General features: G+C 40.9%; 1 protein-coding gene across 3 annotated transcripts; it reads left to right on the forward strand.

Annotated features, from left to right (window-relative positions):
- The first annotated feature begins 6,413 nt into the window (after positions 1-6,413).
- FXYD6 (FXYD domain containing ion transport regulator 6) lies at positions 6,414-44,796 on the forward strand. 3 transcript variants are annotated; one of them, XM_072613109.1, is made up of 9 exons: positions 6,429-6,739; positions 21,814-21,850; positions 35,866-35,931; positions 36,836-36,874; positions 37,037-37,111; positions 39,920-39,956; positions 41,627-41,676; positions 42,136-42,188; positions 42,734-44,796. In XM_072613109.1, exons 3-8 carry the CDS (start codon positions 35,874-35,876, stop codon positions 42,162-42,164), a joined length of 288 nt encoding a protein of 95 aa, XP_072469210.1. In that variant the 5' UTR covers positions 6,429-6,739; positions 21,814-21,850; positions 35,866-35,873; the 3' UTR covers positions 42,165-42,188; positions 42,734-44,796. The 3 variants fall into 3 exon arrangements, with proteins under 3 accessions (XP_072469209.1, XP_072469210.1, XP_072469211.1); XM_072613108.1 differs by lacking the exon at positions 21,814-21,850 and having other exon boundaries at positions 6,414-6,739; XM_072613110.1 differs by lacking the exons at positions 6,429-6,739; positions 21,814-21,850 and adding an exon at positions 27,544-27,640.
- The last annotated feature ends 27,293 nt before the right edge of the window (positions 44,797-72,089 follow it).

Below are 72,089 nucleotides of genomic sequence, written 5' to 3' on the forward strand. Positions count from 1 at the left end.
CCTAATCACACAAATACCCTTCCAATGATTTGAGCCCCAAAGTAGAACCTCAGAGTACATATACATTTTTTAGAGCTGGAGGTCAGGACTGTGGTGACCCAGTGCCTCATTAGCAACAAAAGATATGGGCCTTCATACAAAACAAGCCTCCTCTAATGAAGCTTCTCTTAATAGCCCTACCTGAGGCTTATTAATGGAGAGGTAAGATTTTTAACTCCCGTTACATACTCCCATATCAGAGCCAAGGAAAGGATATAACCCAACAGGGTGTCCAATGACAATTAAGGGCTGTGGATTTATAGGGAAGGAGCAGGGGGTCTCACTTCAAAGCTTCTGATTGGGTACCTAACCTTAGGGTAGCCAGGACTAGCCAGTGGAAGTTATCTGGTATACCTAGCGCATGTTAAGGGGGAAGTGGGGTGAAAGGATGGATCCAGCATAGAAATTCCCAGCACAGGGCAGAAGAGGAGAGGTTCTCTCAGAAGAAGAGATAGCCTGCTGCAAAAGAGGTTAAGCCCTGAAAATTAGAGAGATAATTTGGACAACCACACAAATTTAAGTTTTATCATAAGGGAAAACTTCCTAGCAATTAAAGCTCTTCACAAGTGAAATGGACCAACTCAGGTGGCAGCCTGTTCTTCCTTATGAGGATTTTAAGGGATGGAGGATTGACTATATTGGAGAGGAGGCTTTGGTATCTGCAGGGGATGAACTCCAAGGCTCCTTCCAAATCTGAAGTTCTGTGATTTTTATGACATTTTGTTTTACAAAGCATTTTTCTTACAACTGGGTAAAATTGAGAGTAAGAGTATTATTGTTTCCCTAAGACAAATGAGGAAATTGAGTCTTAGAAAGGTTCAGAGACTTGTCTGTGGTTGCAAATCTAGTGTTCTTTCCACTGTGACATACTGTCTCCTTCAATCAATCAATCAATCAATCCTCAGTAAACATTTCTTAAGTGCATTTTATAATGCAGGCACTGTGCTAAATTCCTTGAGAGACAATGAAATGGGATGAATGAGGCTTCTTAAGGAGACACCCACATTCCACAGAAAGTTCATCCTTAGAATGCTTAGAGCTGGAAGGGACATTTTAGGTCATATACTATGATATTAGGACAGGAACTGGGAAGCAGAAATGTTAAGTAAAGTGCCTGAGGTCACACAGATAGTAAAGCAGGTCTCAGATTCGAGGCTTTTGTCATTGTTCAGTCATTTAGGAGTCTTCATGATCCCATTTGGGGTTTTCTTGACAAAGATACTGGGATGGCTTGCCATTTCTTTGTCCAGCTCATTTTACAGATGAGGAAACTGAGGCAAACAGAATTAAGTGACTTGCCCAGGGTCACACAGCTCGTAAGTGTCTGAGGCTGGGTTTGAATCCATGAAGATGAATTTCCTGATTCAAACTCAGTTCTCTAGTCATTGTGCAACCTAGGTGCTCAAATTTGAGCCTTGGTCCTTTGATTCTAAATCTAGTGCATTTTTTTTCAGTGCCAACCCTGCAGGTCTTAACAACTCTGCCCCAGTCTCACCAGCCCATGTGCTTGGCACTGAGCTCATGTCTGCCAGAGACAGTACATCAAAAGACCTGGAGTTTTCTAGTCTTCTCTCCACAGTCACACAGCAGATCCTTTTTATAACTATACACTGTCTTCACAAGTTTCTGTGACCAAAAACCAAATAAGAATCATGACTCAGTGGCTAGCCCAGATGCCTACCCAATCTCTCCACGTCCAGCGTAGGCAGTCCTTGAGCAACAGCCACAAACTGTATCTTGAAGCCTAGATTATAAAATTTTCCAGTTTGGCGGGGCCTGCATTTGTGGATGTGCTCTGATAGTCTACCTTTTCAGAAACTAGGCTCTCATCTATACTGGGAGCAGACCTCAAAGTAGGGTTCAGGTATCAAACCATCCTGGCCTGTACGAAACATCTGCTTGCATATATCTCAGGTTCTTGCAATTCCCAAGATTTCTAGCCACCAGAAAAAAGGTCAGGAACTACAGAGTTGGAATTGAGTTGAAAGCTGGAAGTGGGTACTAATCTTGACTGAATGGAACTTTTAAAACATTGTCAAGTTTTATGGCACCATGCTATGAGAGGCACATCTGAGAGACCATAGGTACAATGGACTTGCAGTCTTTAGGGCTAGGATTACCCTGCCTTTGGATAGGTCTGTCTATGTCTCTCTGTGTCTTTGTCTCTCTTATCTTTGTCCTGTCTCTCTGTCTCTGTCATCCTGAAGTTGGAGGCTGTGGGGTGAATGTGCCTGTAGAATTCCAGCCAGAGAGGAGAATGGAGATGGACAAGGCAGAGGGGGATTGAGAAGAAGCCCATAGTTTCTGTTATAGGTCTGCTCCACTCTCTATCCCTCTTCCCTACCCTATCTATACTCTCAAGTCCACGTGAGTTATGTAAGTTAATTGAGAAATAATAGAAAGGGTACAAAGAATCTTAGTGTGATCAGGGAAGGATTCCTGGAGAAAGGAGTATTTGAGTTAGGCTTTAAAGAATGGTACAGATTCAACAGATGTGGAAGGAGAACATTCCAGTGATAGTGAACAGTGGTTTGTCCTTCATTTTTGAAGCAGACCAGTGACGTCACAAGGGTGATGTCTTGATTTGTGTGTGAACTGGATTTAAGTGAGGCAGAGCTACACCAAGTCATCAGCCTTACTCTCTCTTCCAGAGTCATTGAAGCCCAGCAGCAGGACAAGAGTCAGGATGACCGCCAATGTCCTAGAATGCTGTGGATGATCATGTCTTCGATGCCTGACCAAACCCTAAGTGCTCCACAGCACCTGCTTAGATAGAGGACTATCCCATACCTTGGCCTTGGGATCTGAGCTCTTGTACTCACACTCATTTTTATCCTCTCTTCCAATTTGGCATTGACTTTGACCTTTATTCTAATCTCTCTGTGATAAGATTGCACACAGACAACTGATTCTGAAGTGGAAGCTGTGCCCATCATCACTTTCCTGTCTGTAAAGACATTTGTGTTAGGATATCTCATCTTTTTGGTGTGAGCCCTATCCCAGAGTCCATTGGTACGGGACTCTCTCCTTATTGATGGCGATGGGGGGCAGGGTGGACTTAAGATCAGTGACAGAACTGGAGTTCCTATCCAGCTTTTTTTAAGTTTCTTCAAGCTTAAAGTTGTTTCTGGTACTTCTGGCTTCCAGCTTCAAGAAAGATGATGGAAGAGGCCAACTCCACTTCAGAGCACTGGAGGAAAAGACTTCAGGAAGATAGAAGAGGAACTGACAGTCTCTATTATATCCCTATCCCCAGCTGGTGACAGTAGAGACTTTGGGAAATATCCTCTTGAGTAAAATCTAGAACTCTCTCTCTCTCTCTCTCTCTCTCTCTCTCTCTCTCTCTCTCTCTCTCTCTCACTCCCTCCCCCGTCTCTCTGTCTCTTTCTCTGTCTCTCTCTGTATCTCTCTCTGTCTCTGTCTCTCTCTGTATCTCTCTCTGTCTCTGTCTCTCTCTGTATCTCTCTCTGTCTCTGTCTCTCTTGCCGTCTCTCTCTGTCTCTGTCTTTCTCTTGGTTGAGCTGAGTTACTTCATTCCTATTATATTCTCCTACGTATACTTTCTCTGATAAATGGGTTTCTTTGCTATTTGCTATATGTGTTCATTGAAGAACTGGTACTTGGTGGGAAAGGCATCAAGCCTTGGATTTAGAGCTTGAGGTCCTTTCCTCTTCTCCCCTAATTCCCACAAGAATTAGAAGTTAGATTGAACTTGATTCCCCAGAAGTGCAATATCTAATGGAGCAGATGGATATAATTCTAGCCTGGTACTCCCTCTTTCTGAAGAGAGCAGAGTAGCTTCCTGTCTCAACTTCTTACTTTCCCTTGTGGTAGGAATTAAAGTTTCCCTTGGAGAAGGGCAGGGGGAGAAAAGACTAGAGATGTCTCTTCTACCTTCTTTGAGCCACACAAGGAGACCCCTTGCAATACCTGGGGTTTCTCTACATTTGTAAGAAGTTTGCAGGATTCAGCACCTTCCCACTCCCTTCTTAAATGAGGTAAACATTGGTGATATACAGGCTTGGGGCTTGTGAGTTGGTTCCTTTTGTTTCTTTAATCGTATTTTCCAACAAATTTTCCGTATCTTCTCCTATGCCCACTTTCAAATGAAAATCACTGAAATCATATTTTGATTTAATTTGGAGGATCTAATCCAATCTACACCAGGTAATCACTAATAACTAACCCCAAAGTTCTCCTAAAACACCCAGTGTTGGAACAGGGTGGGGCTCAGTTTAGGAATTTAGATAATCTCTAAAGTCCTTAAAAATCTCAGGTTAATTTCAACCCTGTCTATCATCTGTTCTCACAACATTTTGTAGGGGAGAGGGAGGAATTTCTTAGCCAGGTTGTGTTTTATCAAACCCAGGCGGGGCCTGCAGTTCTGGTCAAAGTGACCCTGAGAAGTGATTTGTCAAAGGACTTCGGAATTCTCATCATGAAAGGAGTTAGGACCAACAGGTAGTATTACTTCTAGCTTCTGATCCACTGGCAAATTCTCTCATACTCAGGTACTTGTATAGCCCAGATTTGATGAATCTTCCTTGACAGAAGGTGTTCTGGAAAATGGCGTTAGGAGGTGCATGATTTGGGATATGCCCAGAATGGAAAATGAAGAAAAAGGTAATAGCCCAGAATGTATAGGTAGAAAGAGTTCAGCACAGAATTGAACAATCTGTTCAAACGTGGCATAGGCGATGGTCAGGTTTTGGACCTTGATTGGTTTGCCAAGACTTTGTTTCTGTAAGAACATATGAATCTCTACACTGACTCAGACCAAGAATTCAGACAATTCTACCTACTGTAGCCAAAAGAAATACCAAAACATGTGCAATTCAAATGAGCATTTAAATACACATATGGTACGGGACCCTTTGCTAAGAGCTAGGGATACAAACACAAAGGAAACAATTCTTGCACTTAAGGAGCTTATATTCTAGTGGGCATGCAAGGAAAAAAATGAAACAATTCTTTCCTCCAAGAAGCCTACATTGTACTGGGGAAAATGATTGCCTGTTGACAAAAGTGCAGGACTGTTTTCCCTGAACACATCTTAAAGATTAGGCAGAGTTCTACTATGTCTTGGGAACTGAGCACGACTTTATAATTCATTAGTTGACCCCAATCCATTTTCAATCCATTTCTGTCTGTCGATATTAGTACCTACTGGGGGCGGTGAGCTCCCTAAGTATATTATTACCTGCCAAGCGTATTGGTGGCTTCCTTATCTATGACCTAAGCTTAACTCTCTAGTGTTTCAAAGCAATTTGGTGAATGATGTTCCTTCTTGGCACAATTATATTTGGAATTTCATTGTCTGTGATTTTTATGAAATTCAATCCCATCTCCTCTCAGTTTTTGCCTTTCCATAAAGTACATTGTGTATGATTGGGCAATGAGATCCCACAGGAAACTCAGGGTATTGTTATCATGCCTTCCCAGAACACCTCCCCCACCCCCAGCCCCAAGTCACAGAAGGTAAAATTTCTCCCTGAATGATCAAATGCACTCTCCAAAACCATGGTCCACTTGGCTGACTCCTGGTAAAAGAGTCCAGGCAAGGGAAGGCCTGTACTTTCAGCTCAATCCCAAATTCATTCATCTGAGAGGTTTTCCTCTCTAATGGGTCCAAGAGTCCGGAGATTGTGGTGGTAGTAGCAGTCACACTAATAACGCCTATTTAGAAAGTACTTTACGGTTTCCAAGAGAGAGGTCCCCACCTAGTCCCTGTTTTTTTCCACTTAGACAGCTATTGTTTTGTTGCTGCTTCCGGCAGTGCTGGGGCTACATCTCTTGAGATGGAGTGCCTTGAATTTTGACCTCCTGGGATGAGGGGTGTGCTTGAAATCCCACAGGTGTGCTGAATAGCAAACCTCTGGAACCATCTGGCCATCCTGGCAAGGACCACCATGACCCTTGGTCAATTATAGCTAAAAAGATTTCTCCCAAGCAAAGCCTGGGCTCTCTGTAACTACAGTGCAGTCATTCACAATTTTAATTCATTTTTTCTCTTAATTACTGAGGCTCCTAATTAACGTGGGCTGTCTGAGTCTGGTACTGGGCTTTTAAATATTTCCATCCTTCCCTTCCCCTCCGTTTACTATTTCTGAGAGACAGAGTAGGAGGGGGAAAACACTAGGTCTTTCATTGTGTGTGCATGCCTCTTTCTCATCCACTCCTACCCACAGAAAAACCAAAAAGCAACAGCTGATTGCAAATTCTTCCTTCTACCTCCGCACCCACTCTAAGGCAGGGCTCCTGTTGCTTCCTCCATGCTTGACTGGCTTTTTTATCTTTCCCCCTCCACCAGTCAGAGAGGAGAGGACTGTACACAGGACCACGGGGGGAGGGGAGAGGAAGGGGAGGGGGCATCTGTGTCTGAAGCTACCCAGAAGCCATTAGACAGCTGAGACGGATGCATCTGGGTCTCCAGACTTAACAAGAGCAGCCCAGCCCTGCCACGCACACAAACACACACATACACACACACACACACATACACACACACACACAGACACATCACACAGAGAACACTTTATTCCTGACTGCCTGGACTCCCACACAGGAGAAGAGAGGCTTGGGGGAAAAAAGCAAACGCTTACTTGCAAACCTTCATTTCACCCCACCCCCATCACTCCTAGTAATCTGAGAGACTTCTTAGGCCCCCTTGGATTTTCTTGGAGACTGGGGTCCTATAAAGGTAAGGAGGAGAAAGGGTGGGTAGGGGGAAGACAGAGAAAGTTTTGTACTTGTTGTGGGGGAGGGGAAAGTGGCTTGGAGGGAAGCCCCCTGGAGCCCAGGGATAGTTTGGAAATTGATTGACTTACTGATGGCATAATTTGGATGGTTAGGTGAGATTCTCTCAGAGGCTAGGGGTATGCTTTCAGTTTGGAAAATGACCTTAGGAAATATAAACCAGGGTGTTTTTTTTTAGGGGGTGAGTTAAGTGGAGATCAGAAAAAGAGGGAAAGAAGCTCATAGGGGAGACAAATTATTGGAGGTATGATGGGGCAAGGGACAGGAGAGTTTAAGACTGGAAAAGGTTTCCATGGCTGTCTTGAACTTGGCATGGGAGGGGTGGAAGAATATGTTTCACTCCCCCTCACTCTTTTGTCTTTTAGAGAGATTTTTTTTTTTCCTTTGTTAAGTGGGGGCTGTGCCAGTGGCTCAAGGGTAAAAGTATGTCGGTGTATAGCTTGTGTGGATCTGGGAATGTGCCCTCAGATGTCTGTTTACACATGAGTATCTAAGTAATAAAGACATGGGTGTAGTTGGTTGTAGGGCGATGAGTAGAGGTGGATTGAAAAGAATACTGGGTGTCTAGTGTGTGAAAGAAATGTGAAGCATCTCTTCTCTTTAATCTGTTTGGACCCTCATCTCCTTCCCAGGAGTGAGTGCCTCCTCTTTCCCTTCCTCCTAATCCTCTTCCTCCTTCCCCTGACTCCCATTTCCTTTCTCCAATACAATTGGAGCAGGCAGAGCTGGGGGTATTGGCCACTCCAATCATCATGAATACCTCTCTTCCCTCTCCCCACATGGACAATTGGAGGAGCAAATAGGGACTTGTACAAGGTGGGAGGACAAAGTTTAGACACTGACTTGAGCTGTCTGGTGGGGCATAGATACACCTGGGGAATGGGTATGTTTCAAAACATTCCCCCTTCTCCCCATCAATATACGCTTTCCAGCTCTCAGGCATTAGGGTAATGACTATTGTACAATTGTCTGTCAAGAGCTTTCGGCTGGTTTTCCCCTCCTTTGTCTTCCTGGGGTGGCAAGGCTGGACTGGGATGAGCTTCGAAGGGCACTGGGATGGATCTCATGAGCTAGCTGGGTGTCTAGGCTGTTCCTTTCCTGAATGGACCCCACCCTGGCTGGCGCTAGCCTCGCCTTCCTCAAATTGTGTATGTATTTCTGCAACTTAGCTCTTTCTCACGTGACCTGCCTGGTAGTTGCCATGGAAACTCCTCTCCAGTACTCAGCTTCTTTTACCCACTCCCCACCTCTATTCCATCCCTGCCTCCAGCCCCCTCCTCTAAACATGGTTGCCTAGACACTGGTTATCCCTGGCTTTTTTGGAAACTATATTCTGGACACCCAATCCCCATGTCCAATTTGATGTCCCCCAAGCTCCCCCTTCCCCAGCATAGACCCAGTTCTATCTGGGCTGAGGCTCTCTCCCTTTTCTGACCTCATCACTGCCTCTTCCAGCCTTCATACCAACTCCCTCCCTCTCCCTTAACAAACCTAGTAAATCTGGTAACCACAGCACTTGAATCTGTATTCAGCTGGAAATCAGAAGGGGATTATCCTGTCTCTTGAAAAACTGGGAGAAAAGAGAAGGCAGCAGGGAATGGATGATTATCTAGGCTTTGGAAATGGGGATAAGGGAGAATGGCAGAGCTGAGATAGATCTCAAGAGGCAAGAGGGCTAATATGGTCGTATTGGGTGATCTCTAAGTTTATTTCCAGGTCTAATGAGTATGATTCTAGAGGATGAGGTAAAGGCAGAGGTGTGGGTTTTGCTCACAATAGCACCATATAGGGACTTGGAATGGGGGAGGCACACAGCTGGGCTTGGGTTCAGAAAGACTTGGATTCAAATCCTATTTTCATCAGGAGGATTAGACATGATAGTGGCCTCAGGCAAGTCATTTAGCCTCTGAACCTCAGTTTCCTTCTTTGTAAAATGAGGACCATAATACCAGTACCTCAAAGGATATCTTAAGCTCAAATGAGATCATGTAAATGAGCTGCTAGGTGGTACAGTGGATAGAATGAGGTCATCTTCTGGCATCAGACTCATTTTTCTGAGATCAAATCTGGCCTCTGATACTAGTTGTGTGACCCTGGGGCAAGTTACTTAATCTCTGTTTGCCTCAGTTTCCTCATCTGTAAAATAAACTAGAGAAGGAAATGACAGACCAGCATCTTTGCCAAGAAAACTCCAAATGGGATCATGAAGAGTCTGAAACAACAGAATAACAACATGTGCCAAGGCACTTTACAAATATTATTTTATTTGATTCCATTTTCTGCTATCTCTTTCTCAGCCCTAGAGAAAGCCATGTGCCCAATATCATCCCCCTCTGCTACTACCTTTGCTCCCTTTGACTCTCAATAAATAGAGAAGAAAAGACTTCACGGATGAACCCCATCTCTCAACAACAGTGAGAGTTGGTTTCTGCTAAGGGAAGGGAAATGGAAAGGAAAGGAAATAGTCATTGCCCAGGTTCTTGGGGGATAGGCAGAATAGGCTTTTCTCTCTCTTTCCCTACCTCTGTTTTCCTCCCTCCCTCTCCTCTGCCCCCACTTCTCCACTCCTCCACTTCTCCCCCCCTTTCCTCCCCCTTTTCTTCTTTTCCTCCTCCACTTTTTTACTCTTTTCTTCCTCCCTTTCCTCCCTATCTCTCCTCCCTTCTCCACTTGTCTCCCCCTCTCCTCTCTCCTCCCTCTCTCCTTCTTTTTCTTCCTCCCCCTCCTCACCTCTTTCTCTCTCTCTCCTTCCCTACTCTCTCTTTCCTCTTTTATAGCCTGCTTAGGACCCCAAAATCTCCAAAATTGAGCCGAATCAAGCCTAGGGGAGGAAGTTTCTCGGGTACAATGGGAAAAGCATTGACTCTAGGATAGGGGACCTGGGTTCAGGTCCTGTCTCTGCCACTTATCATCCTGGGCAAGTCACTTCACTTCTCTGGGTCTCAGTTTCTCATTTGTAATATGAGAGAGTTGAGCTACACGACTTCTGAGTTTTCCATGATCCTGAGGAATGATTGCCTTTCTCTTGCTGTGGATTATGCCTTATGGCTAGGTGGCCTTGGTGTGATTCCTTCCAGGGAACTGGGGAAATTAATATCATGATGATGATGATGCTTTATTTTTGCATTCATAGACAGTGAAAGGTTTCCTTTGCCTACTACCTTCCTCCCACCACTAGAGAACAGGCGATTTTGGCCTAGTCATGGCTCCTCTAAAGAGTAGATGATATTTTTTCCAGGGACCTGTGGGGGAACCTTATTTTCTAAACTTCAGCATGTTGTAACAAATAGAATACTGGACTTGTAGTAAGGGAGTCAAGTCTGACTTGACTCATCTAATTTCTCTGGCTTTCAATTTCCTCATGGGTAAAATGAGGCAGTTGGACTTGGTGACCTTCACAATCCTTCTCAGCTTTAGATCTCTGATCCTGTGACAAAGGCATAGATTGCTCCTGAATCCTTGCCTATTTTTCTAGCCATCCAGGACCATGAAAATTTGGCCCTTTCAGGTGAGAGAGAGGCTGCCCCACCCTGTTCTCACTCCCAAATCAGACGCCCATCAAAGTCTCTGATGATGAGGGCTGGTTGAGGTCAAGAGGGTAAGACCCCACAGGAACCAGTTGGTGAAGAGTCTGTGCCAGGCACCCCTCGAAGACTTTCTTTCTGTCTAACAAATCGTCTATGAGACTGCCACAACTCCCTTGTGGAAACCATCCAGATCACTGAATCTGGTGCCCAGGAAGCAAAAATGTGGCCCAGAAGGGCTGGCATAGTCTGTGTAATAGAAAGAATCAAGAGATCTTGGGTTCTCCCCACTCTTCTGCCATCTGTGAGCTGTGTGACCTGAGGCCAGTTACTCAGCCTCTCTGGGTCTCAGTTGCCTCCTCTGAAAAATGAGGGGGCTGGATTAGATGACATTTGAGATCCCTGTGCTAATAAACTATTAACCAAGTCAGTTTGTGTGCTTCTAAGTACTTACCTACTCTTGCTTTTTTGCCAGATCCTAGATTATACATTTAAAGCTGAAAGGGATTTTAGAGGCCATCTAGTCCAACCCAGCCTCCCCATTTCACAGATTTGAAAATTGAGGCTAAGAAATATCCATGTCCAAGGTGACAATGCTAGTGATTGTCAGAAGTAGAATTTAGATCCAGATATTCTGATTCCAGAATCAATGTAGGAAAGAAAGTCTTAATTTTAGAGATTCCCAAGTATCAGGCAAGAATTTCTTTCTGCAAATCTCCTCAAACCAACATGCCTCTTCTGAGACATCACACATAAATTTTTTTTTTCCAGGGAGTGGAGTAGAAGGGGGTATTTCTGAGGAGCTTAGCTTAGATATTAAATATCATTTTCCCTAGCCTGTCTTTCTGGCCTCATTCTGCATTCCCTCCCTTTCTGCCCTTTAGAATTTAACCAAGTTGGCCTTCTTTCTGTTCCTCCCACATTGTACTCCATTTCCCATCTCCAGGCCTTGTCTTTGCTGTCTCCCATGCCTGGAATGTATTCTCTCCTCACCTCTGCCTCATGGAATTCCTTGCTTCCTTTTAGACCCAATCATCCCCATTTTCCAGTCTTTTCTGATCTCTTTCAATTGCTAGGCCCCTCTCTCCATGACTACCTTGTATTGAACTAAATTGTATTTGTTTTTATTGATTTTTATATATTTATTTTGGATATACTCTATCTACCTATCTATCATCTATCATCTATCTGTTCATATTGATTCCCTAATAAAATTGTAAGCTTGATGAGAGTAGGGACTGTTTCATTTGTCTTTGTAACCCTAGAGCTTGGCACATAGTAAGTGCTTAATAAATGCTTATCAAATCGTTGATTGATTAGAAGTCATCTAGTTCTCTATTTTATAGATGATGAAACTGAAGCCAAGAGAAGTGAGGTGACATCCCAAATCACACTGGTAGTAAGTGGCAGTCAGGGTTAGAAGCCAGGGACTTTGGACTCCCAACTTGATGGTCTTTCCACTTCATAACACTGTCCCTTCATGTGTATGTTATAGCCATTCCCCAATGGCCCCACCACCCAGCAGAATCTAAGTTTTTTGAGGTCAGAGAATGTTCTATCTTTGCCTTTTTAGCCCTAATGTCTAAGAGGCCATATGTGGCCTCTAGGCCAAAAGTTCCCCACCTTTGGTAGCACATCCCTGGCACACTTAAAAGCTTTTTAGGTTGGATTGGACTGGAAGTGCTTAGGATCTTGCTTACTAAATTGGACTGCTAAGAATCGTTGAGGAGAAGAAACTGAGTGAGGTGACTTTCGAGATTCTTAAAAAGACTACTGGAAATCTTTAAGATGAGGGCTGAGCCAGGTCGAAGAAGGCTGTGATATCAGATTGCTATTCAGGAGAAAGAAGGTAGAACACATGCACCTCTTCATGATGGCAGTGTCACTGTCAATGACAAGATATCTCCTGTCAAGACATACATTGGCAGCATCCCTTTACTAGGATGGAAAAATAGGAGTCTGGCTTAGAGATGTGAGGTCAGCAGGACCCCAGAATTCCATCCTCTGGGGTAATCCTGGATCTTGGGTCTGCAAGGATAGGGCTCCTCTCTCACTACTGCTGCCACCAGCACGAGCCTAGCTGCCAGGGGATCTGGATTCCCTTTGTTTTCCTGTCTTGGCCACAAAAGTTTGTCCTCCTAATTTTGCTTGAGACAAAGGTTGAAGTTTTCCAGAATGGAATTTTATTAGCAAGGGAGAAATGTAAAACAAAGCAAGACATACAGTATAGATCTCATGAACTTCAGAGCATGAAAATTTTATCCTAAGATTTCCCTAATGCTGGTCAAAGAGGCCCACACAGGTGATAAAGGGGAGTTTCCAAATTCAGTCTATCCTGGGCTTAATAGCTTGATGTTCTGGCTGCCATTAACTTTAAGTGGGTCTCTTGCCTTAACTGTTCTCTGTGCCTGGCTGAGCTTCAACAAATGGCTGACCTCAACCAATAATACTTCCAACTAAGTCTTTTTTGGCTTTGAAATTTTATTTTACCAGTTTCCACTCTCCAGCCTGAGGGTGAATTCAGGAGCATGCCTCAAATAGATTTGGCAATTTCTGGGTCAATTAGTACTTCACACAGATAATTTGCTGGGTGGGCAGGGCATTGGGCTTTGCCCCAGTGTCAAGGATTTTGAGGGCTCCACAGGCATGGTTCTGGGAGTACTTCCTCTCCTACCTGGTTTTAGCCCATGTGGTAATAGCTACTGATGCTGTGGGCTCACCTGGAGGCATTTCTTCCCTGTTCAGCAACACCCCAGGTGGATCTTTCCCCCTCTCTCTTCCGTGATCTTCCCCAGGGGCAAACATAGTTAGTTGGGACTCAACCTCCAGGGGTGGGGAACCTGAAGCTTTGAGGCCGCATGTGGCCCTCTATGTCCTCAAGTGCAACCCTTTGACTGAATGCAAACTTCACAGAACAAACTGAACACCTGTGTTCTTAAAGTGTTGATCATTTATCCTCAAGAACTATCCGCCCACAACTCTTTACTGGGCCACACAAATGTTAGCACATGTAGTTACAAAAACATGTGATCTCCACTAGTAAGAAAGGGTGGCCCTCTCACACACATCTACACACATTCACATCTGCACAAGTATACTCCTAAATACACATACTTTTACATATACACGTTCTTATGTACTGGGAATCCCACAGAAAATAGCTTTTTTAAAAATTATGAGAGTATTCCATGGTAGTAAGAAACCTGGGGTCTTAGTTGGTGGAAGTATTCTGGTTGTGATCTATGAGCATCCATAGTTGTGATCTCCCCCAAGGTGTTGGTTACTTAACTGGATGCTAGGGATGTCCCTAAAGAGGAAAAGTGAGAGGACAGCCATTGGCCCTTCAGTCACTTAGGAGAAGGAATAGTGAGAGACCGGAAGCTCAGGTCTCAGGTCTGTTGCTTCATAAAAGCAGGGATAATGGTACTTTACAGAGGTTTGACTATCAGCAGAGACATGGAATGTCCCTTCATTCTTCCTCCTGATCTGTAGCGGGCTTCTGGGGACTTCTCTTGAATTCAGAAAATCTGTCATCGGGCTTTCTGATCTCTGTTTACTTACCCACCTTCTTTTGCCTGAGGACTAGGCCTGGGAAGCCTGAAGGGATGACCTAAAGGGGGTTTCTCTTTTGACTAGAGAAAGTAACGGAAACCTAGGAATCCACACAATAGAACTGAAGAGGGAGAGGAGGGTAAAGAGTGTAAGAGTTACATACACACCTAGACTGACTCAAATATAAACACATCCTCAGTGGTATACCTATATTGTCATATCTACATTTTGCTATGGACTCTTCTGTAAAAACACACAAACATAGACCTCAAACAACAGATGAATATATACCTGCTATGTGACCTTAGACCACTTACAATATCTATGGCCCTCAATTTTCTCATCTGTAAAATAGGACTAATTATTCTTCTGCTACTACCTCCCCTAGAAGATTATAAGGAAAGTACTTGGTAAATTTTAAAATGCTCTATAAATGTGGATTATTACCAGTACTCCCTGGTAGCTATGTATCCTCTGTGCTCTGTTAACACATAGTTCACACAGTTGTACGAACTCACTTTTTTCTCAAACCTACATACCCTTTTCTTTTTTTTTTACCTTTTACTTTCACTACTTTTCTGCCTCCTCTTCTGAGCTCTACTCTCAAAGCCCCTGAGGCTTAGTTTGAAGAGGTTAAAATTTAAATCCTAAGTGAGCTGACTTTTGGGAACTGCCCTAAGGGCTGGAGGCAAAGAAAGGGAGCTGGGAACTGTCTTCTGTGGGTTTTGATGACTGGAACCTTACTGAGGCCAATGAATGAAGGACAGAAGATGTGAGGGGGTGGGGAGAGAAGTTTGCAATTCCTTCTCAGCAGTTCAAGGATCCCCAGGCAGATGCTGGGTTGCATTTTCAGTATGACTAAGAGAGCTGGTAGGGATGGACTCATTCATTAAACCAAAATAAGAATGAGCTAGATTTACCAATAAGATTATGGGCAGGGTATGTTAGAAAGCAGGGTACTAGGACCCTTAGAGGCCCTTAAAGGGTAGACTGATGCATAAAAATAGAAAAAAGCTGCCCTCGCAGAGGAGGCAGACTGGGCCAGGCTCTAGGTTACTAGCCTTGCTTTGGCTCAGGTTTCATTCAGGTCCTTGTTTTCTCCCCCTCCTACTTAGAAAATTCAATCTCGACAGTGTTTTACCTCTTCCGCACTTTCTACTGTTGTTTTCCCTCTCTTCTTCCTAAGTACCTGTCCTCATTATTCTCAGGAAGGGTGGGAAAACCCCAGCCACTTTGCTTTCATCTTAATTGACTAGCTAGTCTTCAATCCAACAAGGGAAGAGGTCACAGGTCAGTTGTGAGACAGGCAGATGGACCACTGAAGGAAGCTTGCTCTTTGGCCTGGCCCTGGGTGACCTGGGACATAGGACTGTTGTTTCTGTCCTCCGGGTAGGTGGTTAAGGTGAGCCTGAATAGTTCTTTGTTAAGAAGAAATGGGAGGAGGCAGAAATTCAGCCACTGGACTGACTCTTGGCGCCCAATCCATCTGCTTCTTGGATCTGTGACTTCTCAGGTTAAGTATTGGGCTAAATAGTGGCTGTCTAGACTCCCAGGAACCACAAATGACATTTTTGCTGTGATGTAGGTCTTTGTCTTTCTGTGGAAGGCTGTCATGGAAAAGATCTAGTATCAGGAGTCACAGTCTAATTCGGCCTGTTTCTGCTGATAGGCCTCTGGAGGGCAGGGTCCTCTTCTTCCTTGTCTGCCTTCCCTGGAGTACAGTAGTTGGTGCTTAATCAGTGTTTACTGAATGAACAAGTGGGGCTGAGATTCTAGTCCCAACTCCTGTCACCAACCCATCTTGATTTTAAACTACTCACTTTACTTGCTCTGCCTCAGTTTTTGTCTTTATTAAAAACGCAGCTGTTGTTTTTCCATTTGTATTCTATGATGCTTTTTAAGGGTCAAGCGAGATAAAGAATGTTAAAGTGTTTTAAAAAAACACTTGACAAATATGAAATATGGGATTAAGCGATTGATTCTAGCATTGGGGTATGTTAAAGGGACATTTAGCCATAGAAAGAGGGAAAAGAAAGGGGGCAAGCATTAATTAAGCACACGCTATGTGTCCAGTGCTGTGCTAACCACTTTTCAAATGTTATCTTTCATTTGATCCTCATAGCAAGCTTGGGAGGTGGGTGCTATTATTATGTCCTTTTTACAGTTAAGGAAACTGAGGCAGACAGAGTCTAAGTGACTTGCCCATGATCTCATGATCTCAGGTTAATGAACCTGGGGAAGTGCAGAACAAGACAAGAGTCAAACAAGCTACTTTTGAATCCTCATCTCTGTTAAGAGACCTTGGGCAGTAGCTTCATCTCATTACACATGAGGTGAATGTCCTCATGTCTAAAATGGAAAGAGGGAATTATATCACCTTTGTTCCCTTTCCACTCCAGAACCATGATCCTTTGACCTCTTTACACTCCAGTTTCCTCCTTTGCAAAATGAGGGAATTGGACTCCATGGTTCCCAAGGTAACTTCCATCTTTAGATCTGTGATTCCAAAGAGCTGCTAGATCACAAAATCTATTGATAATTCCTATATTGCAAATTTCCATGCCTAGGCCAAGGGCTTCCTTTGTTCATCACCCCTTTCTCCCTCATATTTGGCCCTGTTCTAGTTGTCTGTGGTCCTTTATCCTAGACATAAATACCTATCAAGGATGACCACCTCCTTTCCTCTAAGGAGGATGGGGGAGAAGAGCTTTTGTCTACAGCTGTTCTGCTGTCATGTTCTAGGTTTCAGACAGCACCTTGAACTCATCTAAGAATTCTGTCTGAATCAGTTAGATAAATTTCAATGCCATACAGAATCATCTATGCATTGGCTGGTCTCTGGGTGACTGATGGTGGCACAGAAAAATGTTGCATTTGTCAGCTGCATCAGCTGCCAATTCCAAGATGGCAAGGCTTCTCAGGAGCTGAGTTTTGGTGCCCAGGGAGAGTGTGGGAGTGAAGTGTCTCTTTCCTCCATGCTCCATTTCAGTCTCACACATTCCTTGGAGCTCAAGGAGACAGGAAAATAATCATATCTTTAGCTCTACCTGATAGTCCCTTCAGTACTGGAAGAGATCTGATGGTAGAGTCAGGATTGGGAAATTACAGGAAAAATAGGGCTTCTGTCTTACTTAGAGGGTTGGTCAGTGGGATAGTGAAATGGGAGTTACCAAGGGCTTATTAATGGATCCATGGATACTCTATTGGGCCTGGAGTTAGGAAGACTCATCTTCCTGAGTTCAAATCGGGCCTCAGACACTTACTAGCTGTGTGACCCTGGGCAAGTCACTTAACCCTATTTGCCTCAGTTTCCTCATCTGTAAAATGAGCTGGAGAAGGAAATGGCTAAATCACTTCAGTATATTTACCAAGAAAACCCCAAATGGGGTCACAAAGAGTTGGACCCAACTAAATAACAACAACAGGGAGGGCTTCTTTAGACTGTCAGCATACAGATGCTATATACACACTGTCTTAAAGACTGATGCTCACCATATTTGGCGGAACTAAAAGTCAGAACTTCTAGACAGAGACTTTAAAGTTGGAGGGGACTTTAGAGGTTATAGAATCTGACCCCTTCGTCTTATAAAAAAGGAAACTAAGACCTAGAAAAGTAAATTAATTTGCCTAAGGTCACATGAGTAGCAAGCAGCACAGTCAGAGTTTGAGCTTTCTGATTCTAAACTCAGTGCTGTCTCGACTTGGGGGAAAAACAACCTGTTAAAAGTACATTTTCTCTTCTTGAAACTGAGTCTCTTAAAGGATAGGATTATAACCCTTTCAGACAGTTCTTTTTCCTTCTGGTCTTCAGGCCTAGGTCTCTCTCTGAAACAACTTGGTACAGTTGCATAGGGAGAACACAAGTTCTGAAGTCAGATGACCTGGGTGCAATCCCTCATCTTCATTTAGTACCTGTGCTACCTTGGGCAAGACCCTTGACCTTTTTGTGCCTCAGTTTTACCATGGCTCTGATATCCTTTCCAACTCTGCTATCTTATGATGCTATGACTTAGTCCCCATCAATTTTCCTGTATTTTCAAGGGAATCACTAGAATTTCAAGACTCCACCCAACAAAACTGAAAAATAAGTATTTAGTGGCATATTGAGGCTCTTAAAAGGGAAATGGGGAGATTGGTCACATTTTTTTCTGAGGTCAGCATGGTCCTGGGGAAAGAGCCATGGAATTAGAGGACCTGAGTTAAAATCCTGTCTCAGACACTTCTTACCGTGTGATCTTGAGTCAAATCATTTAACCTTCCTGGACCTCAGTCTTTGCATCTGTGGTTTAGATTAAATGGTGTCTAAGGTCTCTTCTAGTACAATATTACAGTAGTTCAAGCAAGAGATGATGAGGCATGAACTAGGAAGGTGGTTGGGTGAATGAATAGGAAGGAATCCTCATTTGATATGATCATTCCTTTTTTCCTGGTAACCAAAATAAAAAATTAAAATATCTCCAGTCATGGATTTTCCCATCAACCTCCTGAAATGACTGGTAGGATACATGTTGACAAGCTACCTGTTGCTTATTGACTCCTAAGTGTCAACAGAGCAGCCACCTTCCTCTTTCTTGGTCCTGGTCTTTTCCCCAACCTTATTGAGTAGTGGGATCCTGAGCAGTAGCTGATCCCACAGTGAGCTCATGAACCTCGTCATAAGTGTCTCTTCTAAGGGTCTGTGCCAGGCATTGGCAACTTGAGCCATAAAACAACAAGGAAGATAGCTTTCCGTGGTCAGAGAGGTTCACTGCCACAGCCCTTGGCAAAGTTATGAAGAATCATATTTCCTTTATAGAACACTTCGTATTGGACAAAATACTTTCACAAGCAATATTTTAAGTAACTTTTGTACTACCTGCCTTGCAGGGTTGTTGGAAATATTATTTTCATTTTACCTGAGGCTCCCTCATCTTTAAAAACATCTTTATTTGACCCTGCCATATCCTCAAGCTATCACTCTATATGCCTTCTCCTTTTCATAGTTAAACTCTCAGAAAACATGTCATATACCTGTTTGTTTTTTAAAATTTAAATATTTCCCTTATATTCTGTATTCCCTCTAGTATTTCCACTGGTATTTCCTGGTATTATGTATTTTCACTGGTATTTCCTCTCTTCCCACTTCTCAATCCTTTGCAAACTGCCTTCCAATCTCCCTGCTCTATTGAAAGTGCTTTCTCCAGGATAGCGAATGAATTCTCAGTCACTAAATCTGTTAGCCTCTGCTTAGTCCTCATCCTCCCTGATTTCTCTGATAACCACTGATAGATAACCACACCCTTGTCCTGAACCTCCTTTCTTTCCTGAGTTTTCATGACACTGCTCTCTCAGGATCCCCTCTCACTTTATCTGTACACCCACCTTGGGCTCCTTTGCCCCATCATTGTCTATATCCTGTCCCCTGACCTAGGGTGTCTTCAAAGGTTTTGTCTTGGGATCAGTTTTTTCTCTCTACCTTCTCTCCATAATTTCATCATAATTTCATGGGCTCAATTATTACCTTCTTGCAGATGACTTTTAGATCTATATAACTATCCCTAGTCTCTCTCCTGAGTCCCAGTTCTGTGTCACCGACAACCTAATGGACATCTCATAGGCACCTTGAATTCAACATATCTAAAACAGAATTGATTATCTTCCTCCCCTTGGCCAAACCTACCCATTTTTATTCCAAAGTCCCCTTTTTCTGTTGAGGCTACCACCATCCTTCCCATCACCCAAGATGACAATCTTAGAGTCATCCTCAGGTCTGCCCTCCCCTGTATATTTGATCAATTGCTGTGTTTCGTTTATCGTACCTCTGTGGCATCTCTTCTTTCTACTCATACAGTGGCCACACCAATTTAGGCATCACCTCCTCAATGGACTTTTGCATCAGTTTCTTAATTGTACTTTTGATTTTCAGTCTTTCCCTTCTCTAATCTATCATTCACCCAGCTGCCAAAATAATCTTACTAAAGTCCAAACATCTGCCTTGCAGGCTTCTTGTGAGGATAATCAATCAAATGAGAAAATATTTGTTTTAAAAAAATAAAGCATGTAGCACGGTACCTGGCATGTAGATGGTGCTACATAAATGCTTATTCCCTTCCCCACCTTCCTTGCTCAAGAACTTTAGTGGCTCCTTGCTGCCTCTAGGATAAAGTACCAATTCCTTAGCTTGGCATTTAAAGCCCTCCACATTCTGCCACCAGCCTGTTTTTTCACATTTATTGCACATTATTCTCCTTGACATCAAGCGATCAATAAATATTAAATTAGTACCTGCTATTGCCAGACACTGTGCCAAACCATGTAGTTTGGTCAAACAAGCCTATTTTCTGTTTTCTGAACTTGGAATTCTTAGAATTTTCTTTCTTGCCTCTATGCCTTTACACAGACTGTCCCCCCCATGTCCACAGTGCACTATATCCTTACTTCTGCCTCTTCAAATCTCTAATTTCCTCTAAATCTCAGTTATGCACCATGTCCAATGGAAAGCTTTTCATGATCCCCTTAGTTCTTAGCACTATCATATTTTTCATCAAGTTGGCATGTTCATACTTCTCTGCACATACGTTGTGTCGTGTAGTAGAAGACTGAGACTCTTGAGGTGAATGACTATCTCATCTTTATCCCCAGCACATAGTCCCTTGCACATAGTAGGTTTTTTGTAAATGTTTGTTGGATTAGGTTGAACTTCCTTGGTAGAACTTGTTGGAAGAAAGAAAAGAATACAGTGGAAACCAAGTAAGATACTAGAAAGAGTCAATACTAGATTAGGAGTCAAAAGACCTGGCGACGTGACCTTGGGAAAGTAGCTAAAATGGTGATGCTAACTCCTTCCCTAACTCTCTTAGGGTTGTGAGGATTCTCTGAGATCATTACATGAGATCATCTCCTATTTTAATCACCCTAAGCAGAGCTTGATTAGGAATAGAAATACCATAAAAGGACAGAAATCATTAACATTCAAGAGCATTAGAGAATCACAAAATTTCAGAATTAAAAGAGAATTCAGAGGACATCAAGTCTCATTCATACATGAACAGTTATTCTTCGTACTATATCCTTAACAATTACTCGTACATCATTTTCTTGAGGGCCTCTAGTGATGGAGAACTGTCTCTTGCTTTTGAAAAACTTTAATTTCTAGGATGTTTTTCTTTTTATTAAACAAATATCTGCCCTTGTGTTCTGAGTTCTGCACATCAGAGCCAAGCAGAATAACTCTAATCTTTCTTCCATATAACAACCTTTCAAATACTATCAGTTTGGTTCTCCAGGCTAAATGTCCCCAAATCTATCAACCAGTCTGCTTACTCTCCTTGTTGACCTCCTCTGCGCATGTTCCAGTTTTTCAAAGTCCTTCCTAAATTCTGATGTCCACAGATGAACAGATCTGATCTTACTGGGTTAGAGTACAGAGGAACCTACCTCATTCTGGGGATTATATTTCTCTTGTTGTCTTATGCCTGGTCCCTTTGGATCAGTAGTAATGGCCTTCCCTCTCAGGCTGTGTTTGGCATTTGCTATTTTACTTTGATGTAATTATTATGTAATATTGTATATGTTAGCTCTCTTTGTTGATCTCTTATCCCCTACTCTGCCTTCCTGGAGACCTAGGCTTATCGAAATTTCATCTCCTTCCTGACACTTCACCAAGTTAAGGACAACATTTGTCACATAATAGACACTTAATAAATGCCAGTGGGTCTTATGAATGCAAACTGCTCATTCCATTGTTAGCTCTTATTAACACTGAAGCCCACTAAGGCTCCGAGATCTTATACACATGAATTTATTTTTAGCTATACTTCTCTCTATTGTGCTTATGCATTTGAGTTTTGAACCCAAGTATAAAACGTTTATACCTATTGAATCTGATATTACTAGAATCAGCCTATCACTCTATCCTGCTGATCTTTGTTGATACTGATTTTGTCATTTAATATGTTGGCAGATCCTTCTTGATTTCTTCTCATTTGCAAATTTTGTAGGTAAGTCATCTTTTATATCTTCATCTAAGTTATGGGATCATAGGTAATAGGATTTAAAGCTCTTCATTAAGGGATCCTAGAAATAATCTAGTCCAATATGGAAATGTTTTACATGATTGCACATATGTAACCTATATCAAATTGCTTACCATTTTTGGAAGAAGGGAGGAGAGGGAGAAAAATGTGGAACTCCAAATCTCGTAAAAATGAATGCTAAAAATTTTCTTTATTTATAATTGGAAAAAATAAAATTCTACCAAAAATAATCTAGTCCAATCAACCCAGTGTACAGATGGAAACGAGAGAGGATAAGTGACTGCCTAATGTTACGTAGCTTGTAAGCAACAGAACCAAGATTTAAACCACCATCCTCTGACTACACATCCAGTACTCTCACAACTATTACATGCAGCCTCTTTTCAATGATAATAATATTTATAAAACAGAGCTATCAGTGGAGCCCTGGAACACTACACTAGAGATTTCCTTCCAGAAGACCATCGATAACTAATGTTTGGGACCATAGCTCTGACTCTGCCTAATAAAACCATTATCTAGCCCATGTATCTCCATCTTAAACATAAGGATATCATTCCTGACCATTAGGGGAGAGATTGTTCTATTTGTGATTCTGTAACTCAGTGCCTAGCACTGGATCTGGCACATAATAGGTACTTAATAAATGCTTGTTGATTGAGTTTGTCAATTACTTTGCTGAAATCCCTTGCACTTTATGTCTAAGGGATTCCTCTGATCTACCATCCTCATATGCCAGGCCAAAAAAGAAAATGAGTTTAGTCTGGTATAACTAGAATCCAGGCTGTTTTTTAGTGCTCACTACTTCCCTTTCCAAACGTTCACAAACCATCCCTTCAATATGTTCTAGAATGTTGACAGGACTCATCAAGCTCACTGGCTCATTTGAAGCCTCTGTGTAGCCTTTTCCTTTTTTGAAAAGTGGAACAACATTTGGCAGTCTTCCATCCTGGGCCCCTCTCCCATTTTTTCAAGGATCACAGATAGCAACTCAGCAAATACATCTGCTAATTGATTCAGTCATTTGGTATGCAATTTGTCTGCTCTTAACTTTGGAATTAGGTACTCTCTTCCCATTTCCTGACTAATTTGATGTTCCAACCTCCTGTTTACCATATTTTTAGACGATAGGATCAGAATATAAAAAAACACAAAAAATCTCAAAAAGTTGGAGTGATGGGCCAAATCTAAAAAAAAGTTAATAAAAATAAATATAAATCCCCACACTTGACTTAAAAAAATAAATGCCATTAAAATAAGAGAGGGGTAGGCATGGCTAAGCAACAGCTCATGTGTAAACAATCTAGGAGTTTTAATGAATTGTAAACTCTATGTGAGTCAACTGAGGACTGCTGTATTCATCTGAACAAACATTTATTAAGCATCTTCTAGGAGTAAAGGCATTATGCTGGATAACGGTGATACAAAGAAAAAGAAAGAGCGTGGCTGCTCTCAGCAAACTTACATTGTACCAGCGGGATGTAGTATGTATGAAAGTAAGTAAATACAAAGTGAACAAAACGTGCTCTCATCTGACATCTGGAATACTGTGCTCAGTTTTAGTCTTTGCATTCTAGAAAGAATAAGCTGGCAGTGGTTCAGAGAAAGGCAACTCTCCGTATCACGCCATATAGGGATCTTTATTTGGATGCTCCATGACTAATTGTCACCAGTACCTTGTATAACATCCCCTATCAGAAGCAAGTGGCTATAGATGATCTCTAAGGTACCTTCAAGTTTTGAGATGCATTGATTTCATTCTGTCTTTCCCTGTCCAAAGACCATTCTCCTTAGATAAGCCAAAAAACATTTATCCAGCCCTTGCCCTAAAGAAACTCAATGCCCTAAAGAAAGTTCAATGGAAAGATAACATGCGAAATACTATGTACAAACAAGATATAGGTACAAGGCAGGCTAAATTGGAGATAATCAACAGAGGGAAGGCACTAGCATTACAGGAGACTGGGAAAGTGGCTTAGTCAATATATATTTGTTAAGTGACTACTAGGTGCCAGGCACTGTGCTAAGCCCTAGGGATACAAAGAAATTCAAAAGACAATCTTTGTTCACAAGAAGCTCATCATCTGATGCAAAGCAGCATAGGAACAACTATGCACTGATGAGATATAATCAGGGTAAATTGGAGATAATCAACAGAGAAAAGGTTATCTTTATTAAGGACAAGAAGAAAAATAAGAGTTTGAGGAGACAGCAGGAAGAATGGGGTTGCAGTAAAGATGCCTGTCCTTGGGCAGGAGTTCAGAGCTGTGTGGCTTGACTTCTCATAGGCCTGGCGACTGGACATCAGACTGCTTAGCTCCTTTGTACTTGGGGGCTAGAGCTAGAAGGCACCTTAGAGACCTACCCTCCTCACGGAAAAACAGGAAACTGGAATCCAGGGCGTTTAGGTGACTTGTCCAAGGTCGTACAGCTGGTTGGTAGCAGGCAGGACTAGACTGAACCTCATCTTTGTAATACATTCCATTGATCAAACCTGGAAGGGTCCCTCACAGACCCTTAAGCATACATCCCACTGCACTTTGGCACCTGTCTTCCTGGAGATCATCCACGGAAGGAAGATGGCACTCCATACTGACTTTTTGTAGATGGGGTAAAATGGGTGACTTAACAAGAGTGGACTTTGCAGCTGAGATTTTATATCATCCCCAAGCAGATTTGTCAGGCAGCCAGGGAGAGGAGGGAGAGATTTTCTGCCCTGGAACAACAGCTGTCTTGACTTTTCCACACTCTACACATTTGCGACACTGTTCCTTTGCTGGCCTCTAGCTCTTCTCAATTTTAGAGTATCACCAGGTCAACAAGGAGCACAGTAAAACAGGAAGGAGACAGAAGGTGCTGGGACAGTTAGAGATCATAAAGGGAACTGGCAGACTCTTGGATTTTTCCACTAAAGCAACTCTCCACCCCTTTCCCTGCTCCTTACCTTCACTTCCCCATTTCGGGTCTTTCATTCTCTCTTTTGATTTGTATCTCTGACTCAGGCTCTCACTGCCCTTGTGTTTCTACCTTCCTTTTTTACATTTTATCCTTTTACTTTATTTCTTTGCCCTCCTCTGTATTTTGCTCTTTATTTCTGGATCTTTGTGGAGCTCTTCCTTTCTCAGTCATTTATTTTTTCTCTCTTCATTTGTCTTTTTCTGCCCTGCCTTTTTCTTTCTTGGGGACTTTCTCCCTTCAGATTCAGTTAGGGAAAATTCTCTTTCCCTCTCTCTCCCTTTCCTTAACTTTCCTTCTCTCCTGCTTCTCTCTAACACACACACACACACACACACACACACACACACACACACACACACACACGCAGTGTCCTCCCCCAGTTCAGCTCTACAGTCAGACATGTTATTCCAAAGTTACAAAATTAACTGGAGCCTCAGAGGACTCAGGTAGGCTTAGGGTGTCATTTTTTTTCACTAAGTTCTGCTCTGCTTGTATCAGCTTCAGGCTACCCTCCTTTCTGCTCCTCAACACTAGAGTCACCGTGTGAAAAAGAGTCAGGTGTGATCCTGGTTAGGGAAAGGAGAACAGATGGCAGCTCTCACCCTTCCCTGGTTCCCTCCTGCTTTCCCTGGCCTCTCTGATTCCTTCTTTCTCCTCTTTCAAGGGAAGGTAAAAAAAAAATAGAGGGGAGTGAAACAAGAAGCAGTATGTTGTGGGGAGGAGAGAACGCTTAACAGTGACCCACAGAATGAGATGAATTGTCAAGGACTACTTCCCTATGGTAAGGGATGGGGTGTTGGGCAGTGAGGTGTTTACTAGATTAAGGAATGCGAGGTCAGTTATAAATGTGGCCAAACTGAAGTAAGGATTACAGCTCTAATATTACAGACTCCAAGATGCCAGAGCAGAGCGGAGGGCCCAGGCCCCTTTCCTGTTAGCTCCTCCAAGGCCTCATAGTGTATCAGTCACAAGACAATAATTCTTTTCTCACATTAGTGTGGCTCTGCCACCTTGAATACAAATGAGACTTTATTTAGAGGATGTCTTCAATGCATCTTCACTCCAAGTCCAGGGATACTTTACCCTTGGATTGATCATAGAGTGGCTCTCTTGCTCATAACTTTGGGTTGCATGCTGCAGTACCTAACAAGGGACTGTCGGGGTCTAAAGGCAGTTATGGGAATAATCTCTCATAAACTTGATCATAAAATCTTGCAGTGAGGATCTCCAAGCACACTTTTCCACAACTGCTGGCCTGGAATTTCTTCCAGAAAAAGTCTGACAGGGGCGGAGTCAAGATAGCGGAGTAGAAAGACACAGATATGGAGGCTCTCCCCACACAGGGCATAAAATACCTGTAGAGAGGGACTCTCAACAAATTCTGGAGCATCAGAAAGAGTCTGACAATAGAACTCAAGTGTACCCTCACAGACCGACAGAGGAATTAACATTATGTAGTTTCACCCCTCCCTCCCCCACCTTCCACTGAGATACTGATTGATGGGCAAGGTATCTCTCTCTTTTAACAGTTCAGCCTTATATACTAGGCCCACTGACAGTCCTCTGACCCTAGTTTAAATATTGTATTAATATTGTAATTGTGACTAGATCCATATGAGAAATGGGCTTGCATGGTAATAGGAAAGATTTGAATTAAACTTAGGAAGACACTTTTTGGCATTGAGTCTTTGGAATACTGGAAAAGTCTAAGATTAGACCCTTCACCCATTCCTCACCTAGAAAGACTTGGTTTTAGCTCCACAAGCAAGGAATGGACAAGCTGGCCTCTAGAGTAGGGGTTTTTGACCTTTAAAAAGAGTCTTAACCATTTCAATATAGTTTCCTTTGTAATCCTGTGTATTTTATTTTATGTATTAAAAACATTCTAAAAAAGGGGACCCATAGAATTCATCAGACTGCCAAAGAGGCCCATGACACCAAGTTAAGAATAAGTACTGTGGACAATCGTCAAAGCATGCAGAATTACAAAATGTTAGAGTCGGAAGGGACTTTGGAAGACAACTCATCTAAATAACACAAGACGAGGAATATAGTTATCACTTCCACGGTGTGATTTTCCCCATCATGGTTTCAATATATCCCAGGTTGGCATAAAGAATTAAATGGGAATTTTTAAAGAGTATTGCAGAAGCTTCAGATATCTCATGAAGGCCAGCAGATGATACAGAAAAAGTTTACAAACTCAAAAATGCATTAAATATATGTATAGTTTTGTATAATAATAATTAACTGAAATTTGACAAGGTACTGTAAACACCCCAGACTTCTTCTCTGGTATGAAAGGAGGGCCAAAAAAATTTACATAGATTTTCCAGCTCCCAGGGGTGTTGTACCCCTAACCCCCACCATATGGAAGGGAGAAATGTACTGTCTGTAACATTCTCAGTAAGTCATTCATTATCTAGGCTTCCAGGATGGCTTAAAACTCTTTGCAAACCTGAAAGCACCATTCAAATGTGCCTTTTTGTTGTTTACTCCTGTCCTCTCCTGAGGTAGCTCCTTCCACTTCAGGACAGTTCTGATTATCATCACTAAGTACTTTTTCCTTACATAGGACTAAAAATCTCCCCTATAAAGAAACTCTCCATCGCTTCCTAACAAAATGCTGGAGACTTAGGATGGAAGAACCAGAAGGGGCCTACTGGGGAGATAATCTGTTCATCCCTTTCATTTTACAGACTCTAGCAAGGAAATATGAATCATCTCTCAGGAGGGCAAGCAAACAGGAACCGTATAAATATTCATGAGACACAGTGGTGTTGCCCAGCTCATTTGGTAAATATTTAACCAGGAGGATTACCGCCCCCCCCACCCCTCCCCACACACACCTCCTCCATAGTCTGGCCTTCTTTTCCATGGGATGATTTTGGCATCTTAATTAAACCTTCATGGGTGGGGAGGGGGTTGGTGGTGGAGGAGGAGAGCTGGCTGAAATAGGCAACAAGAGCTTAATAAGGCTTAGGCTTAATGAAGGAGGACCAGAGACAGGGGGCTGGGCCTAGCAGCGCCCACAGTTACTGTTCTGTTGGTGTGCAAACTTCGTATGTGAGTGAGGGCAGGAACACACCCCTTCCTCTGAAATGGAGGAGTGGAGTGGGAGGAGGCTGCGCACCTTTTTCATGTACTCACAGGGCCTACATATATCATTAGGGTCTGCCTTCCTCAAACACTGTTTTCATAACATTTTTTTCCCCTTGCTTGCAAACCCACTAGAGTTTCCTGTGATCTCTTGTAGTGAATCCCACTTTTAATCTGGGCTCCAAGACTCCTCTACCAGCTGACCCTTCAGCTCCCATCTCTTGTGGCTGGATACTCTTAGCTCTGGTCAGCCCATGGTGCTCACAGTCCCCATGTAACTAACTCGTTCTCCACTTTGAACCTAACTTTCTCTGTCAACTAGAATGGCTACTTCCTTTAAGACTCTATTCAGGATTCACCTTCTCCCGGTGGCTTTTCTAGAATAACTCCATTTGTCTCCAGGCCAATTTATGACTCTACATCCCTTCAGATCAGGAGATTTTTAACCTAGGTTCCTTGAACTTAAAAGCATTTTTGATAAAATGACTAATATGGAAATGTTTTACATGATAGCACATGTATAACCCATATCTGATTGAGTACCATCTCAGAAAGGGGAGGGGGAGAGGAGCTCAAAACTTAAGAACCAGATGTTAAAAAATATTATTTTAATGTGTAATTGGGGAAAAAAGAAATTTTATATATATATATATTTTTTGATAATAGAATTTCAATATAATTTTCCAGGTGTTACTTAGACCTAGCACTTTCACATCCACTAAGTAGCTCTTAGTGTAAGTCACCGAACTTCTTTGCAGTTTATTTTCTCGTTTATGTTTACTTCTTATAATCTAATGGAAGAATTTAAAATCCAAACACTTAATTACTCAGCCTCTAAAATGAAAGAGTTAGACTGAGGCATCTCTAAACTCCTCTTTAGCTCAATCATTCTGTGACTCAAAGCCCAAACTGTCTCAATCTTGCACTAAACCATTAGCGCTAACACTGTACCAAGAAAAAGAAGACCTCTGAAATCACTCTCTCTCGGAGCCTTGGACAACTAAGACTATAAGTTACATAGCATTTCTTGATCTGTGTTGGTGGAAGGAACTTCCTACACTCCCAAAGACACAGGTCTAGATCCTCCAGCAAATACTATAAAAATCTCCATTCTTCTCTTCTTTTCTTTTCATCTTCTCTCTACTTTTCTTTATTCCACTTCCCTTATTTATTTCTTCTCACCTTTATCTTTCTCTTGTTTCTGTTTTCTTCCTTTTCCTCCTCCTTTCTTTCCCATCCCTACCCCCATTCCCTCCTCCTTTGGAATAGAAGCCAGTTATAACATGACTATTATTACACAAATTTAGATACAGTTTATGCCAGATTAATACGCAATAGAGCATATTATAGAAGGCTAGTAGAACTCAGTGAACCTAACAGTTGAATAGCTAGCCTTGTCCTCTGACAGAACCACAGAATCATAAAACCTTAGAATAGGAGAGAGGTCACCTAGCCCGGTCTGAACTTGACCAGATTCTGGTCCTATATATGTGAGTGGGTATGTTCTGCCTCAAAGGCAGGGTCCTTGTCTTCTCTGGCATTTGTGGCCACTCCATGAGTGAGGTTGATGTCCTGAGCGCCTAAGACCAAAAGATGAAAGCCAAGTGTACTAGATATGGGGGAATAGGAAAAGAAGGCTATGAGAGGGGAGAAGAGGAAGAAGGGATGAGGATTTGGCACAGTCTGGTAACTGGACACTGTAAGGGGAGGGCCGTATTATTTTCACCACTGCATTGAGGAATTCTATTATGGCTTGTTAATGTGCGTTATAAAAAAATATAACAGGTTGAGCTTTTCTTTCTGTTTTTATTGTTGTACAGTTGTTTCAGACTCTTTGTGAGAAACCTCATTTGGGGTTTTCTTGGCAAAGATACTGGAGTGGCTTGCCATTTCTTCTCCAGATTACTTTATAGATGAGGAAACTGAGGCAACCAGGGTTAAGTGACTTGTCCAGTCATGAGACCATATTTGAATTCAGGTCTTCTTGACTCCCAGTCTAGCATTCTTAACCACTGTGCCAAGTTTTCTCTCCATACCCACATCACATGGAGAGTAAATGAGCAGAGATGGGATTTGAACTCAAGTTCTCCAACTTTAAACCTAGCTATTTCTGATGTAACAGGCTAGAATGATTGGCCCTATGATTCCAGGAAGCTAGATGGTGCAAAGGATAGAATGCTGGACTTAGAGTGAAGTAGACTTGGGTTCAGATCCTCAGTCACTTAATAGCTATGCGACCCTGTGTAATTACTAAACCTCTCTGCCTCAGTTTCCTCATCTGTAAAATGGGGAAAATTATGGCACAGGATTACCGTGAGGATAAAATTAATTTGTATTCCTTGAAGTGCTTTATAAACAACAGTAGTTGTAATCATCCTCATTCTCCTATCCCTCCTCCTCCTCATCTTCTAGGCCCTTGGGCAAAGAGTCCAATGGCTTGTCATTCCTGTACCTTTACACTCTAGGAAATCTATATCAGCTCTTCTTTTGGATTTACTTAGGGAAACGCCTGCTTATCTTGTGGAGGACCTTCTCCTGGCCTTACTCTGCCTTCTCTTTTTCAGAAGATCCTCTCTCTGACTCATCTTAATCTTTTCCTCCTTACTTCTACTTTACTTATTAAGGGGAAACTGAGCTCTGCAGAATTCTACTAAAGCCAGACTGCTTTCTCAGCTTTCTTGGAAGGTGGTCTGCTCTAACACTATCTCTACTATGCACAATACCAGGAACTCTCAAGTAGGCCAAACATCAAGAACCACCAGCCAAGTCAAAGGATTTTCATTCTCCTTTAAGCTCAGAACAAGAACTTCCCAACAGTGAGAGTTAGCCAATCAACTACCACCTGTCTTGGGAGGACAGTGAGCTCCTTGTCACTTGTAGTATTCAGACAGTGGATGATGGACTGGTATGAGACCCCACAGAGGCAATTCTGTGATTAGGGGGCAGGTTGGATTGGATGCCTCTAGGATCATTTATCTTAGAATACCTGTTCAGCACTCAAAGCCACAGAATTTTAGTCATTATGCATTAGAATTCATTATGCATTCATGTGCCAGGCACTGTGGCAAGTGTTGGGATTCCTTGTTGATGAGTCATGTCCAATTCTTTGTGGCCCCATTTGGGGTTTTCTTGGCAAAGATACTGGAGTGGTTTGCCATTTCTTTCTCTAGCTCATTTTACAGATGAGGAAACTGAGGGATATCAGGTTAAGTGACTTGCCCAGGGTCACACAGTTTGTAAGTGTCTGAGGTCACATTTGAACTCAGATCAGAACTCAGTGCTGACTCCAGGGTCAGCACTCTATTCACTGTGCCACCTAGCTGCCATATGTTGAGGATACAGAGACAAAAATAAAACAGCTCCTGCTGGAATTGCTTACATTCTATCAGGGGAGACAACATGTACACAGATAAGTATGTACAAAATGGCAGCATGTATCCTGATTCTGTTGCATGCTGACTGTGTGACCTGGGCAAGACACTGCACCTTTCAGTGCCCTGGGTGACATTTGAGTAAGACTATACCCAGAGTATGTGTTGTTTTGCATTGGTGGAGGGAAATCAAAGGGGTCCCAAAACCGCCAAACCCCAAAATAAAGTAATTGGTGTGAAGGGTGGAGTGGGGAAGGAAGGGGTTGTACCATAGTTTGGAAGAAAATCAAGAAATACCTCAGAGATAACCTTGAACTATAGAGGGAAAAGGGACCTAAGAAATCTCCAACATTTTAGAAAGAAAATCAAGTCCTCCCCTAAGGGAGGTCCAAGGTCACCCAGGTAGTGGTGAGTAGTAGAGCTGAGACTCCACATTCAGTATTTATTCCTTCCTTCTGCTAAACTGTGCACCATTTTGAGGGTGAATAATTTGTCCAGAGTAATATAGTGATTGATTTCCTTATCGAAAAAGAGGATTTGAGAAGTCTACAAAGAAGATGGAGGAGCAGCTCCCTGCTTAGGAACCAGGTTCTTTCCTCATCCCCTTTGTTGCTCCTCTGAGCCTTGAACCCCAACCAGCATTGGTGTCTTGATGTTGGAGTCTGGGTGAATCAATGTCCTTAGAAGATGTGGAAGTTCTTGGACCTGGCAAGGGAAGAAGATGGGCGTAGGGGCCAGGTGTTTGATCTGTCTCTTCTGGACATCCTGTGGCTTTGTCCTTCATAGATTTGAAAGGAGACACTCCCAGCCCCTTCTGTCTCCCTGGATTCCTACCAGTCCCAGTTTCTTCACTTAAGGAAAGGAATTTGGGACAAAATGGGGGAGGGATGAGGTGTGAAGGGTAATTGTGTGTGTGTGGGGGGAAGATTCAGTTTCTTGGAAGGCAGAGGCAGACAAAGGTATTTTGTATCATCTGAGAGAAACTATGCTAAGTTCCCTGCTAGCTGGGGGTGGGGAGGGACAACTTCAGTAGAAGACTCTGTGTTTGGACCCAAAGTTCAGGGACACCAGGCTGGGAAGGCCCCAGGGTCTATTGCTCCTCCTGGAGATGAGCTGAGGCCAGGGTGTGGCCAGAAGCTAGTGTGCAGGGGGTTGTGGTGGTGGTACATACACCTTAATGGCCGCTTGTGTGTGTGTGTGTGTGTGTGTGTGTGTGTATGTGTATGTGTGAATACAGTTACTGTATGTGTAGGTGTGTGTGTGTGTGTGTGTATGTATGTGTGAATACAGTTACTGTATGTGTAGGGGTGTGTGTGTGTGTGTGTGTGTGTGTGTGTGTGTGTGTGTGTGTATAGGGCAAAAAGTGTTTCCCAGACCACAAAAATGTCTGCCTTTAGGAAACCATATGAATATTCTGTCCTTTTTCTTGGCTTCCTAATCAAATAAGGAGAAATTGGCAAAACAGGTCAATTATCCTTATCTTACTTTTTCTGATCTGGGTCAAATCTGAGTAAAAATCAAGGTGGTAAAGAATTCACGTAGGTCCAACTGAAAGCATAATAACATGAATGTGGGTAGATAGACATCTCTACATACATGGTGTATTCCTTTAGTAGAATGTAAGCTCTTTGAGGGTAGGATCTATTTTTCCTCTTATCTCTGTGTCACCAACACTTAGGCCAAGGATAAGTGTTTACTCTTGTTGCATCGTAGTGATCCCATCGGGTCATGGTTCTTGCCAGTTGTTTATGGTCCAGCCCTTCATTCCTCCATGAAGCCCCCAGTGATCTCCCTCTCCTAAGAATTTCTCCAAGGCATTCAGAGTGAACTCTTTCATGCTAATAAACACGTGATTAATTCTATCTTATTATAACCATGGCTTCCCAGCTAGATCATGAGTTCTGTAACAGCAGGTACCATGTCTCATGCTTCTTTCTAACTCTGATGGCCGCCAGCGCAGTGCTGGACATGCTCTCAGTTCAGTAAGTACTCGCTACGTTGAATGAAGGAGCTGGCCTTGAGAATGTCACAGTGCAGTTACAAAATTCCTCTCTAGTATTAGAGTACAAAGCATCCCTGGTGCAATCCTGACCCCTAGTGGCTTTCTGAGGAACTAGAGGATGAATGTTTTCTATGGATACACCAAGATGTTTCTGGAGGCTGGATACCATCCCCAAAGCAGGTTTAATCTTTTCCTCAGACTTTTGAGACAGGAAGAGCATTTACGTCCACAGGCCACTGCCAGCCTTCCTCCACAACCCTTGGCAGTTTTCCCCAAAGGCTCATTTTGTGTCTTTTTCTTTCCCTCCCCTTTATCTCTTAAGCCCCTCTTCATAAACCCCCACCTCACCCCACCCCCATAGTTATATGTGGAATGACCTAGGATTCCCTAGTTGAGGTTCCCTTGGAATTCTTCTGAGCCATTCTTCTACTTTTAGATAATATGAATTTTGAATCATCTCAGAAAAATATTCTTCCAGTAGATTTCCATCAGATGATCTCTGTTTTGAAAATGTCCAAGTGTGGAGATTTTGCATCTTTATTGGGGATTCCGTCCCTCACAATCAGGAGTTTGTTCCATAGGTCACTCTCTTGTAAGACATGAAGGATGGAGACAAGGCTGAAATTCTGTTCATCCTTCAGTTCCTCCTCAAAGCTTTCACCTCCCTCCCCCATCAGAAGTGATCGTTCCTCCATAGACCTCACATAGCACGCATCAACTTGTCTATGTGTGTATGATGCTCTGTTTTTAAAATTATAGTTTCTTATATAAATGCCGCATGCCCCTTTACCAGATTTGAGCTTACCGTGGGCAGAGCTTGTGTATGACTGCATTGGTGATATGGTGGTGAGCACAGCTGTCTTCCACGTTGTAGTCTCTATGAGGGCAGAGATTGCATCTTATTTATCTGCATACACCCCTCAGCACCCAGCACCGGGCCTTGTAAACAACATGTGCTTAATGAATTCTGGTAACCCAAAACTTGTGGGTCCATGTGAGTAATACCATTGTAAAGGATGAGAAGGATGAGTGTCATCAGAAAATGCAAGTCCTATATTGGGCAAGCATTTAGGAGGCAGCAAGATGCTGCAGTAGATAAAGCACTGAGTCTAGAGTTAGGAGGACCTGAGTTCAAATCTACCTCAGATTTCTCTAGCTGTATGACCCTGAGCAAGTCACTTAACTTCTGTTTACCTCAGTTTCCTCATCTGTAAAATGGAAATAATAATATTACTGACACCCCAGGGCTGTTGTGAGGATCAAATGAGATAATAATTGCGAAGCACTTACCACAGTGCCTGGCACATAGTAAGCACTACAGAAATGTTAACTATTATTATGTTCATTGTCATTCTTATTGATTAAGTGCCTGCTACATAGAGGGTGTTGGGCTAGTCCCTGGTTACAAAGATAAATTGCTTCTCTGTCTCCTTTGGCATGTTCCCCTGGTGCCTGCTCTCTGCTCTATTCCCTCTGACTTTGGCCTAGTGGAACTTAAACTGCCTCAGTTTCCTCAACTGTAAAGAGAGGGGTTTGGTTTATATGATTTCTAAGATTCATCAGATGTCTAGATCTCTCCTGCGATCGAGGCTGAGCCACCCAAGGTTCCCTCCAATATGTCTTATCCTTCTGGGTCACCGACCTCCTTGTTGGTCCTGGAACTAGATACCCCATCTCCTGACTTGGCGTTTTCATTGTCTCCCATGTCTGGAATGTTCTCCTTCCTTATCTCTGCCTCCTGGCTCCCTTGGCTTCCTTCCAGTCCCAGTCACAATCCCTTCTTCTAAAGGAAGCCTTTCCCAATCTCTTTTCACTCTAGGGTCTTCTCTCTGGGGATTATTTCTTCTTTATGCTGTCTGTAACTTGTTTGTATGTAGCTGTACGCATGTTGCCTTACTCATTAGAACGTGAGTACCTTGAGGGTAGGAGCTGTGTATCCCTTTCTTTGTATCCCAGTGCTTAGCACAATGCATGGAACATAGTAAGGTATTAGTACTGTTTATTGACTGATTGATCAACCATTCCTCCCTACCTGCTTTTAGTCATACTCTTCCCTCTTCCCCAGAACCTCTCTCCTGTTTTCCATTATCTCTTTCCATCTGGATCCTGCTCAGCTCAAAGCCCACCTCCTCCATGAAGTCTTCCCTGAATCCCCCAGTCTCCTATGATCTCTCTCTCTCCTCTGAGCTTCCTTAGCACTTATGGTCTGTAGGACTTATCTAATGCTTGGGATAACAGTGATAGCAGGTTCACCTCAGCACTTTGAGGGAACTGAGAACCAAGAAAGGTGAAAGTCTGTGATCATGGTACAGGTCAGTAGCAGAACTTGAATTTAAATCCAGGTGCCTTGACTCCAGGCCCAGATCTCTTGCCACTCCATCCCAGCTGCTTTATATAATCTATTTTTTTTTTCTCTCATATGTAAATGTTCTATCACTCCAACTGTAAACTCCTTGAAGGCAGGACCTTATTTTTCTTCCAGCTCCGTTGATGATCAGCGTGGGGAATCTTTAGTCTGGAGTCACTTCTTTTCTTTACTTTTTCTCCAGATACCACCATGGAGATGGTGCTGACCTTTCTATGCAGCCTGTCAGTTCCCCTGGTCCTAGCCAGTGGTAAGTGAACTCCTCTGGGACATGGGTGGAGGAGGCACCCATGTGTGCCCCGAAGTTACCTGCAAAGCTAAATGTTATCATGAGTAACCTGGGGTTACTCCACCCTGAGCAAGGGCTGGGAATGGGGTTCAGCTTCTGTGGTGAGGCTCAGCACTGGTCAGTTGCTGTGGCCAGATCTTGGTAAGATCTCTGACTCTGAGTTTTGCTTTTGATAACTCAACATGCAGAGTTATGAAGAGGCAAATTTGATGTAAGGAAACACTTCCTAAGAATCAGAGAACCCTAGAGAGGTAGTGGGAGATTCTCTCTCACTGGAAATCAAGTAGACTCTGCATGAGTTTGGCCCAGATGTTGTGAAGGGGATTCCTGGTCAGGTATGGGTTGTACTAGGTCAGGGCTTCTTGATTTTTTAAATATTTGGACAACTATATTTCACTATCACTGGTTTTTTTATACATTTTAAACTATTATTCTGTGAAGAAGATAGGAAAGAAAGAAGGGAGAGAAAGGACAATGAAAGGAGTGGGGGAGAAGGGGAAAGAATAAGAAAAGGAACAAAAGAGAGAGGAATAAAGGAAGAGGGAGGAAAAGGAAGGGAGAGAGAGAAGGAATGAGACAGGAAAGGAAAAGAAAAAGGAAGGAAAGAAGGAGGGAGGGAAGGAAGAAAGGAAAGGATCCATGACAGAAAATAGGTTAAGAACCCCTGGACTAGATGATAACCCTGAGATCTCTTCCAAACCTCTTGTTCTGTGATTATGGAATAGAAATATCTCTTCCTGTTTACAGCACAGGCTTGGCATGGAGATCATGTGAGATAATGCCTGTGAAAATGCTGTGTAACCATAAATGTTCTATAAATGGTTATTCTCCCCTCCTCATGGCCTTGCTTGTCTTATGTTTCCAGCTGCTGAACAGAAGAAAGAACAAGACCCTTTTCACTATGGTGAGCCCTGGTGTCCCTTTGGGGTGGTAAGGGGCTATAAGGGGCAGGGCTCAGGGGAAGGTTTTTTTGGGGGTATTGGTGAGTTGCGTGAAAAGGGGTTGGGAAATGCCTGTCTGTGTCTCACCCTTCCTTTTCATTCCTACCTGGATGCTCCCTCTGCAGATTACCAGAGTCTGAGGATTGGAGGCTTGGTGTTTGCTGTGGTCCTGTTTTCAGTTGGGATTCTCCTTATCCTGAGTAAGTGATAAAGGAAAACAGAGAAAACAAGACCTGTAATGGGTGCCCTTTTAAAACTCAAGGCTCAGCTGTTTCCTAACCAGGATGGGTTGGTAGTGTCTGATCTAAGGGAATGATGTTGTCCTCTAAGAAAGAGGATTCTAAGGCAAAGACCCCTTTTCCAAGAACTGACAACCCTATGTCAGATCCCTCTTAGAGAAGCTGTGTGTTATTCTGGAGAGAGTGTTGGACTTAGGGTCAAGAAAGGCTGAGGTTCCTTCCTATAACACTTACTAGCTCTGTGACCACAGGCAAATCACTAACTTCTCTGAGCCTCAATATTCTTATCTGTAAAATAGGAATAATAAGGCCAAAGGACATACTTCACCTTGCTAGCTTGATCAAGTAAAATAATGTTTGTAAAGTACTTTGCAGGGCTTAAAATGCATATATATTTCTGCTATTATTAGAGTAACTAGCATTCATATACCCCTTTAAAGTTTGGAAAGCACTTTATACATGCTATCTCATTTCATCTTCACAGTAACACTATGAGGCAAGTGCTATTATTTTAATCTCCATTTTATAAACTGAGGCTGAGAAAAGCAAAATATTTCACCTAGGATTGAACAGTTAGTAAATGTTTAGGGCAGAATTTGAACTCCGCCCTTTCTGACACCAAATCCAGTATTCTATGCACTGGACCACCTGGCTGCCTTTTTTAATTGCTATTTTATTGTTATCACTATTATTCTCCCCACCAATTCAAATCTGCCTTCTCCTATAGTTGAGAATGTCTAATTTGTCTCTACATTTGTTGAAATCCTACTCGTCCCTCAAGACCCAGTTCAGATTTGTCTCAGTCTTGTGAAGCCTTCCCTGATCATGGGAACCCACAGGTTTTCCCCCTTTTTCTGAGCTCCTCTAGTTTTAATGATCTAGATCAGTGGTCCCCAAACTCTTGGAGTATGGGGAAGCCTATTTAACATTAAAAAGTCTCATGAAAACAATTGCTTATTAGCATCCAGTAACTGAGAAAACAAAATGCTGCTCTGAGTTCAGTAACTCTTAAAGTGAATCTGGATTGCATTAATCCCAGCAGCATCTAGACACATTTAAAAAAACAGGATACTCATATATGTGACATGGGCAGCCAGGTGGTACAGTGGATAGAGTGCCAAGCCTTCTGTCAGAAAGACTCCTCTTCCTGAGTTCAAATCTGGCCTCAGACACTTATAAGCTGTGTGACCTTGGGCAAGTCACTTAACCCTCCTTGTCTCAGTTTCCTCATCTGTAAAATGAGCTGGAGAAGGAAATGGCAAACCACTCTAGCAACTTTGTCAAGAAAACCCTGAAAGGGGTCATGAAGAGTCAGGCATAACTGAAATGACTGAACAACAAAATTCTCCTCTCTTTTCCAACTACATACCTGTGTGAGACCAGATTTTCTTCATTTGCCTCAACCCAAATAACAGATGGTGACAGATTGACTGTAGGAACAAACATGAAAATCCAGCTATCTTCTAGGAAGGCAGACATTAGAGATTTGCAAAACTACGCAAAACAATGCCACTTGAGATTTTTTGTTTTGGAAAGTGTAGTTATTTTTATATGTAGCTATATAAGTGTAATTATTTTTATAAAATATGTCATTTACGTTAACATGTAATGCATTTATTATTATCTTACATTAATAAATATTTTAAAATGTAACAGATTTAGTGTCCAATACTATAAATATGGATAGATGTAATCCAAATAAATAAAAGCTTTTGGTGCCTTTAATAATTTTTAAGAGTATAAAGGAGTCCTGAAACCAAAAAGCTAGAGAATCAGTGCCATAGAACAAAGGTCTCAAGCAGATAGTCCTGTAACTTTCTGGAGGGTGGCCTGAACTGGATTAAAATGTTATTGGGAAATATTTAACAAAATAACTAAAAATAGAGTAGAACATAGATAATATTAATATGTGGTTTTCTAAGTCAATATGTGGCCAGCAGAGATCCTTATGTATGGTTTAGTGACCTTTGTTTTTATTTGAGTTTGACATTGCCAGAATGGATAGACAGTCAAGAAAAATAGGGGTTCAAGTATAACCTTTGATACCTATTGGCTGTGTGACCTTGGACAAGGCAATTAGTCTCTTAGTGCTCTCAGCAATTCTAGCATTATAAATTGCAGAGAAAGCATTTCTTCAACTAGGAGTTTCTATACTAATGAAATCACAGGTCCAGTTCCTAACCTGCTTTTGGAATAGACCATGAGTTCATTGGGATAGGGAATGCCCAGTGGGGATACGCATTGTCAATGCAGATCAGCACCTTTCCTGTGACTGTAACTCTCTGTGGAGTTGCCTGGGCCACTGGTGACCACTGTAGAGTAGGGTCAAAGGCAGAACCCAAAGCTAGGTCTTTCTGAATCAGAGGTCAGTTATTTATGGATTCAGAGATTTTTTGCAATTACTCCTTGGCTCTCACGTTGTCTTACCTTGTACTCTCAGTTATCTTTTCGTGTGCTAATATATGTAAAATGCATTGCAAACCCTAAAGTCTTATATAAATATCTCCCTTAATTCTCCTCAAAGCTAAAAATCCCAGTTCCTTCCATTTATTCTCATGTTATATGACTTTAAGTTCCCTCACGGTCCTGGATGCCCTCTCACCCCCCATGGACGCACTCTTTTCTTAAATGTTGTACCCATGACCAAGCACAATAATCCACTTGTGGCCTCATGGGTAGGTGTATCTCCACAATGTCAGGTCACCAGAAGGGTACATCTGAAGTCGGAGGCTCTGGATAACTCTAGATGTTTTGTTGTTTTCCTCTCAGGTCGGAGATGCAAGTGCAGCTTCAATCAGAAGCCCAGGTAATGCATGCACTGGGATGGTGAAACCTGAAATGATTGTGAGGAAGCCTGATGTATTCGGATTGATCCCAAAGCTGTCAAGTTCTACCTTTCCAAGTCAGAGACAGGGAAACGGTAGTAGGCTGAAGTACCTGCAGTGAAGATGGGGAGAGGAAAGAACTTCTGCCTATGGGAAGTAGCAAGATTTGCTGCTGTCTTGAAGCTGGAGGACACAGGACAGTGCAACTTATAGGCTGGAGAGTGGAATGAGTTTTAAAGATTCGCTCTACCTCCATTCTTGCCAGTCTCCCTTCTCCTTGGCTTAGGGCTCTTTCTTAGAGGAATGCCACCAAAGTTCAGGGACCTTAGCCTCCTTGAGTTGGAAGGAGCCTGGGAGACCATTTCAAAGAGCTACGTTCCTCTCTGCCCTTCCCTGGACAGACTAGATTTTCAGATCAGCCAAGAAGGACCCAAGGGTCCTTGGGTTTGTCAAATCCTGTTTATATAAGCCTGCAATATACTTTCCCATGCATCTAGCAGCAGGGAAATTGTTGAGCATCTATGAGGAAATGGATGTGTCTAGAGAGGATAGGACTAGTTGGGAAAGGCAGGTTGTACAAGCTAAGAAATTCCCTTAGAAGTGTGCTGAGTAAATATAATTACGAGAGACTCTGAGTTAGATCAGCTTTTTATCAGTGCTGGGTATAATTGTGAACAATGAGATCACTCTGTCAACTTCAGCAAAGCCAGCAACCCCCTGAGAAGGAGGAGACCTTCTTTATTAACACACAACAAAGAAAGGGTCTTATTAGGAGTGGAGAAAAGGTGATAGGTTTGTAGGGTTGGGGTGAGAACCTTATTAGGATTGTTCATTGAGAAAAGTGGCTTGGCAGTCAGGTAAGGCTAATCACTCTCCTCTCTAACTATTGAGAAATGTTCTTTGCTTTACGGGACCCATCTGTGTCTTGTGGTTTTTGCTAGGGGATCACAACCAATAGATTTACTGTCTCCTTGGAAGAGATTAAAAAATCCCTTATCGATACAAAACTGGTAAAGGACAGACAGCTTATCTTTTGGGGATGGTGATTTTGAAGGGCTAAACAAACCATGTGTCCTAGGGGATACGAGCATGAGAGAGAACAACCTTTCTTTTAAACGAACTTTAAGCTTTGGCTCTACGTGACCCCAGCTGGGGCTAGGTGGATGCAGACCCAATTATTTTTACATTAATACAGCATAAATCATTTACATCGTGGAATCCATACATTAGAAATCAGTACAGGAGAAATTAGAGGTAATATTCATTTTTATCTTTTCATAGAAAGTAGCAATAAAAGAGAGTGCCTAACAAGGACAAGGACTGTTTGTTGTTGTCTTGTGACCCCAGTACCCCCAAAAGTGTCTTACATGTTGTAAGTAGTTAATAAATGCTAGTTGACAGATTGACTTTGAAAATGTTTGACAAGATATGTCCTATGGTCTTTGCTGTGTATTTGAAAAGTGTCTGTGTCTGTTTAGACAGGTTCTACCCGCTACTCACTTTCCCTCCAGGGAGGGACTTGTTCAGTGCCCCTAGATGACCAGCATGCTCTGCTCTTAGGTGCCTTTATCGGAGGATCTGTAGCTTAAGGAAGGGATGCTCTGAGAGCCTATCTTGGGGCAACACACCAAGGTTGTGTCTTCTTTTTCAGAGCTCCTGGAGATGAGGAAGCCCAGGTGGAGAACCTGATCACTTCAAATGGTAACTTTTCATAGCTATCTGGTTACATTGACAGTGGGGGTGACGTGGGGGGTGGATAGAAAAAAGAGTGACAAACATGGTGAAAACTAAACAAAAACCCTGAGAGTTTGTATATAGCAAGTCACTGGGAGGTGTGTGTGTGGGGGGGGGGGGGGGGGGGGGGGGGTGGGGGGGGGTGGGGGTGGGGGTGTGGGTGTGTGGGTAGGTGTAGGTGTGTGAGTATGGGTGTAGAGGGGTGGGATTGGGAGGCCCTCCCCAGAGCTGGCTGGGTATATCCCCACAATGCCAGGCCACCAGCAGCACCTCCAAGGCCTCAAGTCAATTTTTCTCTCTCTTGTCCTCCTCCCTGCCATTCAAAGCAAAAACAGGTCTCCTTTAGTCAGACATTGGCACAGCCTGGCAGTGCTCCCTGCTGGTCACACCATTCCGTGTTATGCTTTATGCTGCTTTTCTTTTCAGCCACAGAACCACAGAAAGTGGAGAACTGAGGTGTACAGACATCAGACAAGAAGGTGAGCCCCCTCCCTCCCTCCCATTCCAGCCTGTGATGGCTTTGAGGTCAGTCATCATATATGCACAGATCAGACTGTCTTGAAAACAGTCAACTGCACTGTACAACTGCACCCAACTAGCGCAGAATGCTCAGGGTAATCATGAGGCTCAGATCAGATAAAAAAATATGAAGGGCTTTGCAAACCTTAGATAGCAATAATATATGCTGTTGTTGTTCAGTCGTTTCTCAGTTGTGTTGAACTCTTTGTGTCCTCACCTGGGGTTTTCATGGCAAAGATACTAGAGTGGTTTGCCTTTTCCTTCTCCAGCTCAGTGTCCAGATGAGGACACTGAGGCAAACAGGGTTAAGTGACTTGCCCAGGGTCACATAGCTAGTAAGTGTCTGAGGTGAGATTTGAACTCACAAAAATGAGTCTTCCTGACTTCCTGACTCCCCTTGGCACTCTATCCATTGTGCCGCCTAGTTCCTTTTAATATATACCCTATTATTATTATTATTATCTTATAAAGTCAAAAGAAGTATTTTTCTCCTCTCTTTCCACAGCCACCAATCCCTAACGACCACTGCGTAACCCCCTAGATGCTAACACTGATGCTTGAAAACCTGGAAACCACAGCAACAAAAACTTTCCCAGGAGAAGCCAAGAAGTCATGAGTCCATTTCCGTCAATTTCCTCCAGAACTGGTCCGTGACTTCACCAGACAAACTAATGCTTGTGCCCCTGTTAGCCTACTGTCCTGTCTCACTTGTGTGACGTGTATGTGTGTGGTTGATCAACACAGTCTTTGTGGCTCGATGTTTGTGGATGATATTTGTCCCTAGTAAAACCTGGACTAACTTTCCCCAGGGTCAGGAGCTGGTCATCCATCCTTCACCATGGTCTCCCCTTCCTATCTGCACTCTTTCCTTCCTACTCTGAGAAGGCTGCTATTTCCCAAGGGAACAAGCAATTTTTTTCTGTTGCTTTGTATGGATAAAGAAGGGCAGGGGGCAAATTTCTGATTATTTTAAATCTCCCAGAGGATGGCAGGGTAGGTGATATATGCAGTGCTCTCACTTTGTGGCCTTTCACCTCTCATGTTTCTTCCTCACCTGTAACAGCTGCGTATTCTGCCCTTCAGCCCAGTCTGAGGATGCCTAAGCTCTGGGTCCAAGCCCAAGGCAACTCAGAGCTGTAGCTCTTGCATCTGGGGAAGAAGGGTCCCACTTTCCCCTTTCTCAGAATCATAGACATTGAGATGTCATCTAGCCAATCCCTTAACTAGTACAATGATTTCCCTTTCAACAGCCCTGACATAAGATACATCATCTAACCTGTGCCCTCGAGGCCACATGTAGCCTTCTAGATCCTCAAGTGCAGCCCTTTAACTGAATCCAAACTTCACAGAACAAATCCCCTTAATAAAAGAATTTATTCTGTGAAGTTTGGATTCAGTCAAAAGGCCACACTTGAAGACCTAGAGGGCCACAGATGGCCTCAAGTTTCCCACCCCTGATTAACCCCTGCATGAGCACCTTGACAGATGGGAAGCTGGCAACTGTTCAAGGCAGGCAGTGCTATTGTTGCATTGTTTTAACTGTTAGAAAACTTTCCTATATATTTTGAATCAAAATCTACTTGCCTCGATTCCATCATGGGTCTGGCCTTTATCTCAGCTTTTTTCCTTGCTAACAACTTCTATCATTTTATTGTATTTGCCATGCCCCAAGATGGGAAAAGCTGGAGTGTCACAGAGACATTTAGACAAATCCCCTGTTTTTCCTCCTTGAACCTCTGCACCCACCCAATCAAAAAGAAAGTGAAGGTTTTGAGATTCTATGGGTAGTCTCTTGTCTGGATTTTCAGAATCTCAGTAATAGCTCCAGCATCTCTGAAGCCTAACACTCTTACCAAATCCAAATCTTGCTCTTGGGACTTCAATTTCCTTCTCCTGGTTTCAGCTGAACTCAGAACTTCTGTCTCTTGTTTGGTATGAAACAGGAGCTGCGGCAAAAATTGACTATAGTGGTTTAATGGGGGCATTTGGTCTCAGCCTTTCGATGCTCTATGTCCCCCATGGTCATCTTCTCAGTTGTGAGTGAGCAGTGCTAGAGAAAAAGCTAGCACTGGAGAAAGGGAAAACATGTGGATCAAGGAAGATGGAAAAGAGAAGGAAAGAGAGAAGAGAGAGGGAGAGGGAGGGTGGGAGGGAAGGTGGAAGGGGGAGAAAGAGAGAGAGAATCTATCCTACCAATCACCCTGACTTTAATCAAGGCATCTGCCTATGCCTTTTTCTCAGCATCAACCCTTCTATGTTTGCTGTGCACACTGCCTCCTGTATTCAGATGGTAGTGGTGGTGGTAGCTTAGGTGGAGATTGCATGAGGTGGCTGTTTTTGTCCTCTCAAAAATCAAGTCCTTATTGCCCAGATATGTGTCATAAATGGTGAGACCTTGAGTATTGTGATGTGAATGGAAAAAAAAGCCACAATCTGCCTCCCCATCATCCTTGTGTTCTTGTGGAAATTAAACAAACCATACTGCTGTGATGAGACTGTCGTATTCTGTATTGTGATCTAGATTCTCCTGAAGAAAAAAAAGAATAAAATATCATTTCTATCCTAGAAGCTCTTGATCTTTTTATTTTATTTTGTAGAAGAGGATAGGCATGTATTGGGAAATATTTTGCTTAAAGTGCCAATAAGTCTTTGCCTAGAAAAGAACATAATGAAGGTGATTGCTGAGCTACTATCAAGAGAGGTGTGGTATGGACCTGGAATTGGGCAAATGCTTCAAAAAGGATAAGAAGATTCTTTGGACTATGAACTGATGAACATGCCTTCCAATTCCCAACAAAATTTTAGAATGTACTATTAAGAGGATGGGTTATGACCATTTTGAAAGAGAAACATTGGTTGCTAAAAGCCAGTATGCATTCATTTAGCTAGAAGAATCTCATTTTCTTTTAGACATAGTTATTCAACTAGTATGCCGGGGAAATGGTATAGCCATAGTATATTTGTGTTTCATCAAGGTATTTAACAAAAGCTCTCAGAATGTTCTTTTGGAGAAGAAATAGATACGTGAGCTAGACAATAGTGGTGGGTGGCGCAAAATGTGTTTAATCAAAGTACTCTGGTGGATGAGGAGAGATATAAACCTTCTCTTCATCAATAACAGTTATCATGAATTCCAGTGATAAAAATAGTGCATCATATTTTCTGAATTTAGAATTTTTGCCTTGATATTTAAACTTTCTATTGTATAGTTTCAGCTGATCCAGGATTTCTTTTTCTTCAAATCAATTATATATTTGCCCATCAAAAAGGGCTATTATTTCACTTTTAAAAAATTAACAGTGATGGAAATTTCATTGTTAAAAGTTTTAAACAATTATCTGAGTTATTTCAATTTTTTAAAAAGTTGCAATTTGTAGAAACTACCATATAAAGTGAGTAATGTTTTTCTCTTCTTTTGTTTTTAAAATGAATCTATTTCTCCCACTACCTCCTTCCCATTAGGCAAATGACAAAAACAAACCCCTAAAATAAAGCTCTCAAAATATAGATGGCATAGTCCTGCCAAACAAGTCCCCAAATTGTCCATGTCTGAATATGTGTTTCTTCCTGCATTTTAAGTTCTTCATCTCTCCTCCGGGAGGTGAGTGGCATGTTTCATCTTCAATTTTGGATTTGTGATTTATTGTTTTGCTGTTCAGAGTTCTACAGTCTTTCAAAGTTATTTTTTTGCTATAATATTTTCATGATATAAATTCTACTTCTGCTTACTTTTCTCTGCATTGGTTCCGAGAGGTTTTCCCAGTTTCCTCTGAAACTGTCCATTTCATATGGCACAATAATATTCCATTAAATTCATAAACCATAACATTTTTGGTTATTTCCCAATGGGAGAACAGCACCTTAGCTTTCATTTTGGGGCTATTGTGAAAAGAGTTACTAACTATGACTATTTTTTTTAACAAATAGGCCCTTTTCCTATTTCTTTTATTTCTTTGGAGGGTGTAATGCTAATCAGAGAGTTAAACATGTTCCCTACCCATTAATGGGCCTGCCCATTAAGGAAAGCTTGATTAGGGGAGGCCCACACCTTTTTGTTAATTTCTAAGGTACTGGTTCTCACGGGTTGTGATGTCCTCCGGCTCTGAAAAGTTTATAAAGACTCTGAGGTGAGGTTTAGTTTGGGGCTTATTTTTGGAAGAAGGTTTGTGTGCCAGATGAGAGACTCTGGGAAGCCACTAAGGAGCACCTGCATCACCTCCCAACTTTGAAAACTCGGATGTTGTTGCTTCTCTGTCTGGTAACTATGTATGTGTGGTCAGACAGTTGGATCTGTCCATTGATCTGTCAGACAGCTAGAAGCCATGTCTGTTGATCTTTATTTCTCTGTTTTTTCTTTGAAGTTTAGGGTGCTGACTTTTCCCCCTGTATTAAGTGAATGATATATGTGCTGGATTAAAGTGATTGTTGACCCCTCAAACGTTGCCTTTCCTTTTAGAGAAGCAGATCTAAGAACCTGTGATAGCAGGTCATCCTGGATGATGTGTCATGGGTTTTGCTTTTACAGAAGGTGGAATGGGGTTAGCCTAACACTGGTATAGCTGGTTCAGAGGTTATACAAAGTTTGCTAAATTTTCTGATCATAATTTTTGAATTGCTTTCCAAAATGGTTAAATCATTCAAAGTTCCACCAAAGGTGCACTATGTGCCATTTTTTTCCATCACTCCCTCCAACATTTGTAATTTTTGATAGTCTGATGTGAAATCTCAAACTTTGATTTGCATCTCTTTAGTTATTAATGATTTAGAGCATTGTTAAAAATAGGGTTGTAGGTAACTTGGATTTCTTCCTTTGAAAACTGCTTGTGCATATCCTTTAGACACATCTAATGGAGAATGGTTCTTAGTCTTATAAATTTGATGTGGCTTCTTATATAACTTTGAAACAAGACTTTGTCAGAGAAATTTGTTGCAAAGATTTTTCCCAGTTACCTGTTTCTTTTCTAATTTTTACTACATCATATATGTAGTAAAACTTTGCAAAAACTTTAAAAAATTTTGTAGTCAAAATTGTCCATTTTATCTCTTATTATCTTCTTTATTATTTGTTTAGTCATGAAGCTTCCCCCTTCTCCATAGATGCAAAAGTAACTTCTTTTTTTGCTCCTCTGATTTGTTTGTGATGAGGTCTTTTATTTCTGGGTCGTGAATCCATGGGGAGTTTATTTTGATGTATGGTGTGAGATGTTGGTCTAAACTTAATTTCTCCAAGGTCACTGTCCAATTTTTCCAGAAAATTTTGAAAAAACAATTAGTCTTTCCTCCAGTAACTATAGTCTTTGAAGGTTTATTGATCAATGTTAATGTGCTTATTTTTTTGTGTTATATTGCATAGCTAATCTTGTTTCACTCATTGACCTCTTTCTTTTTTAGTCTGTACCACATTGTTTTAGGGACTACTGCTTTGTGGTACTCCTTCCTTCACACACACACACAAACATTGCCTTTGAAATTCTCAATCTTTTGTTCCTCCATATCAGTTTCATTATTCTTTTTCTAGCTTTACAAATTATTCCTTTGGGAGATCAATTGGTATAGCTCTAAACATGGAAATTATTTTAGTTAGTATTGCTATTTTTACTATATTGGCTTGAATTACTCATAAACAATTAATGTTTCTCCAATTATTTAATTCTATCTTTATTTCTGCAAAGAATATTTTGTTATATCATGTTATATAATATATTATGCTATTTTATATTATATATATATATATATATATGTTATATTGTGTTATATAATATATTGTTATATTTATGTTATATATATACGTTATATGTATTTAGAAAGTCCTTGGGTCAATTTTGGTGGATACACTCCCAAATATTTTATAGCTTCTGTAGTTATTTTGGATGGGATTTCTCTTTCTAGTTCTGCCTGCTGCATTTTGTTGGTTATATATATGGGAAAGGTGATTTAATTTCTAACCTACAAATTTTCTGAAGTCATTCGTTATTTAAACTAGTTTTAACTTTCTGGGGTTCTCTAAGTATATCACATTATTTACAAAAACCAATAATTTCATTTTATTTTTGCCTGTGCTTGCTCCTTCAGTTTCTTTTCCTTGTCTTATTGCTATTCCTAACCATGTTAAACAGTAGTCATGGGAAAGTATGGCCTCGCTTTACCCCTGAACTTAGTGAAAAGGCCCTAACTTTTTTCTATTACAACCCACAAGTTTTGTCCTTGGATTTAGATAGATGTTATTTATTATATTAAGAACAATTTCATTTATTTCTGTGATTTCTAGTTTTTTAAAGATAGAAATCCTTTTTCATTAAAAACATTTTTTAGCAGCCATTGATATAATAATGTGGATTTCATTATGTTATTAATATAATTTAATATATTTATGGTTTTCTCTATATTAAACCAACTCTAAACTCCTGGTATAGATTCAGCCTGGTCATGGTAGCTAACCTGTGTAATATGTTGCTTTAGCCTGTTTGCTAAGATTTTGTCTAACATCTTTGCATCAATGTCAACTAAGGGTGTTATTCTGTAGTTTGCTTTCTCCACTTTCTTTCCCTCTTACTTAGGTTTAAAGACCATATTTGTATTGTAGAAAGAGAACAAAAGAGTGCCTTCTATTCTTATTATTGGAAACAGTTTATGAGTATTGAAATTAATTGTTTTTTGGATATGTGATAGAATGGATGTTTGTTATATTGTGGGTAACAAAGTGAAGGATGTTAGGAAATATTATAAATGACATAATATTTTTAACTTCCACACCAACATTGTTTAGTTCTGAGTCTGCACCTTCATGCAATTCATTTCTGCCATGAGCCCAGGCCAACCCCTAGGGATGCTGTTAGATTATTCTTGTGTACCAACTCAAAACTAGTCTCATTTGTGCATACTACATTAACAATCACTGGACTAAAATTATTATCAATTGGAACAAATTTCCCATTTTTTTAAAGTTTGATTTTGCTTTAATTGGTAAAAGTTAATAGTAGCTAGATAGCACAGTAGATAGAGCACTGGGCTTGGAATCAGGAAAACTCATTTTATTATTATATTGATATAAAGAAACACTCTCTAACAATTAGGAATTGTCCTAAAGAGGAATGGACTGCCATGGGTTAGGTGTATGGATGCCTCATCCCTGGGAGGCTTCAGCAGAGGCCAGATTGCTACTGGCAGGGGATATTACAAATTGAATTTCTAGGAGGGGCTGGGTTAAATTACCTTTGAATCTCTTTTTAAATCTGAGATGTCAATGGTTCTAACTACAGATGAAAGATAAAAGGTTCTCTCAGGCTGAGTATAATTCCATTCTTGCCTGTTTGACTCTCTTTCACCTTTGGTCACCTTTGGAAACTTGAGTCCATCAATTAGAGCTATCCAAAAGTAGGGTGGACTGCCTTGTGACTTACAGGGTTCCATTTTCAAGCCAAGGAGAGATGATCTCTGTGGGATTGCTGTGGAAGGAATTCCTGTCTGACTCTGCTTAACACTGGATGGCTTCTGAGGCCCCTTCCAATGCTACACGTTGGGATTTCATCTTTGAATATTTTTAATGAGTATCATGGAGAAGAGGAGTAGTTATGTTTTTGTGTTCAAATTAGGGTCAATAGATGGAAGCTACAGAGAGGCAGATTTCAGCAAGGCAAAAACAATGAGAAACACCTACCAGTCGAATGGATTACCTTGTGACAGTGAGTCCTACTACTCACTGCATTGTACAAATAGACACTGGATCACCATCTGTCATCAGTAGTGTGGCATGAATCCCATCTCTGGACAGGAAGGAGTTTGAACAAGATGATAGCTAAGTCCTTTCCAACTCTCAAGTTCTAAGATTATTTTTGTTCTGTTTTGTTTCCAACTAGGCTTGTTATCTCATTAGTACAGGAAATCCCCAGAAATTAATTTCCTCTACCAATGCAGATCACCAACTTCTCTGAAACTTAGATGTCTAGAAAACCATGGAGAAGTTAAATGACTGTTCCAGGGTCACACATCCAATGCCTGAAAAGTTGGAACTTGCACCTAGGTCTTTCTGACTCTGAAGTCTACTTGCTACATGACGTGGCCTCTACAATTCTCAGTATTAAACACTTCTGGGAAAACAGCCTCATTTCTGTCAGGTTTGCCAGCCTTAATCCCCATATTTAGATAGGGCTACAAATTCATGACAGCCCCCTAACTTTCCATGCTGGCTCTTCTTTCTTTAGTGTCCTCAGTAAGTCAATAAACTTTTATTAAGCACTATGCTAAGTGATGGAGATACAAAGAAAGGCAGAAGACAATCCTTGCCCCCAAGAACCTTATAGCCTAATGGGGGAAGACAAAATGCAAACAGCTGTGTACAAACAAGCCATATGCAGGATCAATTGGAATAATCCACAAAAAGTACTTGTGTCTATTTAGAAGCTTTGCTGAACTCCTTAGTTTGAGGGAGGAGAGATGTCAGAGTTCACTTAGTCTTTTACAAGTGTTCAGCCCCTGTCTTAACTTCCTAACCTGTCCAAGTGCTCCTGGCCTTTAAATCAATGCTTGAGCTCTTTTTCCCTTTCATACTTACCCTAACATTTCTTCACATTTCTGTTCCTTGATTCCCTTCTCCTTCTCCACCCTACCTACTCTTTCTACACACACACCTAATCTCCATAGTAACTTTCCTTATTATTCTTGTCTCTGTCACACGTTAACAGTTAAAAGCACCAGCACTTGTATTAAACATACAACATCACAGAATGTCAATGCTGAGAATGACCTTAGAACTCATCCAAATGAACCCTTTCAAGTTTTCAGTGAAGAAACTGAGGATAGGAGGGATCCAGGGATTTGGCCAGAATTACACAGATGGCTCTTGCCTACAGAAAGGTGGGAGTCAATGGTTTTAATGTCAGTTTTGCTGCTTAATACTGGTGTGACATTTAGCAAGTTCCTTCAATTTACTCTCCTGTAAAATAAAGAGTTCAGATGATGTAAGATTTACATTATAAGTTTTTGTAGGGAACGTACAGGGAGAACTAGCACCTCTGGTGTGAGGGTTACTGTGCCCTTTCAGGACTGCTCATTCACCTTTGGTGTCTACCTGCCACCCAACTTTCACCTGTGACTCCAACAAGTGTGGCCACAACCAGCAAACATAGTTGTGGGGCCAACAATTCTGAACTCTTTCCTGGACTTCATTCAACTGAGATCAGCAGCAGCTAACTTCAGTAACAGATGGATTCTGTCACTGGACTCCAAAAATATCTGAATGGGTGGATCTGAAGCACATTTAAACCCTGGCCTTCTGCATGAGAGGCGTCGCAGTAATCCAGTGGATACTCCAATGTATCTAGTACCAGTTCACTAATTCCTTCAATGTCCATATACATACCCTGGATGGGTGATGGGCATTGGGACAGCTGGATTCTGGTGAGGTGATTGCTAACCTGTGAGAAATGATTTGACTGAGAAAACTCTGGTCTACCTCTTCAGTCTCATACTGGAATGTTATGGTTAGGGCTAACTTCACTACTTCCTGAAACCATCATTCCTGTTTCCCTGCTCTACAATCCTCTCTCCTTATTAGGTAATTTAGAGAATAACTTCATTTTACTCATTCTATAGGTAACAAAGTTGTATCTCTTGGTAATATACTGGCTCTTTGTCTCAAATGATATACAGACACAGGACTGCCAGTAAGGGTGCATCATACACTACACAAACACACACACACACACACACACACACACACACACACACACACACACACCTTCCAAGCTAAGCCTGAAAAAGCAGCAGCCCCTGGGGCCTTCCCAGATTTGTTCCCCTGTTTTCAGGTACCAAATAAAGAGGCTTCCGTTCCCTCCTGATCCATTTCCAACAGGGAATACAACATAGCTTCTGCTAGATGATACAAAATACCTTTGTCAGCCTCTGGCTCTCAAGAAACTGAATCTTCTCCACAAAAACAGAACTACCATTCATATCACAACCCTCCCCCATTTTGTTTTACATTTCTTTCCTTAAACTGGGGAGACACTGGACCTGGTGAGAGGCAGGGGAGGCTGAAAGGACTGTGTATGTTTACTTTCAAAGCCATGCAGGGTGGAGCAACCTAAGTCCAAGTTAAAAAAAAGAAATAAGATGCCAGAAGATATTGACTCCTCTTCTTCAAGATCCCCAGGAAAGTCCAAGTACCTTCAGTTCTACCAAGGAGACTGTAATGGTCATTTAAATGGGAAGATCTTTCCCATTCATTAATAGGCCCATGTGACCTGCTTAAGTCACATAGAAGCCTATGTGACTTAGTCACATTGAGTAAGAGTCACATGGAGCTTGTGGTGGGAGGAGTTTGCTGAAGGGGTGGATCAGGAAGAGGCGGGCTAGAGTAGAGCTGAGAGGAAATTGGTCAGAGCCTAGTCATAACTGAAGGATGTGGGCGAGCAAGTGCAGGAGGAACACTGAGTCAAGGGACAGGAGCAGGGGGTGGGGTAGAAAGGGTGAGAGGAAGAGAGAGAGATTAAAATGATTAACAAAATCACCAATTCTCTTCTAAAGAAATAATCAAGGTTGAAGATCAAGGAGACATCAAACAGGTCAACAAAAACAATATGAAGAGTTTTAGAATTTAAATCAATTCTTAGCCAGCATCTAGTGTTATCTGTGGAAATAAAACAAAAAAGTGTACAAGTCAGGGTCTATAGTTCTTCCTACCAGTCCACATTTCTTTCTCACCTCCATTTTCACCAGCCTTTAGGTGGACTGTTCAGGGGAAGATATTCACAATGTGTTACGGGCTTCAGGGCCAGGAATTTACTCCTGGTGTTCTTAGGGGTATTCCTCTGGGTGCTTACTGATTGTGCCTCTAGGAAATTGTCATGTTGGGACAATCCTTGCACCTGTATGGGTTAATTGCTTGACCATCTTATTCCAATTGGGTACTCAGAGTGGTCAGAGCAGTGCCCACTTTTGTCTCAGTTGTTCCCACTAAAATAACACCATCAATATAGTGGAGAACATGTCAGAATCAAGTGGAAGCTTGACTACTGTCCATTTCATATATTAGTACCAAATGTCAATCTATTAAGACATCCTTGGGGCAAGGCAGTAAAGAACAGTATATTCTCTGCCAAGTAAAAACTAACCGGACTTTATTCTCTTCCCTTAAAAGAATAGAAAAGAAGCATGTGACAAGGTCTACCATTCATAGAATACCATTCACTGAGTGTGGCCATCAGTCATAGTCACTATGTCTGGCACAGAAGGGGTGAATGTGTCCATAACTTGGTTTATCTGGATGTGAATGTGTCCATCAAAGACTAATGGTTCTCTCCACTGGCAGCTCCATGCTGTTGACTGTGAAATAGTCTAGCATTTGATCCAGCATTCAATTGTTCTTTTATTAGGGTGGTTCCCACTTGAAATTCTATATTTCTTGAGTTGGATCACCTTGGTGGAAAAAGGCAACCAAGGGGAGATCATAAGCAGTTAATTGTCCCATAGGAAGTGGGAGAAAATGTGTAATGGTTGTAGATTGTGGTCAGCCAGTATATAAGTCTGGTCCTGAAAGGTAATTCAGCAGGTATATGACTGATGTCCCTTCAGTGGGAGTTGCCACTATACTACTTTTGATAGTCTGGAACAGGGTTGGGGAATCTTCAGCCTTGAAGCCACATATGACCCTTCTAGGTATTTAAATGCTGCCCTTTGACTCAATTCAGACTTCATAGAACAAATCATTTTATTAATGGGATTTGTTCTGTGAAGTTTGGATTCAGTCAAAGAGCCACACTTGAGGCCCTAAAGGGCCACATGTGACTTTGAGATTGCAGGTTCCCCATCCCTAGTCTGGAGCAGTATCACTATAATTGTGTCAAGTCACTTGAGTGCCCTATAAGGTGGGACCTTGGCAAATTCAGAGTTAGGGATCTGAGAGGATTTTCTATTTGATCTTGGAAGTGAAAGGGAGCCATTGAAATTTATTGAGTAGAGGGCTGACATGGTCACACCTATGCTTTAGTAAAATCACTTTAGCAGCTGAGTGGAAGATAGATTACAGTATGGAGAGACTTGTAGGGGAAGACCAATCAACAGTTATTACAAGAGTCCAGGCACAAAGAGAAAAGATCTGGACTAAGATGTTGTCAGTTTCAGAGGAGAGAAAGGGATGTATTTGAGAGATGTTACAAAGGTGAAATAAGCAGGTCTTGGCAACAGAGTGGGTATGGGAGATGAGAGATAGGAATTGAGGATGACATCTAGATTGGGAAACTAAAGGAGTAGGAGTATGGTCGCAGTGCACTCGAGTAAAAGGGAAGTTTGGAAGTGGGGGGGAATTTGAGAGGGGGGGAAGATAATGAATTCTGTTTTGGATATGTTGAGTTTAAGATGTCTATGAGACAACCAATTCTAGATGTCCACTAGACAGATTGGGGTGGAGAAGGGAAGTCAGCAGAAAAGTTAGTTAGAACTGGAAAGTAAGTTTGAGAATCATCAGCATAGAGATAGTAGTTAAACCAATTGTAGCTGATGACATCATCAAATGAAATAGTATAGACAGAGAAGATAAGAAGAGTCAGGAAAGAACTCTATGGGACATCATCCGTGGCCTGGATCTAGCAAAGAAAAGTGAGAAAGAGTGGACAATCACAGTCCACATACCACATTAATAATTACTTGATTAATTCTGTCTTATTATAATTGTGGCATCCCAACTGGATCATGAGATTTGTGATATCAGGTTCCTTGTCTTGAACTTCTTTGTATCTCTGCCGGTGCCAGCAGAGTGCTGGACACAATATCATCTAAATTGAATGAGGGAATGAGACTTTATAATACCTTAGGTACTTTCCAGTAGCAAGTTCTCCAATTATTCTACTGGAATTCCTGGAGCAATGCTGACCTCCAGTGGTTGGTAGAGAAATTGGAGGATGGCTATTCTCTGGATATAAGAAGGATTTAGGGAAAGTTTCTGGATGTTGGATACTCTCCCCTATACTGGCTTGGGATGCTCCAGAGACTTTATACCACAAGACAGTAAGCACATTTAGGTGTCCAGATCACTGCTAGCCTTATACCACTTAGAAAACTATGTAAGTTTCCCTAGCAGAAGCCTTACTACTCTTGAGAGTCAGGGTGATAAAGTCAGGATGGAGTATCAATCATCCTGTTTTGCATCCTCCTTCATTCTTCTTTTTAGCTATCACATCCCTTTTTTGAGCCAAGAGATATAAGTGGAGTGCCTTATTATTCTAGAACTGAGACTCTCTTAGAAGTCTTATGCTTCAATCTATTTCTGTACAATACCACTTTTCTAGAGAAATGAGATATGTCCAATAGATTCTCATCAGGTATCATTCAATATTTTTCCCCCTTTTATTTGCAGGAATAGAGACTTTTCCTCATTGCTGGGGATCCTATCCCTGACACTCAGGAAACTGCCTGGAGGTTTCTATTTTCTTAAGAAATAAAGAATGGATAAGGAATGGATATCCATCCTTGATATCAAGCTCCAATGTTGCCTCCTCCTCAATGCCTTCACTTCCCTCTCCATTCAGAAATAACATTTCTTCCTCAGACCACACACAGCACTTCCTTTCTTTCTTCCTTTCTTTCTTCCTTCCTTCCTTCCTTCCTTTCCTTCCTTCCTTCCTTTTCCAAAACCTTAAACCCAGTACACTCTGAAGCCCATTGATTGGACAACAATAGGTACTGCCCAAACTCCACTTACTGATTGTTCTCTGGACCCTCCTGGCTTACAGTGATTCTCAATAGTAACTGTTTTCCTTTCCCTTCCAGATTGATTTATTATTTTTTTCTTTTGCTCATTAAAGCAACCATTCCCTGACTACTTCTTAAAGAGGCCTATTCACTGAATGGGCATTACCTCACTCTAAGTGAGTACCTGAAAAGATCTTAACTTAAAAAGTTCAAGGTCTCCCATTGCATCCTGGGCCATCTTCAGTCATCTTGATGAATATCTGGTCACTGGATCCAGATGGCTCAGGAGGAGAAAGTGAGGCTGGTGACTTTGCACAGCCCTCTCTCACTCAATATAAAGTCAAGTACAAGTCATGTCATTATTTCTCTGATGTTATGGTCTTCTTTGAAAATGAAGGATGAACACAACAGCAACCCTGATTGCTTTGGTTTCCTTATCTGTAAAATGAGCTGGAGAAGGAAATGACAAACCACTTTAATATCTTTGCCAAGAAAACCCCAAAATGGGATCAGGTAGAGTTAGACATGACTGGAACTACTCAATAAGCACATAATGTCCAATATGGGGTGTCCTATTTTAAGAGGGTCATTGAACTTTCTTACCTTTTTTTTAGTCAAAAGTAGAATGGGCTCCTTCAGGATTAGTAATTTTTTAGTCACTGGACATCTTCAATCAAACATTAATTGATTTAATCTGCCTATCAAGTGTCTTGTAGACATATATTTGTAATATATTAAAAATTAGATGACCTATGAGGTCTTTTTTTTTTAAGCTCTGAGATTCTGTGATTTAATCCTAGCGTCTTGCAGCAAAGATGACCTCTGGGCAATGACTCTTAGGTTGTTTAAAGAATTTGCACCAGTTCTTTTAATTCATCTTGTAGGTCTCAACAGTTTCTTCTTACAGAATGTGTGCGCTGCATGGTCCTGTGACTCAGTACAGCATATACAGAGTAGGGTCTGGTTATCCTCACAGAACAGATTCCGGGGTTCCTGATGTCTCTCATAATTGTCTTGTCCTTCAGGGTTTTATTGGTGGTGGGATATGAGCTGCTTGCTAAGGACAGCCAGTTTGCTTAGATGGAAATTGATTTGAAAGCCTCTATCCTGGAGACTTCTCTACATTTAAGGCAGGAGAAATGTAAAGAAGCTTCCTCCCAACTTCTGAGGAGCCAGCACTGGCAAAAGCCATGGGCACACTCACTGATGATGGATTTGAATTAGTCCATGCAATTGGAGCAGGTGAGCTCCTCCTGGACTTTGCTCAGTGCCTTCTTAACTTCCATTTCCCTGAACAGAAAAAGATGAAAATTATGATGGTCTATTGCAAAGATTTCCTTAAAGAAATCAAGAATTACTTAAATAGTTTGAGGAATGTTTAGCACCCATGGCTAGCCACACCAATATAATAAAAACAATAATGCTACCTTAAGTAATTTACCTTTTTAATGCTAACCTAGTCAAATTCTAAAAGTTTCACATGCATTTTTTCTGTTCTTAGAAATCTACCATTTTATTTGGTTTTAATTCTAGAATTTAAAGAAAAAATGAAAAATGAAAAAGTAAAAAAAAGAGAAATGAGTAGAAAACAAGAAAATTGAAGCAAAATAGTATTTAAATTCTCCTTGCTACTGAAACTGCCCCTCAGAAAGGAGTTACTTATTTGGGAAATTTTATTTTGAACCATTTACTTCCATATGTGACTAAACACACAGAAATGATTGAAGTTGATTGTCACATGGGACTTCTTGATGAAGTCTTATGACAGTGTTTACCCTTTCTATAGGGTTGGACTCCTATAGGATTAGATTCCTTCTATAGGGTTAGACTCTTTCTATAGGGCAGGTTAACTCTTTCAATCTATTATTACGTGGGAAAGCCAAGAACATCCCGTTTCTTTCCTCTCTACTTCACATTTTAACTTAATTAACATAAAAGGCAATTTAGTATTTTCAAAAATCTGACTTACTTCTTACAATGACAAATTTCAGAAACTATTCCTTTGGAACAGAAGTAATTAGTGATTTTGTTAATCATTTAAATCCTATTGCTTTAAAATATGAGATTCTTCCCATACTATAAATGAGTAAGTCTATCTACATATACACATTCTCTTCTCTTGGTAATTAATCTTTCTAATTAATTGTCATTATTGTTGCACAACATGTTTTCTCAGTGACAATTCCTGGACAGATTCCTCTCTAGAACACTTTTCCTGATGGAAAACCTGATTTCATCCAAATATTTAGAAGTGAAATTCAAGTGTGAATTTTTAGTGACTATATCTAACCCATCAAGTTGAAAATAACTCTTTCCATTTTCTTCCTAAAGAAGTTGAACATTATAAATTTGAAGGACAAGAAGAAAACTCTTGAGGAGATAATATACTTACAGGCTCTAGGAGTCTGAAAGAAGAGGCTCTTAGAGTAGACTGGAGATTCTAGGTTCTCCAAATGAGGGCAGATATGGCTTTTGAACCACAGATATTCCCAGTAAATAGTGTGGTTGTCTCAAAGAGCTGATGGATAATTAGAAACCATTGGATCCCTGGTGGATGCTGTAAGGGAATCAGGTGGCCCTCAAGATAATCAGAGTTGAGGAGCAGCTAGAATGAAGAAAAATGCCTGGGTACAGTGGGAGCACCCCAGGGAAAGAGGGCAGCAAGCAGACCAGGAGGAGAACCATTGTCAAGGAACTTCAAGGTGGGCCAATCCTGAAGAGAAGTCAGATGATCTCTCTAAGAAAGGCACTGTTTTGTAGTAACCAAAAAATTATTTCAGCCTACATGTATATTTCTTGAAGAGATGCATGAGCATCTCTCTAAACAGTTGCCTTGCCAAAAAAATTTTCCCCATGACCAGATATCTGCACACATAATAATGTGTTCTATCTCTTCATCCCTCTGTCTTTCAAGGTAGAGATCTAAATTGTATTTTTATGGGAGGTAGGGGAAGAATGAAAATTATGTTAGAACTTGTTAAATTTTATGATTTAATTAAAAACTTTTCCTGATATAAGTGACAATATAAGTATAAAAATCCCACTCAAAATCATGTAGGAGAAGGCTCTTAGCCATATGGTTTGGAGAGGACTTAGACCCTATGAATAGCTAGCACCTTCCCCCAGGAGAAGAGGACACATAAGTTCCCAAGGGCAGCAAGAACTCAAGGTAGTCTGGAGACAAGCAAAAGTAGTATAACTTGCCCGTAGCAGTGGCCAGGGATCATCGAGAGTACAGGTTGGGCCTCTGTGAGGGAGCAGTAGGGGAGGAGGTATCAAGAAGGGATATAGGCACGTATAGGTTATTAATTACTCACAGATATGTCAATGTCTGTGGCAGTATCCTCACTCTGTAGACCCTCAGGAACACAGTGATGGCAGTGGTTTAGGTGCACAGCAGGCTTGTACTCAGATGAGGAGCCCAGGTGTCCTAGATCTCTACCCTTATGTCTGAGGAGATTGCCGGGGGCTGAGCAGGAGAAGGGGGCAGGAACAGCCAATCAGTACATATGGACTTCTACTCCCCTTATCCCTAAGAACACTGATTAGTAAGATTTCTTAACCTAACACACCTGATTAGAGGAAGTGTGCCAAACCAATAGCCTGCTAACTTGTCCTTCCTAAGCCTCAGTATAGCTGACTCAACTAGTGGTTGGGTACAAATGAACTTTCCAGTGGAGAAGTGTGTCAATTAGTTTTGGTGGTGGTGGTTGTGGTTTGTCCTTCATTCTCAAAGAGGACCATGCCACAAGGAAGATGATGCCATAACTTGCAAATTGGATTTAAGTGAGGGAGGGCTGTGCAAAGTCACCAGCCTCACTTTCTCCTCCAGAGTCATCTGGGTCCAATGGCCACATATAGATCAGAATGACTGGAGATGGCCCAGTGGGTCAAGAGAAGCACTATTGTTAGTTAGGGTTCACAACCTCGTGACTCAGGACAATGGTATTCCTGCTATAAGACACTGCTTCTGTTGGACATAGGCAATGAAAAAACATCAGTGCTAAACATATATACTCCAAAGTACCTGGAATCTAAATTTATAAGAAGAAATTGAACTGAATTACCCCATCACCTAACTTTTAAAACCACCAGTGTAGTAGGATCTAAGCATCCTCTCTCAAAACTGGATAAACCTAAAAGAGCGAGGAAGAAAAACTAAAACTATAGAACCAAGACGATTGTTGGAGATGTTAGGTCTGAAAGACTTGTGATCATATCTTCTGAACAAGAATATTAAAGAATCAATATCAGAAGCACCTCATGGTCCCTTTACAAAGGAATAAAGATGCTCTGAATAAACAGATTTGAAAAAACACATATTAAACACATCCTTCCTATACAATAACAGAAAAAAGTTATTAATACAGGGAATCCAAGCAAACCTACAGACTCCAAATGGAGCCTTGATATGACATGACATGCAAAGTCATGAGTGGTTCAATGAAATAGAATAGGCATTTATATATTAAAAAGAAGATACACTAACCACATCCTTTGCACACAATAATAATGTAAGCAAAAGATAAAGATACCAATGGGGATGTAGCTATGACAGTCAGTAAAGAGAGGGTCAAAGAATAAATCACCAAAAGATGAATTGATTCTGTAGAAGAGGGTGAAAAAAGTGGAGACATCTTACCAACACTGTAGGGATGAAACTATAAGAGTTCTCAGAGGGAACATATCTCGTCAAAAAGAAAAGATTCAGGAAGAGATGATGCAATTTTAAAAACTTATGTCCAGATCTCTGGGCCACAGAGGGGGCCCTAGTCTGGAGCAGCGCTTTTGTGGCAAACCTTTACAAGCCAGGCTTCCTGCAGCTTATCCTGGCCCTGCAGGAGCACCTGGAGTCATCTCCACCAGCACCAGCACCAATAGTACTGGTACAGAGAGCAGCTAGGACTCCGGGCCAAAAGGATGACCTTTACCATCTTCTGCAGCAGCTAGTCCTCTTGGGAGGCCCTGCCACCACTCCATTCCAGGAGACCCAGGCAGCGGTAGCAAGCTCAAGCCCCACTGCCCACCTTACCCCCCACTACCCCTGTGCCTTTGCCCCTCGCTGTGCAATAGGCTGAGGCAGAAGAGACTCCATCTTCCTTCAGTCCTCAGCTGGTAACCTGCTCTAAACCCAGGGCCTCATGAGATGGCTCATGCACTGACCCAGAGGGTGTATCTTGGTCCCAAGCAGCAAGTGAGCCTGTAAGGCTAGGGCAGACTGAGAACCTGAGAGTCACAGTCCCAGAAACTGACATCAATGAACTTGGGGTGGGGAGTAGGGACAGGAAGGCAAAGGGAAAAGATGGGGTTCCTTTTTCCAGAAATGTGGAATACAACTCTAGGCTGTGGATCTGGGTGGTTTGAGGAGGGATTGCCTGGCAAACAAAGGCCTCCTGAGGCTGAGGATTAGAAACCCTCAGGCTAATAAGGATGAATGTATGTCCTTTATATCAGACTACACTACTGAACCAAGAGCTTCAGAAGAACATCATCTTTAACTTGTAATCGGTGGGGCTGACGTGCCCTGAGTACATTATTCTGCATGCCATGTGACCAACAGCACACCATAATGGCCATTGTATATGGGTGCCTTTGGAACAGAGCTGTTATTTTTTTCTTCTGTGCAATGTTAACTGACTTTTTAATAGGAGTTACACCTTCCATGTTGGCTTCCTTAGCAGGCATTTTATCTTCCTGAACTAACATTTGGGATGAAATCAGAATGGAAAGTTATTGAGTTGGCCTAGTTTGTTTCCAACACTGGTACTTTTATTTGACTCATTTTGGGCGGGGGGGAGGGTTTAATGAAAGAGAAGGACTTGTCAGTGGCAGGAACACTTTTGCACCTGACTTAAAAACTTGATAGCATTTTCCAAACTAGATTTGGTTTTTCCGAGTGGTGGGTTCTTCCTGCATGAACATACAACAACAATTCTATGAAGAGTGCAACCAGTAAATATGGAGAAAGACAATGAGTAAAGCTAGGGTGGGGGTGGGGGGTGAGGGGTACTAAAGCAGATTACTGACATCCTCCTCCTTCTGTCCTTGCATTCCAACAGTTTAATGTTTCTAAAGCTAAGTGAGGAACTCACACCAGTTCAGGGTAGGGAATAAGAAGGGGAAAGGACTTGTTTGTGGGGAAGGAAAGAATCCCAGGCTCTACAGTCTGCTTTTGCGATCTGTTTTGAAGATGCTGGTTTTCCACGTTCTATGCTGTGTTCCTCTGGGCAAAGTAGTAACTATACATTCAGCTTGTTCTGTTTTCACCCCAGAGAGCCCTGGGCTTTGAAACATCTCAGAGTTTCCCAAGGACATGAACCTTGTGCTTGTAGCTACTAGTGGGGAGGGATAATTGTGTATATACATGTGTGGGGTATGTAGGATAAGTGTCCGACATACTGACACTGTTCCCGCTTTTGCTCCTTCTGTCTTTTTAGGCCAGGGAGAGATGTCCTTGATCACAGGGATGGGGAACCTGCAGTCTTGAGGTCACCTATGGTCTTCTAAGTCCTTGGGTGCAACCTTTTGACTGAGTCCAAGTTTTACAGAACAAATCCTTTTATTAGGGGAATTTGTTCTGGGAAGTTTGGGTTCAGTCACAGGGCCACATTTGAGGACCCAGAGAGCCACATCTGACCTTGAGGCTGCAGGATCCCCACTCCTGTACCTAGAACCTAAGGTTTCCTATCTTTCTAGGCTCTTCTTCCTTCCTTTTTATACTTTCACTTCATTGGTAGGGGAGCACACAATAAGGGAAAGAGGCACATTTGATTATGTTGGCCTCTGAGGCTATTTGTGGTATCTCCTGCAGATTAGGTATCTCCTAAATGAAGGGAGTGTGTTTCCTCCTCTCCCCATTCCATCGCTCATTTGTTTTCTTTAGAAAATCCAGCATTCTGAAAACATGACCCTCTGTGTAGAAGAACTGCTTGCATTTTCCTTTAAGGAGGCTCAAACACTTTTTTTTTTTTGTTATGTGAAGTTGTAGTGGTTTGTTTATCATCCAGATGTGACTATTAATGTAATGTGTGTATACACACACACACTCAAAACCAGAGTATCTGAAATTGTAGTGGTCCTGATTTATAGGTTTCTGTCTTCACTGAAGTATCTGTAATAGATAAACTTGTTTTTTTCTGTTTAAAAAAATTAAAACGAGCAAGAGGAAACCACAGAAAACAGAAGAAATTTTAAAATTCCAAAAGTTATTCTACCCAATTACATCCTGGAAAACTTAGAATTGATAAAAAATGTGGAATTACCAAGAGCAATATGAAAGACCTCAGCGCCAAACCACAGAAGTACATCAAAAGATGCAGAAAAAGCCTTTGAGAAAATGCAAATCACTTATCCAAAAACAAAAGAAAATCCCTTTAAAAGCATAAGCCTAGAAGCTGTTAGGCTGTTCTTTAAAAATACATAAAACATCCACAACAATATAACAGCAATTAATTGCAGGAAGGAAATGTTAAAAAGCCTCCCCCAAGATACGAAAATCAAATTAAGGATGTTCCCTTCTCCCACTTTTTTTTTTTAAATCTGAACCCAGAAATATGGTTCTAGCAATAGAAGTAATCACAATAGGTTGAAGACATGAGAAAAAAATAAAGATATAAACACAAGCAAAGGTGAACGAAATTAGAACAAATGCGACTTAGAAAATGCCAGCAAATCAGCTAAGAAACTAACTGAGATAATGAAGAACCTCATAAAGAAAGGTTCAAGATACAAAATACATTTATAAAAAACGTCAGCATTTCTATGTAGCAATAATATCCAGGAGGAAACAGGAGAAAGGGAAATTACATTCACAATGTAACAGCCTCAGAAAACTCCAGGTGCTAGTAACTAAGTATAAGAACACAGATAAACGAGTACGTTGGTGGTAAAGCTGTAAATCAGTACAAGCATTTTGCAATTATGCAAATTAAGCAATAAAAATCTACATACCCCTTGACCCAGAAAATCCACTACAAAATTTATACCCAAGGAGGTCATTGATAAGAAATTCTCTATAGATACCCAGATGTTTATGGTAACACTTTATTGTGATAGCAAGGAAATGGAAACCAAGCAAATTCCCATCAGTTTGGTAATGGATAAATAAATTGTAGTCCGTTCATGTAATGAAAGACTACTACACGTAAGAACAAATATGATGGCATTTAGCACAATGCCTGGCACAAGGTAGGCATTTAATGCTCGTTATTGTTCATGAATAATAGAAAATCTTGGCTATAATTACGTCAACTACCCCAGAATGAAGTAAGCAGAGCCAAGAAAACAAGAGACAAAATTACTATGCAACGCAAATAGAAAAATAAAAACCACAAAACAGTTGCACGTGAATGTTGCACAATCATAAAGAATAGACCAGCATGGCCCAGAGAAGTGAGAGCAGAAGACAGCTCCCCCAACTCTTTTACAGAGAGGGGCTGGGCCATCTCCAGTCAGCCTGATGAGTATCTGGCCACTGGACCCAGATGGCTCTGGAGGAGAAAGTGAGGCTGGTGACTTTGCACAGCACATGCTCACAGAGGGGCGAAATGCCTCTCAGTCACCCTGCTTCATGTCACTTCCATCAGCCTTTTACTGAACTGCTGCCAAAGAGATTTTCTCTTAGCATAGATCTGAGCATACCACTTTCAGACTTCATACACTCTGATTATCTCTAGAATAAAGGAAAAACTCTTTGTTTAGTTTTCATGATACTTATCAATACTCCCCTCTTCTTCCCAACATCATCACTCTAGTCTCAAAAGCACTCCCGCTCCCACACATTATGAACAAGCCTTTTATCTCTTCTACCTCACTGCTCCTCACAAGGGGCATCCTATGTCCAGCCTTTGCTCCTGGAATGCACTTTCTCCTTCCTCCACCCCATAGAATGAGTCCCTTCTTTTCCTCAAGACACAGATCAAACCCTAAGTTTCTTCAGGAGACCTTTCCTGATCCTCACCACTGCTTGTACCCTGGCTTTACCCAACTACTGATTACCTTGCATCAAATTACCTTGTATTTTTAGCAATTAGTCTCTAAGGAAAAGAGTTCCCTCCCCACCTCAGTTGATGTAGTCACAGAAGGCCAACATGTCAGTACAAACTATCAAGCAACTCAATGAATTTTCTCACACTCTCAATGGGAGAATCACTTCTTAAATCACCCTGACTAGATTTAAGGAGTTTCGCTATTGAATGACAAGTGACACTGAACAGGAAATGTTTGATAACTGTTTACGACAATAAGTCATTCCCCTTGGGTCTATAAATGGAATAAAAAAAAGATTCAGAAGTTAAGGAATGTGGGTTCATTGGTACTTGGTCAGGGAGATTCTAAAGGAAGAAGAGGGGACTTTCTCTTTCCACTCAAGATTGGCTAATAACGACAGAGCTGTTGGACCAGTCAGAAAGAGTATAACTAGCCAGGAGAGGAAACTCAAACCCACCATAGGCACAGATTCAGAGAGAGTCACCTGGGGTCAGGGAGTGGGGCTGGGCAGGGGATTAGTAGTTTAAAGGAGCATTTTTCCATGCAATTGAGAAGGGTAATCTGTACTGAACTCAGCAAAGGGGAAGCCCCTGGGAGCCCAACTGAACAGCACACCCAGCAGTGATGGTGCACCCAAGTGAAGCTATGTGAAGACCCTCCAAGGAGAGAAAAAACTTCTGGAGCCTGTAGTACCTGGAATTATGTGACATATGATTGAGCTATAAGAATTAATGAATAAAAAATGATTAAATGTTTACTATGTACAAAGTACTAAATGTTGAGGATAAACATGAAAATAAAAATCTCTATTTTCAAGGTTACATTCTTCTTTTAAATTTAGTAAAACAAGATTTTACTTTATGTTTCTAGGATAGTCGGTTGACAATACATATTAGCAAAGTGATAAGATTTTACTTATTTTTTTAAGTTTTATTGGTATCTTTTTTTTTACATGATAGTAACAAAGAATGATAGTTATACAAAATCAACCAACAGTGACCAATTCTGTTTAGAGTATATATATATATATATCACTTGTTGTATGTAGTTTTTTTTCTCTCTCAACTCATTGCCAACAAGAGGGAAGCCTATTTAATCATGTTTTCTAGAACCAATATTGACTTTATTTTAGTTTAATTGCCTTTTAGTTTGCTTTCATTCAAATAATTTAGCCACTCATTATACTGCTTTTTTCTGATTTTTTTCCCTTTATTTTTATCCATACAAGTCTTCTCATTTTTTCTTGAATTCCTTGTATTTGTCATTCTTTTCAGAACAATAATATTTCATTATTTTCACAAACTATGATTTATTCAGGCAATAGTCAATTAATGGGCATCCATTTCAAGTCCAGTTCTGTCTCATGGATTTGACAGATGTTTTTTCTCATGATCCCTAAATTTGATTATTATATCACCCTTTAAGTCTAAATGTTCTAACCATTTTGTCTTTTTCTTGGTATGCAGTATGAAATGTTGGTTTATACTGAATTTCTACCAGGCTGCTTTCCAGTTTTCCCAGCAGGTTTTGTTGAACACTAAGTTCTTGCCCCTCAAAACTTTGATCTCTAGGTTTATCAAACACTAGATTATTGTGGTCATTTGCTTCTGTATTTTGCGTACCTAATCTATTCTACTGATTCACCACTCTATTTCTGATCCAGTACTAGATTCTTTTGATGATTACCACTTTATAGTGTACTTTGAGGTCTGATATAACCAAGTCACCTTCCTTTAAAAAAAAACAACCCTTCACTAAAAAAAAAAAATATCTGATTCTCTTGACATTCTAGATTTTTTGTTCTTCCAGATGAACTTTACTATTTTTTTTTAGCTTTTTAAAAATAATTATTTGATAGTTTAATTAGTTTGGTACTAAATAAGTAAATTAATTTAGGTAGAGTTTCCATTTTTAGTATATTGGCTTTGTCTACCCATGAACATTTAATATTTCTCCAACTGTTTAGTTCTGTATTTGTGTGAAAAGTGTTTTGTAATTGTGTTGGCAGACTCCTAAATATTTTATATTGTCTGCAAGTACTGTAAATAGAATTTCTCTATCACTTCTTGATGGCTTTTGTTTGCAATATATAGAAATGCTGATATTTATGAAATTTATTTTATATCCTACAACTTTGCTAACATCCATTGTTCTGACTAATTTTTAGCTGATTCTCTAGGGTACTCTAAGTATACCATCATATCATCAGAAAAGAGTGATAGTTGTGTTTCCTCATTGCCTATTTTAATTCTTTCAATTTCTTTTTCCTTCTTATTTCTATAGGTGACATTTCTAGTAGAATACTGAATAATAATGGTGATAATGGATATCTTCCCTTCACTCATGATCTTATTAAGAAGGCTTCTATTTTATCCCCATTACAGATAATGCCTGCTTTTAATTCTAGATAAATACTACTTACTTTAAGAAAAGCTTCACTTATTTCTATGCTTTCTAGTGGTTTTTTTTATAGGAATGGGAATTGTATTTTGTCAACAGCTTTTTCATCATCTATTGATATAATTATGTTTTTTCCCTTGTTTCTGAGGTTGATATGGTCAATTGTGTGGATAGTTTTTTCTGATATTGAACCAGTCCTCTCTTCCTGGTCTAAATCCCACCTGGTTATAATGTATGACTTTTTTGATATATTGCTGCAATTTTCTTGCTAATATCTTATTTAAAATTTTTGCATCACTATTCATTAGGGAAATTGACTTATAGCTTTCTTTCTCTGTTTTTGCTCTCCCTGATTTAGGTATAAAAACCATATTTGTGTCATAGAAGGGATTTAGTAGAAATCCTTTATTTTTTCTGAAAGTTTGGAATTAGCTGTTCTTTAAATGTTTGGTAGAATATACTTGTAAATTCATTTGGTCATGGGGATTTTTCTTAGGCAGCACGCTTATGGCTTGCTCCATTTCTTTTTCTAAGGGTTATTTAAATATTATATTTCTTCTTCTGTTAATCTGGGTAATTTATTTTTTCTTCTAAATATCCACTGATTTCATTTAGATTGTCAATTTTATGATTACATAATTGAACAAACTAGATCCTAATAATTGCTTTATGTTCATTGGTTATGCATTCACTCTTTCCCTTTTTTGATGCTGGTAATTTGATTTTCTTCTTTCTTTTTAAAACCAAATTAGCCAAAGATTTATCTATTTTTTCCCATAAAACCACCTCCTACTTTAATTGAATTCAATTTTTCTTTCAATTTTATTGATCTCTCCTTTAATTTTCAGGATTTTTATTTTGGTGGTTAAGTGAAGATTTTTATTTTTCTTTTTAAAGTTATTTTTAGTTGAATACCCAACTTATTGATCTGTTCTTTCTTTTATTGATGTAAGCATTTAGAAATATCAACTCTCTCTTAAGACTTGCTTTGGTTGCATCCAACAAATTTTAGTATGTTATCTCATTGTTTTCATTATTTTAAATGAAATTATTGATTGTTTCTATGATTTTTTCTTTGACTCACTCATTCTTTAGGATTAGATTGTTTAGTTTTCAATTACTTTTAATCTATTATTCCAAGGCCCTTTGTTGAATATAATTTTTATTACACTGTGATCTGAAAAGTATGAATTTAACATTTCTGCTTTTCTACATTTGTTTATGAGGGCTTTCCTCCAATACATGATCATTTTTTCTTTCTGAAAGTGCAACATACAGCTGACAAAAAGGCATACTCCTATCAAGTCTTATTCAATTTTCTCCAGAGGTCAATCATATCTGTTTTTTTCTAAAACTTCTAAACTTCTAAAATTCTCCTTATCTTCTTTCTTATTTATTTTGTGGTTAAATATATGTAGTTCTGAAAGGGATAAATTAAGATTCCACATAAGTATAATTTTATGGTCTATTTTCTCCTGTTATTCATTTAACTTTTCCTTTAAAAATTTGGATGCTTTGCCATGTGGTAGATATGTTTAATGTTGATACTCTTCACTGTTTATAGTACTGTTTAGCAGGGTGTTGTTTTCTTGATTATCTCTTTTAATTGGGCCAAAATTTCCTTTTGCTTTGTCTGAGATCATGATTGCTACCTCTGTGGTTTTTTATTTCAGTTGAGGCAGAATAGATTCTGCTCCAGCCTCTTCTTTTAACTGTGTGTGCATTTCTGCTTCAAGTGTGTTTCTTGTAAATAAAATCTGGTTTCTAATCCATTCTATCCATTCTGTTTTATGGATGAATTCATCCCATTCAGACTCACAGTTATGATTACTAACTCTGCAATCCCTTTATGGTATTTTCTTAAGTTTATCCTTCTCTCTGTGGATGTCTCTCTGTCTCTGTTCATCTCTCTTTTTGTCTCTCTCCGTCTCTCTTTCTCTCTCTCTCTGTGTCTCTCCTGTCCTTTTTGTTTGATGTTTGACTACTGACTCCTTTACTCCCCCTTCGCTTTTACCAGCACTCCTCTCTTTTCTCTTGTTGCCTTCTTCTCCTACTTCCCTGTTGAATAAGATAGATTTCTATACCGAACTGAGTACAAATATTTATTTTTCCCTCTTTGAACCAGTTCAGATGAGAGTGAGGTTCAAGCAGTGCCTGCCCTCCCATTTATCCCTCCACTGTAAAATTCTTCCTTGCATACCTTCTTTTTTATGTGAGATAATTTTCTCCAGTCTTCCCCTTTCCCTTTGACCCAGTTCATCCCCTTTACTCAGCCTTCCATTTTTCTTTTGAGATTGTCCCAACATAAGAGACTCACCCATACACTCTGTCTAAGTAGACTCTTTCTAACTGCCTTAATGATGATAACATTCTAGGGGGTAAGATATATCATCTTCCCTTTTAGGAATGTAAACAATTTATCTTTCTTAAGTTTTTCATGACTTCTCACTTATGTTTACCTTTTTATGCCTCTTTTGAGTCTTGGGTTTCAATGTCAAATTTTCTATTCAGATCTGGTATTTTAACAAGAATGCCTAAAAGTCCTCTATATCATTAAATATGTTTCCCTCCTCTCCACCCCCCAACTCCCCCCCCGCCCCCCCCCCCCCCCCCCCCCCGCCTTTGCGATTATCCTTTGTTTTGCCGGTCAGGTTATTCTTGATTGTAATACGGTCTCCTTTGCCTTCTAAAATATCACATACCAAGCTCTCTACCCTTTTATTATAGTAGTTGCTAAATCAATGATCCTTAATGTGCCTTTGTGGTATTTCAATTATTCCTTTTAGGCTATTTGCAGTATTTTCTGCTTAACCTAGGTACTCTTGAATTTTGCTATACTGTTCCTGGGAGTTTTCATTTGAGGATCTCTTTTAGGAGATGATTGGTGTATTTTTCAATTTTGGTTTTGCCCTCTGGTTCTAAGATATCTGGGTAGTTTCCCTAGATTTCCTTAGTGAACAGGATGTGTTCAGGGGAGCTAGTACCTTCAGTGTGAGGGCTATTTTTAGGGCTGCTTTTCACTTTTGATGTCCACCTGAATCACCCACCTCTTTCATATGAATCTTCCTTTATCTCCTCCCCGAAACTGCTTCTAGCCTAAACTGGAGCCAGTATCCAGGTCCAAGCTCTTTTCTCCCTTCTCTCAACACCTGCTCCTGCTAGACCTGGATAAGAACTCTATAAAAACCCATCAGAATTTATTGATCTGGGGAGAATCATTTTTCCTTGGAAGTTTGATTAGGCAGCTTAATTCCAACCAGTCCCCAGACAGTAGAACTGATCTGTTCCCTCCAACTTCCCTGCCTGTCTTGCATATTTTAAATATATCCCCTCAATAAAGCTGACTTGCTTTATTATCTTGTTGTAAATTTCATGCTTCCTGTAGGAGACTTTGGTATTCTGAACCTTTCTCAGACTATATCAAGACACTCCTTGAGAAGGGAATGTCTTAATGTGGACATTATGTGTATGTGTATATCCACCCACACATAATATGTACATACACATATATTCCTATACATAAAATTTCTATATACATATCAAAGTATATATACTCCATATAATTCATGTATATTTACATATATGTGTGTGTGTGTGTGTAATATGCTTTTTTTCTTAAAGAGTATCTTAATACAGTCTTAGAAAAGTTCAGAATGCCATTCTCCTACAAGGAAATTCTCTAATCCTGTATATGTGTATAAGTATGTATGTGCCTGTGTGTATATACAAACTTGAGAAAGGAGTATATAAATAAATGTATAGATAATAATATATTTTCAAAAATTTATCTAGTCAAATCTACAATTCAGTCAGTCAGCTCTCATTCACTAAGCTTCTACTATGATCTAGACATTATACTAAGTTCTCAGGATACAAAGAAAAGGGAAAAGACAGCATCTGTTCTCAAGTAACTGACAGTCTAATTGAAGAGACTATGAAAATAACTACATACAACAAGCTGTAGGAAGGATAGTTAAAGGATCATCTCAAAGGGAAGGCACTAAGATTACGGATGACCAGGAAAGGCTTCTTGCAGAAGGTGGGATTTTAGGTGAGGCTTGATAATTTTGCAGAGATAATTTTTTGCAAATATATCCGATAAAACCTAACAAGACCTTTCTGCTAATGGCTCCAATATAATGCCACCAATTTGATGGGCAAATTATGTTTTATACATTCTGTCTTGTAATTAGCTATAAAGTATGCCATTCCTCTGGGCTTTGAGAAGATAGGGCACATAGAAATGCAGGCTACTACCATTACTACAGAACCACCAAGTTCATGCATATTCTGTACCACTGACAGAAATAGTGTTTGAAGTAATCAAATGTTGAGGGAAACTATTTTTCTACTATATTAATAACCAAAGGTTAAATTAGGATCTAGGGTTTTTTTATCTTTTTTTTCCTCATGTAGAACCCAACTCCTGTAGCTCAGTCAACCAGTCTCTGACATGAAATCTTCTCTATCAGACAAGGCTGAAGATGAGATTGGTCAAATCCTCTGGGACCATACTCCTCAATCTTGGGCAGTAGCCCACCAAACTAGGAGACCTCACTTCTGCTTAGACTGTAAACAGAATCTAATGTAGGTAAATTCCTGTCCCAAACAAGAAGCCTATGTCCTTGTACCTCTCCATTAGAATTTAGGGTGACCCAGCTCATGAAGGAGAAAGCCAACCAGAGTGGTCTAGATAGTGAAGGATTCTTTTGTCCAGATTTCTGGAGGCAGCTGAGTCTCATGATAAAGCCGCATTCTCAGGAGGAGTAGCTGAAGAGCTTTTACAC

This window comes from Notamacropus eugenii, chromosome 5 (assembly GCF_028372415.1).
Source record: "Notamacropus eugenii isolate mMacEug1 chromosome 5, mMacEug1.pri_v2, whole genome shotgun sequence".
In the NCBI taxonomy this organism is placed as follows: domain Eukaryota; kingdom Metazoa; phylum Chordata; class Mammalia; order Diprotodontia; family Macropodidae; genus Notamacropus; species Notamacropus eugenii.

What these genes read in the sequence shown, in the direction of transcription:
- FXYD6 (XM_072613108.1), top strand. Translation starts at nt 35,874, where the DNA reads ATGGAGATGGTGCTGACCTTTCTATGCAGCCTGTCAGTTCCCCTGGTC. An exon ending in TCCCCTGGTCCTAGCCAGTG is followed by an intron (nt 35,932 to 36,835) that starts GTAAGTGAACTC and finishes TTATGTTTCCAG; the next exon opens with CTGCTGAACAGAAGAAAGAA. An exon ending in ACAAGACCCTTTTCACTATG is followed by an intron (nt 36,875 to 37,036) that starts GTGAGCCCTGGT and finishes CTCCCTCTGCAG; the next exon opens with ATTACCAGAGTCTGAGGATT.